This window comes from Bombyx mandarina, chromosome 05 (assembly GCF_030267445.1).
Source record: "Bombyx mandarina strain Sakado chromosome 05, ASM3026744v2".
NCBI lineage: Eukaryota > Metazoa > Arthropoda > Insecta > Lepidoptera > Bombycidae > Bombyx > Bombyx mandarina.
In genome coordinates, this window is record NC_143212.1 from 16,091,909 (window position 1) to 16,163,997 (window position 72,089).

Below are 72,089 nucleotides of genomic sequence, written 5' to 3' on the forward strand. Positions count from 1 at the left end.
TTTATTATGATATTTAAAATGATCGTCCACGTCATTCTTAAAACACTGAATTTTAAATTTATCGACCTCAATATTTTTAGGTAGAATCCTTTTGTTCATGGATCTGCAACAACTGAGCAAATTTGAAGTGGACTGTTATTAGGACTGTTATTAGGTACAAAGCTGTACAAACACGTAGGTATTATAATGCACTCAAAAAGTTTGTTTACAATATTAATGAAAATTCATACCCAATTATTAACAATTAGATCTGCCACGCGGTTTCATTCACGTCGAATTTGTAATTTAAAAGGAATTAAGCAGTATTTTTTCGGGCTTTTGTTTCTGTGATCCATAAACTACTGGTCGAATTGTAGATCCGCTGGTACATATCATAACGAACCTTTTTTTTTCCTTACCTAATCGCTGCTAGTCTCTAGGGCCTATTACAGTTTCTCCGGGCGGGTAGGCGAGCTCACGTGACTCATCCTGAGACAGTTAGCTAACATTTGCCATTAGCAAGAACAGTATTTCGCTGAATTTCTCACAAGATCGGAATCGCAATTGTCTGAGAAGATCCGGTGAGAAACTTAGTGGGATGTGCCTATGGGTTAGGTTGCGGGTTGAACTCGTCGTTGCATTCGACGATTCCCACGAGAACAGTGCCTGGTGCTTGAATTCTTAAAAGCACCGTGAGTGGGTCGGGAGAATCCGAAATGATATGCTTAGGGCGACGGCGGCTCTGCGTTGTCCGGTCATCTGGGTCGGGTATGTAATTTGAGGTGGCCACAATAAGAGGGTTATCGTGCCGCGCCACTTTCTCAAGGAAGCGTTCTGACGCCGTGTTCCGATACTTACTTATCGGTTCTAATGCTAAATCGTCGCGAAGTTCCACCACGAACCACAGAAAATGCGGTAATTCACCACCGCAGATAAGTATATCTAGTAAGATACATCAGATATAGTTGTCATGACCCGTTAGAAAGTATCCAGGTTATAAATTTTCTTTTTGGGTGTGTCTAGTTTTATACAAATTAGTTTAACCTTGTATTAGTGATTGAGTTACAAACAACCAAACTTATAGACTCTCACATTTAAGATATTAATATAGATTCTCAATGTATCAAAACGACGGTAAACTTAAAATTCAATTTCAAGAACTCTCTTAATTCGACTTTTTGAAAATCGGCTTAGAATGGACTTCTCAGTGATAAGCGCTTTACCTATATCGAACCTCCTTTTCAGGAAATGAACCTCATCCGGAGTGCAGGGTTACTATTTCTGAAGCTTATTATGGGCACTGGCTAGACGTAAGCGGATAACAAAATTATTTTGTAAAATATAATTGTCGTTTTGGGTCGTTCGTGTCAAATGTGACTTCGATGATTGATGGTTATCGGTATCCACATTTTGATGTGTACAGGCTTAGGAAATCGCTCAGAGCCATGGAAGGTTGCGAACTCGTCTGACCCTAAAAAACGGTAGGCAGCGGCTTGGCTCTGGCTCTGGCATTGCTGACGTCCACGGGCGACGGTGACCAATCACCATCAGATGAAGAGTATGCTCGTCTGCCTACAAGGGCAATAAAAAAGTTGCAGAAGACCCCGTACGTTTACCAAATTCATGAAGAAGAAAGAAGAAGTTTTTGCTGGTTTTTCTTCTATTGGGTACTTAGGTTACAGTGGGTATAATTAAAGGATTTTTACAATTTAAATTGACATCTTAATGTTACAATTAGGTATTTTAATGTTTTTATGGTGAATGAAACGTGAGGTTTATAAATGATAAGGCAGGAGCACTGTTGTTGCTCTACTGTGGTTGATATTGATATTTTGCAGACGAAGAACCCCCCTTTTCGGGTCTAATATTAATTTGGCAGATATCAAGATACAAATACCATCCACTGTATGTTATAAATTAATGATATTGAAGCACCTACACCCTTTGAGACTTGGCTGCTGGTTTTAAGGGACGTTTTGAGCGTTAACACATCATTTGGGCTCTTGTCGTTCCCCTAAGCCTTTATTGGAAGGGACTCGAAACTTTAGAACCAAAGAAAGAAAACGGATGAATAGAGGTTGATATAATGCTGACAATCGTTGATTCTTCACAACTGTATTTTTCTTCTTTTTTTAAGAATGGGTGGACGAGCTCACAGCCCACCTAGTGTTAAGTGGTTACTGGAGCCCATAGACATCTACGACGTAAATGCGCCACCCACCTTGAGATATAAGTTCTAAGGTCTCAAGTATAGTTACAACGGCTGCCTCACCCTTCAAACCGAAACGCATTACTGCTTCACGGCAGAAATAGAGGCAGGGTGGTGGTACCAACCCGCGCGGACTCACAAGAGGTCCTCCCACCAGTAATTACGCAAATTATAATTTTGCGGGTTTGATTTTTATTACACGATGCTATTCCTTCACCGTGGAAGTCAATCGTGAACATTTGTTGAGTACGTATTCCATTAGAAAAATTGGTACCCGCCTGTTATGTAACAGTTAGTAACTAACATTTTTTACTGGTGGTAGGACCTCTTGTGAGTCCGCACGGGTAGGTACCACCGCCCCGACTATTTCTGCCGTGAAGCAATAATGCGTTTCGGTTTGAAGGGTGGTGCAGCTGCTGTATCTTGAGACCTGAGAACTCATGTCTCAAGGTGGGTGGCGGCTTTTATGTTGTAGATGTCTATGGGCTCCAGTAACCACTTAACACCAGGTGGGCTGTGAGCTCGTCCACACATCTAAGCAATAAAAAATAAAAAATAAACATTTTTCGTTAGAGAACAATATTACAAACATGAATTGATAGGAGTAACTTTCTTAAGCTGCCCTAAAATATGAAAATAACCATGAAATGCGAAACGTAAAAATGTAATTACATCCAAGTTCCCCCGTAGTAGATAAAAATAATCTTGGCTTGATCTTTACAGCGCTACAAAATTACTTTGCGAAAGCTTTTATTGTTGCGAATTCAAAAGAACATTTTTCATAAGAAAGTCTCTTAGATTTATCTCATAAGTATAAGTAGGCACTTATCATTAGCCGTAGGTATCTAATGTTAATGTCTTACATGCATTAACGCAAAAATATACACTTTCAATGAAAAAAGAATAATTAAACCATCATTTATTACGTGTATGTAAGTATGTATATTGGTATATAAATCAGTTTATATCTGTTTGTAAATCTGTTTATTGTATGTGTATATTTTCCAGCCCATATTCCCATATTCATCTACAACGTAAATGCGCCACTTACCTTGAGATATAAGTTCTAAGGTCTCAGTATAGTTACAACGGCTGCCCCACCCTTCGAACCGAAACGCATTACTGCTTTACGACAGAAATAGGCGGGGCTGTGGTACCTACCCGTGCGGACTCACAAGAAGTCCTACCACCAGTAATTACGCAAATTATAATTATTTTGCGGGTTTGATTTTTATTACACGATGTTATTCCTTCACCGTGCGAGTCAATCGTGAACATTTGTTAAGTACGTATTTCATTAGAAAAATTGGTATCCGCCTGCCGGATTCGAACACGGTTGCATCGCTAGATACGAATGCACCTGACGTCTTATCCTTTAGTCCACGACTTTCTTGTATACTGTAAACATTAATCTACCACCCACAACAGTGGAAAAGTTTATCAGAGGTATTAACCGAAAGCTAACCCAATGATCTGACCGTAAAAGTGGAATAGATCCTAATGTGGTCATAACAACGATCTTAGCTGTTTACGGCGTCGTTGGAGCTCTGCATCTAACTCGTTAATGTCAGTTAAATGGACTGCACACTGTAAGGCGAGCTCGCCGCGATAGAAACGCAAATGTACTTCAAACTTCTATAATGGATGTGTACTTAGTGTGCATATCAACAGACCGTGTCCCATTTGGAGACGATAAATCTATTTATATAAAAGAAATTCGTGTTAGTTACACTATTTATAACTCAAGAACGGCTGAACTGATTTGGCTGAAAATTGCTGAAGAGGTAGCTTAGAACCAGGAGAAGGATATAGGATACTTTTTATCACATTCCCATGGGACGTGACATAAAACGTGGTATGACAAAACGCAACTGATATGGAATAGCAAAACGCAACTGACAGCTAAACGTTCTATGGTTAATTATAGTAGAATTTTGAAGTTAACCGGTTGATGTGTGTGAAACAAAACCGTGTGGCGGAACTAAGTTCGCCGGGTCCACTAGTAATATAATAAAGTAACAGTAATGTTTAATCCCCCGTATTTTCGTGTATCGTTATGTAGGTGTACAAAGCTGTTTGTTTTTGATAACGTGTTAAAACCGATTAACACCGGCTGCACGCACGAACATTTGTCACGTTCTTTCTGAACCTGAGCATGCCAGCGAGAGCGCGGTATAAGCGATAGAGAGGCACGCTCGGCCTAAGCTTTTTTATGATTGAAGGATTACTGGTGGCCCGGAGGCCTTTCCAGTTTCACCAGGATAGGTGGGCGAGCAAAGGCTCAGCCAGAAGGAGCGGGCTTTGTTAACAGGTGCCCGAGCGCCTCCAAAGGAGACCAACAACTCAAGAGCAACTGCTTCGCGAATGAATCTATTACCGGATTGAAATTGCGACCCGCTGAGAAGATCTGGCGAGAAACTCAGCGGGCTGATACATGGGTTAGGTTGCACGTCGACCTCATTTTCGAGTTCAACGAGTACGGTTACCGAGGTTCCTAAGCCTGCTCTTAGTGTTAGAGCTGAAGGCGTCTAGTGCTAAGGTTATTGGATCTGATGGATCTGTAAGGACGTGTCTAGGGCGTTGACGGTGACTGTCTCCTGCGTGATCAGAAACTGGAGAGTAGTCAGCGGCGGCAATGATAAGGCGATTATCATGACACATACCCTTATCGAAGGCCCAAGCGTTGGCTTGTGACACATTTATCTCCCTTCTCGCATGACGTCAGAGCTAGCAGTTTAAATAGCTCTGTTACAGACGTTATCACGTAAAACTAATCCGTAAGCCGACTTTACAGACAACCAAATTTTGTTTTTTAAATATTATAGCCACTGGTGGTAGGACCTCTTGGGAGTCCGCACGGGTAGGTACCACCACCCCGCCTATTTCCGCCGTGAAGCAGTAATGCGTTTCGGTTCGAAGGGTGGGGTAGCCGTTGTAACTATACTGAGACCTTGAAACTTATATCTCGAGGTGGGTGGCGCATTTACGTTGTAGATGTCTATGGGCTCCAGTAACCACTTAACACCAGGTGGGCTGTGAGCTCGTCCATCCATCTAAGCAATAAATAAAAAAAAAACATATGTCGCTACACTTTTTACAGCTTATAATCAACGACTTTTTTTCCTACCTAAGCAGATAGCCTTGAGAGGCCATTCCAGCGTAACCTTAACTAGTAGATGAGATCACGGGTTTTAAACCTGACAACGTTGCTAACACGAACCCTAGCAAGAGGAGTGCTTCGCAGAACCTACCACCGGATCGGAAACGCGACCTACTGAGAAGATCCGGCGAGAAACTCAGTGGGCTGTGTCTGTGGGTTCATTTACTCGTCGAGCCCTTCATCGCAAGCGACGGGTTCGACGAGAACGATGACCGATGCTTGAGGTACCTAAAAGCACCATCACGATGTTACCACTTTTTACACAAATGTTCACTCCTACAGCGGGCAATGCGCTTCCAAAATCGGACGTTTAAGCGTGTAGTGTGAAGGTTCCGTTACTCAAAACAGATGTAGTTACGACCACCGGCTGGTCGCGATAGAAAGTGCAATTTCGCATTATTGTCGTTGCACGTTAAAAATCCTTATAAAATAATTCTTACGAGCAATAGATTTTATATTAGCTAAGGTGGATCCTCGGTATGCGGAGGTGCACTAAAAGTGTGTCCGTAGCGTAATACTAATAAAAGGAGCTCAGAAATGAAAATACCGGAGGAAGTTACTTTCGAAGTCAAGTTAGCTTTCCGTCTTTTTGATGACAAGTGTTTCTGTTGCTCATTGACATCAGCTATGCTACAGTCAAGTTGCTGCCTACCGTTGGGAGTTCTTCGGTACATTACTATTTTATCACCCTTGTAAGTCTATTATTACCCTTTTACTGGTGGTAGGACCTCTTGTGAGTCCGCACGGGTAGGTACGAGCACCCTGCCTATTTCTGCCGTGAACAGTAATGCGTTTCAGTTTGAAGGGTGGGGCAGCCGTTGTAACCATACTGAGACTTTAGAACTTATATCTCAAGGTGGATGGCTCATTAACGTTCTAGATGTCTATAGGCTCCGGTAGCCACTTAACACCAGGTTTGTTGTGAGCACGTCCACCCATCTATGCAATAAACGCTCGTCTGCCTACAAAGGCAATAAAAAAAAAATTAAAAAAAAAGCAGTCGAGTATACGGCACACCTGATGATGCGCCAGGATGAAGGGCCAGGAGCACAGCGACTGCTTTCCATTAAAACATGTCTTAAGAAGGAAATGGAATGAATTTAAGATGTAGCTGGTATTTAGAAGACAAGGTCTAACTTTGTATAGAATCATTGATTGACGATTGCATCATCAAACTAAATTTTTAATTTAAGTTACGACCAGTGATTGATTTTAGAACACATTTCAAAATTGCAGCCAGACCGCGCCGTAAATCAATTTATTTGCAAATAAATCCTGACAAATTCAGCACACCAAAACAACATTAGCCCGGGTACGACCTTTCGACGTGACGTTTGCTTGTTTTAAAACGGTGATTACTGTTCCGTTAATTACATTCCGAATGATCAGGACTTCGATGGTAATTGGAACGTCGTAATTAAAATGTCAAACCCCTGTAATCTCGCTGCCAGAACTTTGACAGGCCGATTTTGTTGTTAGGAAATACAACAACAATTTATTCAAACTCGACCGGTAGCACTTTTTTTTGAAGTGAAACTTCTTTAGAACCGTTGGGTGTGATTTGAAACTCGATGAAACGAAAAAATGAAACGTGAAGTTAAAATATCAATTCACAGAGGGCGCTATCTCATACTATAAAATGTGATTTACAATTATTTTTATTTAGTTTGTTATCAACAGATGTCGCTGCACGTAAATTCAACAATTCCTGAATCGCGATGACAACATGTTACACAGTTGATAGACGTTCTCGTATTTCTCTTGCTAAATCCTACTTACCTGGCTTAAAAATACCGTGATCTTGCAGGGGGTTCCCCCAGGGTGAGGCTGCTCGCACTTTGGAGTGGTTGGTGGTTGACCCTTGCAATTAGTCTTATATTTTGTAAGTTTCACTTCTACCCCTTGCACACACACACATTTTTATTTTTGATAAGCTCGACCTCTGATTCAACGTGGTCTTTGACTTTGCCTAGTGTTATTCGCTAATGAACGAGTCGATAATATCAATAATAAAAATATAAACTGAATTTTTCATGAAATTTGCTGTGAAAGATATCGTAACTTTTGTTGCATGTTCCAATTAATAATTGTTGTTAAATAGAGCTTCAATAAAATGCATCGTTTCCTGAGACTCGGAACGAAATTTGAAAAGAATTTATTAATACTAATACATAATTATATAAGACTAGCGACCCGCCCTCGCTTCGCTTCGGAAACATTAAAACACACATGAAACAAAACAAAAAAAAAAAAAAGTAGCCTATGTTCATTAGAGACAATGTCGGCTTCTAATGGAAAAATAATTTTTCAAATCGGTCCAGTAGTTTCGGAACCTATTCGAAACAAACAAACAAACAAATCTTTCCTCTTTATAATATTAGTATAGATAAGATTTATTATCTTTATTATTAAATAAACGGGTTTTATTATTCGAACCTTTGTTCTAAGTTTAAACATTTACTTTCTATTAAGCGTATTAATTTTTTTTTAGTGATTCGGAGCTTTTGTTCTCGCCGAACTCAAAGCCCGCGAGATGCATATCCGAGCCGTTACCCAGGGTGGTCCTGTCTATTTCTGCCGTGAACCAGTAATACGTTTCGTGCTGGTGGTTGGGGAAGTCATTGTACTATAAAACTGAGACTTAGAACTCATCTCTGAAGGTGGGTGGCGGTATTGACATTGTAGGTTTTTAAGCTCCTTTGAAAGCTCCAGTATGCACTTAACACCAGGTGGGCTGTGACCTCGTCCACCCATCTAAGCAATAAAATATATATATATATATATAAAGTAGACTTCTAGTGTCGTGAATCAAGTGGAAATATCGCATGAAGCAAGTAATTTTTTTTCGTCTCACCAAATTTTATGTCCTGACCTATCCGTCCCTAGAAGCCTTCGCAGTTGTACTAAAAAGTGGTAAAACTTTCCCTGGGCACGCGTGCGATTCGTTCGGTTCAATTATTCATCGAATGATTGTAGCTACGCAGATCGTTTGCGTAGGAGGCTGCCGTGTTCCGGCCTGCGTGATACAGCAATTCCACTAGACGTATCAATAATTGGTTTGGTATAAAACACAAGAATCCGAGTTTTAATGTAAACTTTTTTTTTTTTATTGCTTAGCTGTGTGGACGATCTCACAGCCCACCTGATGTTAAGTGGTTACTGGAGCCCATAGACATCCACAACGTAAATGCGCCACACACCTTGAGATATAGTTCTAAGGTCTCAGTATAGTGACAACGGCTGCCCCACCCTTCAAACGAAACGCATTACTGCTTCACGGCAGAAATAGGCGGGGCGGTGGTACCTACCCGTGCGGACTCACAAGAGGTCCTACCACCAGTAATTACGCAAATTATAATTTTGCGGGTTTCATTTTTATTACACGATGTTATTCCTTCACCGTGGAAGTCAATCGTGAACATTTGTTGAGTACGTATTTTATTTCATTAGAAAAATTGGTACCCGCCTGCGGGATTCGAACACCGGTGCATCGCTTCAACACGAATGCACCGGACGTCTTATCCGTTAGGCCACGACGACCACGTGATGCCACGAACTAGATGATGAACTAGATGACGGTTTTTTTTTGATAACGCCATCTTGGTTAGTTGCCCTCAATTAAGAAAAAATAGTATGATTATTCGCCAATAGATGTCGGGAAGAGTTGATTATTGAAAACACGAATAAAACAACATTTTCTGAAAATAAATCGCAGCTAGATCGATTTATCGCCCCCGAAATCCCCTTGTATACTAAATTTTATGAAAATCGTTGGAGCCGTTTCCGAGATTCAGATTATATATATATATACAAGAATTGCTCGTTTAAAGGTATAATAAGATTCTAAAGTAAAATATTCGGTTTTTTTAATACGCTTTTATTAGCTTCAGACGTATACATGTTTGTAACGGAATCTTTGAACATGATTTTGACTCCCCTCAAAACGTCAGATTAACTCGAAATTTGGTATACTTTTTAAGGACCGATGGCAATTGAATATTAAAATAAAATAAAAAATTGAAATTCAACTAAAAAATGAATAATAAATAATAGTTTAAAAAAACTAACAAAATACGCTTTTATGGAAAATCCAACTAAAAAATAGAAAATAAATTTTAATAAATTTGAATTAAAAATAGTGTAAGAAAAAATGATTTTATTGTAAAAAAAATGCGTAGGGTGCATGGTATCAGTAGTTATAAATATTTTATAAACAGATATGAGTAGAAGGGTTATTTTGATAATATCCTGAAAAGCACCCCACGCTTTTTTACAATGAAATAAATTTTTCTTACACTATTTTTAATTCTAATTTATGAAATTTATTTTCAATTTTTTAGTTGCGTTTTCTATAAAAGCGTATTTTGTTAGTTTTTTTAACCTATTTTTTATTTTTATATGCGTGAGAAAGATATGGTTGTAAATATGACGTATGATAGGTCTGAATGCAAAAGAGGATGTACCGCGCTGACTTCACATAATGGGATAGGGACAGGAAGAAGAAGAAACATTTATATTTATTTTATCAGTAGTACACATATGTCAGTTAAATTTTGTTGATCTTAAATTTAACAGACGTAAAGGTGATTTTCCAACCACACAAGGGCTGTGGTATTATTTTGAACAGTTTGTTTCTAAATTTCTTTTCTGTTGAAGTTCTTAATCTACTTTGGTTAATTAATTTTGTATGAAAATAAGCATTAATAGTTCTTTACGAAAAGCTAACGTACCTACGCGCGTGAAGTATGCTTATAGAGGCTGTTAGTATTATTATTTTAGTAAAGAAATATCAGGTTCAAAATACACACAGCAGTTGCACAACAGCACACAAAATGTAAGAATAATAGCGGTGTGTTCCGAATATTTAGGCAGCAAATTGAGAATATTACTTAATAATTGAGGCCTATAAAATCAAAGGCAGCTAAACGCCATAATGTCGTAAAATGGATTAACAATGGCGCTATCTTGTTTAGTTAGTTGGACACGCTTTAGTGTTTTCATGTTATTTATAACAGTTAGTGCAACTAAATCTCTAACAAATTCAGTTCAAAAATTTTATTTTTACTCTGCACTAAGTACTAATAAACGAAGTTTTATCATTTGAAATTTAGATTATTAGTAATATTCTCATTCTTTATAAATCTGCTTTAAAATAAAGAATATCGTAGCTATCCGAACAAAGTTATTTCAGATTCTCAAGCCGGGAGTGTTGCTACACTGGCCCTAGCAAGAGCAGTACTTCGATGGATCGGTAGGATCCGTAATGACGTGTTTAGGGCCAATTTTTGTAGTTTACCTGAATATTTGACAAACTTGGATTTAGCTGCCTTTGATTTTATAGGCCTCAATTACTGAAAGTGTTTTCTGTGTAATTTTCTTGACAGTTCGATACTTAAATTTTTAATTTTACTTTATTTTATGTTGTGTATAAAGAGCTTTATATAAACACACGCTTGTCCCTATGAATATGTCAGAAGTACACTGATTAAACCGGAGCGTAATGTACAAAAAAATCAAATCCGCTATTAACTTATAACACGGAGCAAACACTAATACATCAAGTTCCCAAGTCAAACCGTGCACCGCAGCCGTGACCGCTCATATTTTACTCTCCAACTGATTTTCGACTTTAATGACAATCAAACAAAAGCTATTATTGCGTGTGATTGTGCATCCCAATATTATTGTCGACACTGTCAAATTTTGGATATGCTTGAACAGGCATTACCGAGCTTGGTATTGTACGAGGATGTGTGATTTAAGGATGTACATATGTGGAATTAATATAAGGATGCGATATAACTTTTCAGTTAAAGTGATTTTGCTTAAATATTCCGCTTTGAAATTATTAATTTATGTAGAGAATTAGTACCGTCACTATGCATTTGGATAGCATACATTGCGGTTTCAAGCGATCACTGCTATGTTTATGACGAAAAAATCGGTAGTCTTCTAACGTGTCTATCTTGTCTTATACGGGTGAAGAGCATGAAAGTTTCGTGCCAGGAATAGGTAGGATGCTGATGCTACTTATGATACCAGTACAACCGTGGACTTCTGTAGCCTGCAATTAACTGCTTATAATTTGGTAGAGCACCCGTAGATTGGTCAGGGTTGATAGAAGTGAATCTGTCAATGAATGTTCTAGAATAAGTGAGACTAGTCTGGATTTTTTTGAATATATTCATAATACGCAGTAAGCAGTTGCTATGTTCTTTTTGGTATTTTGACGACTCCATGAGCGACTCTGACCATAAGCCAGGTGAACCTTAAGTTCGTATGCTTACGCTGCCAATAAAATTACTATATACTACGATTGAAAATAAACTGTAAAAACAATGCTCACATTTACTAAAAATAAATCGAGCAGTGTGCATCCGTGAACTAATTGCCAAAACTAAAACGCCTGTAAAATAATTAATACTATTTTTCTCTTAGACATTTGCTTTACGATTCTGAAAGACGCGATGTTGCGTTTGAATGATGTAGATGATCTCTGGTGGTAGGACCCCTTGTGAGTCCGCACAGGTAGATACAACCACCCTGCCTATTTCTGGCGTAAATCAGTAATGCGTTTCGGTTTGACGGGTGGGATAGCCGTTGCAACTATACTTGAGAGCTTAGAAGTTATATCTCAAGGTGGGTTGCGCATTTATGTTGTAAATGTCAATGGGCTCCAGTAACCATTTAACACCAGGTGGACTGTGAGCTCGTCCACCCATCTAAGCTATAAAAAAAAGATACAATATCGTAAAAAACACTTAGAAAATGTTAGAACATCGCGTGAAATTTGTAACAGTAATACTAATCCAATTGAAACTTGAGGTTTTTTGTTCTGTGATTATTATATGCCTGTATTTTCCATTTACACAAAATGGCCCCGTAACCCAGTTGATTCAGCATGAATTGAAGTCGCTCCGGTCTAAAAGCTATGACACCAAGTAGCGTACCAATTGACGCGACCACGCCGATGGTCAAATCCCACAGACGGATACTAATTTTTGTCATTAATAACACATCTACTTACACGGACGCCTTCTATGTAATAATGGGATGGCTGGACGTGCTCAGAGCCCAACTGGTCTTGACTGGTTATTGGAGCCCATAGATATCTATAAAGAAATTGCATCGTAAATGCCGCCACCCACCTTGATATATGAGTTTTAAGGTCTCAGTATAGTTACAACGGCTGCTCTACCCTTCAAAGCGAAGCGCATTACTGCTTTAAGGCTGAAATGGACAGGGTGGTGGTATCTACTCATGCGGACTCACAAGAAGTCCTACCACCAGTAATTACGCAATTAATAATTTCTTGGCGTAAACGTTTGCCTACGTTTGCCGCTAGGGGCGCTGTTCCAACTGCATACAAATTTGAGTTAGCTTTTACGCTATCGAGAACGTTACAACTCGCGTTAAGCACACAGAACTCGCTAACGACTACTAGTAGGAGAGCTGGCACCAATTTTTGGGTATGTATTTGAGGCCTCATGGGTTATTGTAAGTCACGTGGCCTCGCTAGAGCCAATAGTAACGCGGCAAGCAAGAACGAAGACAGCTGTCGATATGCGCTCTCTCTCACACTACAGCTTAATAGCAGTACAGGCCCGTACCCATCCATTATTTGTTTGATCACCTGGCAGGTAGAAAGCCCTACCGAAATGATCTGTCTTTTTGGGAATCTTATTTTTTAGCTATAAATAACACTCCATTAAAATTTCAAGCTGCCTCAAAATATTTTTTTATAATTTTTTGCACGCATCTGGTAATGTTACAACCCCGATTAAATTGTCTGGCTTATTTTTTTTCGTGTTTATTAAGTATTACACTGCAACATATATAAATTGCGTATTGCCTCAAATATATTTTTGGGGAAAAAAAAAAAATTTAAAAAAATGTAGGGGTTGATTTAGCCCCGCTACTCACCAGCCAGGTCTGCAATTCCGTGTTGGAATATAATAGGAGAGGTATGTGACAAGTTTTCAGCTTGCCTCAAATACCTACCCAAAAATTGGTACCAGCTCTCGGACTATACTAAAAGAATACCACTTGCCTATTTGAGGCAATATCTTAAATGCACTGACGCAACTTCGACAATTCGTATGAGACAACGAAATATTGAAATAAAAAGAAAAACAATTCAATACGCGCAATTTATGCAAACCAATATTTACATTTCTGTTCTGTATCTCGCGAAAGGTCGGGATGTCGATATTGGGGACAAATTGGACGAAAAGCTCCCGAAACTAGTCTAGTTTGAACTCTTGAAAATAGAAAAACATTTTATTTTCATTTTTTTTAACTCTGGCAATCAACGAACCTGCTGCTAAGTCGTGTGGTTGACAATTTCGACAAATTGCGTGGCTGTCAACTGTCACCGTATGTTCTCTCTGCATCTATGCAAATCGCTCTTTTGTGATTGTCCATAAAAAACGCCATAAACCTAAGAGATAGATAGATAGATTTTCCATAAAATATTTGTCGGGTCTGTGGTTTTTAATTACAAAATATTATTTACGGAACTCACAGTGGAATTATTTGCTAAACGCAGGTGGGCAAGTCCACGCTCGGGACAAATAATAATGTCAGTTTTGTATAAGTGATGTTATTTAATTTTAGTCCGACAATAATAATTAGATTAAAATGTTTGAAATTTTATAAAAAATGCCCCAAATTCGTGATTAAGTGAAAGATGCACAGATAATATAAAAAAAAATATGTTTCGTTTGTCGCTTCCTGAACACTTACGAATATTTTACATTGGCGATCTTTAGTTTTATTACATTTATTTATTTAAATTGCTTAGTATAACCATGAATATATAGAGGTTGAATATCGACAGTTCATGACAATTTATATGGTATCTTTATAGATACTATTTACACTTTATAGAGGCAAGTTAATTCATGCACGAGCTCATTCCATCAATCAAGTGAAATACAGAACGTGAGAAATATACGTGAAACCGAGGAAATATAGAGTATAAAAATGTAAAAATTTTTTTTTTTGCCCGGGTTTGGATTTTTGCCAGAGATTTGATGGACAGCGTAGTTTATAATAAACGTGAGGGCTTATACCATGCTCTATCATTAGATAGAAGATAAGCTATAGTATTGTTAGCACGTGCTCACGGTCCACCTTTAAGTGTTTACACATGTATAAATACATCACAACGTACCCAAATGTCGCCACCCTACACATGGCGTTTAAGTTTTAATTGTATTAAGCTATGTACAATTGTTCAAACTCCTTGAAGTCGCGTGATTAATTGGTATCGAAAAATAACTGTGGTGGCAACACCTATCCGTGTTGATTCACAATTCGCCATACGATCAATCGAGACAGCATAAACTCAATTATGTGTGCTCATAAAAATATTTATTTTATACTTATACTTAAGTAAAAAAGTCTCGAAACTTCGCCTTTGTGACTAATAAACTTGCTTAGTACCGTTAGACGATTCATTACAGCATTCGAAAAAGTAATAATAATTTAAATACATATTATTATTATATTTAATAATTTAACGCTTCGTTTAGATTCGTGCGATTTGTAGTTCTATTTAACTTCAATATCTTTATTTACCCGAGACTAGAATATGATTCATATTACAGAATGAAATATGTTCGTAATAACGAGTGTATGATAAGAAAATCTGTAAAAAACAATGCTGGTACCAATCGAATGTGCTCGAACAACAGTATATGAGTGGAAGGTGATGGAAAAGATTTATAGTTGTTTTTTTAATGATGCTTAAGAGCTATTGAATATTTTGTATATCTTGTATTGAGTTTTTTTTTCCTACCTAAGTTGATAGCCTTAAGAGGCTATTTCAGCCTAACCCTAACTAGTAGGTGAGCTCACGGGGCTCAAACCGGAGTGTTGCCAACACTGACCCTAGCAAGAGCAGTGCTTCGCAGAACCGGATCGGAAACGCGACCCACTGAGAAGATCCGGCGAGAAACTCAGTGGGCTGTGTCTATGGGTTAATTCGCTCGTCGAGCCCTTCGTCGCAAGCGACGGGTTCGACGAGGACGGTGACCGGTGCTTGTGGTGCCTAAAAGCACCGTTAATGGATCGGGAGGATCCGTAATGACGTGCTTTGGGCGACGTCGACTGTTTACCATTCGATCTACAGGATCAGGTATGTAGTTTCCAGCGGCCACGACAAGAGGGTTCTTATGTCGTGCCGCCTTTTTAAAATGGCGCAATGATACCACATTGTAGATACTTACTGACCGTTGTATTGAGTGATTATTGTAAGTCATACTATAAATGAGCTACCTATCTTAAGTTCGAAGTCACCCTTATATTTGACAAAAACTGTCGCACTTTTCAATCTAATGGCTGCGTTGATGATTACGTCATCATAGATCGTTGCTGAGGGTCGCTGGTTCGATTCTCACATCGGGCAAACGTTCGTGTGACGAACAGGTTTGTTTGCTCTTTGCCTGGGTGTGAAATATCTATATATGTATAATAATTTATTTCAACGTATATTATAAGTACGTATGTATGTCAGTCTCTGGTACCCAATCCACAGGGGATCCTAATACGGGGCCGGATGACCGTGCATGATTTGTTCCCAGTTAGTTATTTATTTATCATCAATACGACATGACAATAAAAGTAATCATTACTATCATAATAATAAGAGTGATATTATGAACCAACCCTAATATTAAAAGGCCAAGGTCGTCGACCTTTTGAAGGTTAACGGCCCTTGAGGGCCTTGCGAAGGCTTATATGGTGAAAAGCAACACCGCAAGGCTGCTTTGTATGGTTTTTGTTTAAATAAACAGTTTACGGCAGGCAGCGGCTTGGCTTTACCCCTGGAATTGCTAACGGTAACCATTTACCATCAGGTGGGCCGTATGCTCGTCTGCCTACAAGGGCATTAAAAAAACCACCCGGTTTTTTTTTTTTGCTTGTATGGGCGGACGAGCTCACAGCCCACCTGATGTTAAATGGTTACTGGAGCCCATAGACATCTACAACGTAAATGCGCCAACCACCTTGAGATATAAGCTGTAAGATCTCAGAGGCTGCCCCACCCTTTAAACCGAAACAAATTACTGTTTTAAGGCCGAAGTAGGCAGGTTGGTGATACCTACCCGTGCGGACTGACGAGGTCCTACCACCAGTAATTACACAAATTATAATTTTGCGAGTTTGATTTTTATTACACGATCTTATTCCTTCACTGTGGAAGTCAATCGCGAACATTTGTTAAGTACGTATTTCATTAGAAAAATTGGTACCCGCCTGCGGGATTCGAACACGGGTGCATCGCTAGATACGAATGAACCGGACGTCTTATCTTTTAGGCCACGACGACTTCACAGTACCCAAGTGTATAGTAGTCTAACGAGTATTCACCGAGATCTGTTAATCCATTGACAGTCTTTATTGGTGACATCGTATATGTTGAGTCCTGAATGGGAAGGTACGACGATTTTTCTAACGGGATGGGCGGTGAATTCGTCCTCGCAAATGAAAAAAAAAATCGAGCTCACGGCCCAATTGGTGTTGAGTGACTACCGGAGCCTATAGACATCAAGTAAACCACTACCTATCTACAGTTTTCGGCTGGACATACCCTTTCTTGGACACCATATATAATTATGTTTATAGAGAGGACCAGAAAATAAACATAAGGACTTTTAAAAAGGGCCCGCTGAGTTTTTTTTGTCGGTTCCTCTTAGGACTGGTCGTTTAGGAATCCGTGCTATAATTAATGCATTTGGTATAATCATATATATGTACGTTTATACAAGTAGTTAAGATGGTATTTAAGTTGAATTAAATTGGATTTTAATTGCGTTTACATCTTCGGGGATATTTCCTTTACTAATTACTAATTACTTACCTTCTGCACGTAACATAGTTTTCCTTTGTCTTATTTAACTTAAATATCTGGTTTTAAGTGGCAGATCCCATAGACATCTTAACGTGATTATTGCCACCTCTTTAAGATTGCAATTGCAGTAGTAAATAGGTGTTCCATCTTTAAATCGGAGTCCACGATTGCTTCGTTACAGACATAAGCGGGATAGTGGTACAGACCCATGCGGGCTCACAAAACGTCCTATCATCACTGACTTGCCGTATTTATCAATATAATAATAAAAAGTTTCTTACAAAAAAAAAACTCAAAACAGTAATGTTATGTCTTTCGTAAACCGTATCATTGTTTAGAAGCGTCTAGATGAATTTAAATTGCATTTAATAAAGTGCATTACGAATCGCTATGAAGGTCGTGATATCATAGACATTAATTAGTTTGAATGCGTTTTTTTGTTTGATTTGTTTTATTAGTTATTAGTTCGGAGACCTGTGAAATCGTAGCTTATATTCTTTTTTTTAACTAATTCCATACCGGATTCGAAAAAAAGCCCACTGAGTTTCTCGCCGGATTTTATCAGTGGGTCGCGATTCCGATTCGGTGGTAGATTCTGCGAAGCGCTGCTCTAGCTAGGGCTAGTGTTAGCAAATTCCCTCAGGTTGAGCCCGTGAGCTCACCTACCCATCCGGGTACCCAACTAGGTAGGGATTTTTTTAATGGAAAATCGGTTCAGTGCCTAAGACTTGAAAATGTAATAGATATTTTTACTTTCGAATTTATAATTTTAGTATAGATCATAAGTAGACAATAGATTCGTGATGTCAAGTGGTAGCCGAAGCCAAGATATTACAACGGGAATTAGGTGGAAGTCTCATTTGTATTATAAAGTTGCTGTCCTTTCCTTAAATTCGGATGGTAGTACCTACCCGTGGGGACTCACGTAACGACTAACGAATTTGCTCAAAGCACACCTTTTCAACACCTTCACAACATCACCAACTCGTACCCCTGAGATACCCCACTGGGCAACAATCAGGGTGCATGCAGACACTTAGGGCCAAGTATTTGGGCGAGATCGAGGGGTCTATTCCGGCCCCTATCGCGAAAAAACTTTCTCTCACACCCTGCCACCTACTTGATGGTGTACTTAAAATAGTCGAGCATGACCCATCACGACTCGTCGCACGCGATTTTTGCGAGAAAGACGCGGTGCCACGCCTCCCAAGCGTGTAGACCACATCCGTGTGTTTCCTGGCCCTCTATGTCCAAGTCGCATACACGACTACGTCTTGTGTAACATTTGTTAGAAACATATCCATACTTCCATACTAATCCATATCCATACTCCATACTAATTTATAAAAAGGTAAGATTTGTTTGTTTGTTTGTATTGAATAGGCTCCAAAATTACTGAACCGATTTGAAAAAATTTTTCACTGTTTGAAAGCTACACTATTCCCGCGTGACATAGACTATAATCTTTTTGAAAAAAATTAGGGATCCTTACTAAAACTCCAACAATGTAACCCAAGGTGTGAAAAAATTACCTAAAATGTTCTTTACATCGCGTGCCCTGTGAAAACTATTGATGGTAGAATAAAATAATGTGCTACGACTTTGAGGAACACATTATTATTTATAAAAAGTGTCGCGACAGCATATTTCTAACTATTATAGTTATGCCGCAATAAGTGTTCTTTTATTTTAAAAAATAAACTACGTCAAATAGCGTTGAAACTTTTGTTAAGGACCTGAGCGGAGCCGGAGAGGGCTGCTAGTTATGATTAAACATACAAGACATGAGCACTAAAACTCCAAAGCCTCAAAATACGAAATCTTTTTAAGCAAGCAACGCTAGGTAGCTTGACGAATGAGGCGAAAAGACATTACATTATCGAAGATATTTAAAGTTACAATTGGTTGCCTTTGTCTTGATAATATAGTTTATGTTTCATACTAAGTCACGTAAAATGTGATACATTGTTGTCTATATGAACGTTCGTAATCAGAATACGTGACGCTGGAGTATATTAATTCATAATTAAGACAGAAGGTCTATGGATATTATTTTTAATATACAAAGAAAAGCCTTGAAATTTAAGCCTTTGTTTATCCATGTTCTAAGGTTCGCTCATTTATCTGATTCTTCTCGTTTCTGGCATGGCACCATTAATGTAGAATAGTTGGTACATGCAACAAATGTATTTATGGAGAAGAAAAGTTTTGCTAGTAAAACGTAATTATAGAAATAAAATGTAATAAAGCCCTACTTCAAGCGTTCGTGAGGCGTTTGGTTTTCTTACACACGCTTTTAAAAGAATAATATAGAAATTTCTAGAAAGGCTGCGACATGTCATCATTTATTGTTTTTTTTTACTCACTTAAGACAATAACTAGGGCCAGTTTTAAATTTCTTTTTCTCATTTTTTCCTAATGATCCAGTTAAGCTTCATTAATAGGCCACATAAGCGTAAAGTAAAACGGCTAAGTCAACAATGTTTTGTAAGGCTGGCTCTCTTACATTAGTGTTATCTTAGTCTTTAACATCTTATGGACAAGATGCATGATTTCAGTTTTGTATAAAAGCATTAAGCACAATAAGACATGCTTATGTATATAACCACGACCACGCTGCCAGGAGTGTACGACTGAGAAGAAGAAAAATAAAAGCACCAAGCCTAGAACTTTTTTTTTTTGATGGATGGAGTGTGTGTATGACGATATGAGAGAGAGAAGAGTGAGTGTTGAGGTTACGGCTGATAGAAGATAATGGAAGAGAAAAATTAAGTGGAGAAACAATAAATAAATACAGTAACATAAATCTCGGATGCTGGCTATTGAGTACTACCATGTAATGTAATGAGCAATTTAATGATCCGTTTTCGTATCGAGGACCCGATACATTCACATTACGAATTCGATTGATTTTCGTGTTTGACGTACAGCACTAACAATCAATACCTACACCTTCTACATTTCAATTTTTTTGTGACTACTTACTCATATTATTATCGATTCGGAAAATCCAGTTTTACGTCTTCAAGTATCCATATCGTCTTCTATCATAATTGATACTTTAAACAAAGCAATAGCTTCGTATTATACGAATTTTTTGCTCAAACTTACTTAAATATCTTTAAATAGACGGTGTCAATTATTTTGTCTATTTATATTTGGTATCGAAATTTTCCGTAACATAATATATTATTGCTCCTCGATTCTGACGATCGATTTAAGTCCAAGTGCACGTTTTAAGGTGTATCTTTTTTAATGTCATTATCGATAGAGGAACATATGGTCCATTTGATCGAGACTTGCTTTGGGACGTCAGTAATGCAAACGGCATAATAAATATATTATCTAGTGCTGAGGACTCTCCTCAAACCTCGTTTGATGGAGGACATGGAATAGCACTCGAAAAATAACATGCAGGTTTCTCTTTCAAATCTGGTTGATACGGTCCAAGAAATACTGGTACAGAATTTTGTTTGAAACATCGAATCCCTATACTCGCCGAGATACTTACTATACCCCAATACTTTTTACTTTTTACTGGTGGTAGGACTTCTTGTGAGTCCGCACGGGTAGGTACCACCACCCCGCCTATTTCTACCGTGAAGCAGTAATGTGTTTCGGTTTGAAGGGTGGGGTAGTCGTTGTAACTATACTAAGACCTTAGAACTAATATCTCAAGGTGGGTGGCGCATTTACGTTGTAGATGTCTACGGGTTCCAGTAACCACTTAACACCAGGTGGGCTGTGAGATCATCCACTAATCTAAGCAATAAAAAAAAAAAAAACTTGTTGGGATACATTTTGATAATTACAGGCCCAAGGCAAATACCTCTTTGTCTTGGCGAAGAGTGACCTACCTCTTCGCAGTTTGTTCTACCCGGATGTTATAGTCCTTGACGTCCCTATCTCGATGGTGGTGCCGACAATAGTTGACAGGTAGAAATTAATACTAATAAATTATATTAAAATTTTGAGAGCTAATTAAAATTAAATAACTCACAGCGTTAATACATTTAGATTCAAAGGCATAACAATAAAACCTTCTATCAAACTTCAGCTCAAACGATGACAAGCTCTTAATTAATTCTCATATTACAATACAAAGTTACATACCTAAAGTACAAACAAGACGTGCTGATACAAATTAACACGGGAGTAACTTGGTAAATAGTTCTGTTTGTTAGGAGCAAACGGCAAACATTATATTAATACGGACATGTTAGGAAACGGAAATGAACGTTGATACAACAGAGTGATCGTTGTATTGACGATCGCTGTGTTTATCAATCGAAAAGATGTTTTGTATATTTCGCTTGTTTTGGAAGCTCTAATATGACTATAGAATGAAGAAAAAAAACAAAGTAAGTAGATGCTCTCAGGTACGCTATAACACAAAAGTGGCTTTGGGCAGGACATCTTGCGAGATATACGGACAAAAGATGGACATTAGAAACCACAACATGGGAAGGACCAATTGGTAAAAGAAGAAGAAGCCGACCGAGAAGCAGATGGGTCGATGAAATAATAGCAACAACAGGAAAAGAATGGAGAAACAAAGCCAAGAATAGGGAAGAGTGGAGTAAGCTGGAGGAGCATTATGCCCGAAATGGGGCTCCATTATCATAACCTTTATATCTGTATTTTTTATTTTACAAGCTGTTTTTTTTTGGAAATAGCATGGGCTTATTATTATTATTATTAATATGACTATAATTCGGCCGCTATCAGAGCTCCTCAAATAAAAATCCAATAAATGTAAATACGAATTTTCAACAGGAGCAGTTCATCGAACAAACTTGAACAACACGTGCTGACTTTCATGAGATAGTTTTTATCCCAACTAAACGGTAGGCACATGTCCGCTCACTCGATATATTTGCAGAGATATTCACGTTATACTCGTATGAACATACCTCTATTGTTTAGGGCCAAGTAAGTTGAAACAAATTCGTAATTTTATTTTGTGAACAAAGTGCCATAGCTAAAAGGATTCCTTTAAGGACTTGTTTGACACCGGTCTTCTCAGTTAAGTGCAGCTAAGTGCACACGTACCCAAAATCACTGTGCATATTCACAGTATAGTCACATACCAACGATATCCTTGATGATATCCTATTGTTTTTTGTTTTTGGTGAAAACTAAAACTTTAATAATAATACATTGAAAAACATGAATTACTCCAAAAATATATTATATCGTAAAAAGATATTAAGGTAACTTTATGTCAGTTAGGAATCTCATGTTGAACCTTTTCTGAAATTATTGTCATTCAGATTGACTTTTGACCTCAGCGCACAAAATGCCCGAATGAGTTAAGGTAAGTGGAAAAAATGAGTCAAACGTTCTTCGTCATCGAATCATTGTTCCATTCGGAGAATTTACAATACTTATTGCTCGCAAATGCTTGTACGTAAAACATACTGGTTATTTGAGAATACAAATGAAAATTAATCCAACGTCAAAAGTCTGGTAGGTGAGACGCCTATACCTAGACTTTAATACTTTGGATTTCTGGTAGGTAAGACGCCTATGCCTAAACTGTAATACTTTGGACTTCTGGTAGGAAAGACGCCTATGCCTAAACTCTAATACTTTGGACTTCTGGTAGGAAAGACGCCTATGCCTAAACTCTAATACTTTGGACTTCTGGTAGGAAAGACGCTTACGCCTAAACTCTAATACTTTGGACTTCTGGTAGGAAAGACGCCTATGCCTAAACTCTAATACTTTGGACTTCTGGTAGGAAAGACGCTTACGCCTAAACTCTAATACTTTGGACTTCTGGTAGGTAAGACGCCTATGCCTAAACTCTAATACTTTGGACTTCTGGTAGGAAAGACGCTTACGCCTAAACTCTAATACTTTGGACTTCTGGTAGGTAAGACGCCTATGCCTAAACTGTAATACTTTGGACTTCTGGTAGGTAAGACGCCTATGCCTAAACTCTAATACTTTGGACTTCTGGTAGGAAAGACGCCTATGCTTAAACTCTAATACTTTGGACTTCTGGTAGGAAAGACGCTTACGCCTAAACTCTAATACTTTGGACTGCAACTTTTCCATTGAGAGCAGCGCGTGACGTTAGCTCGGATGGGTAGTGGTACCACCAATCTGCCGGTTTCTGTCGAGAAGTAACCGGTTAGAAAGCCAATGCAATTGGTACTTCGATCTCTTGTTTTAGGGTGAGTGGTGGCATAGACTGCAAATTACCTATTGGATTAACAGATAGGTCGTAAACTCGTTTATCTAGTGTATAAAAATAGTTCAAGGTGGCGTTTAAGATTATTATATGAACCAAAAGTGACCTGAATTGGCAGGGACCTGCACAGCTTAGCCTGAGGTCACCCGAGCACTCTAATATGTATCTAAGTATTGTCAATTATCAAAATTTGTCTCGCAAAGAAAAACTCGTTTAGAACTGTTACAAAACAGGCTTAGTGGCACAAATTAGATGTGGCTTGTGTCTAGAAAGACTGCATGTAGAATTTTTAAATCTATCGACGTAAGAGCTGTCTTTTCTACCTCTCCTGTTGGTCCCGGATCATATAATATCGATCTCAAGCAGGGATAACACTTTTTGCAGGGGACTGCGGAACTCATCTAAAGTCATTAAAGGCGCGGGGATCTAGAGGGAGGTTTGGCTCCCGGTAAAAAAAGACAATTCTATGTGCAATCTTGACACATTATTGTATTTGTTGATTGAAGTGCTGTATTTCCTTTAAAATTCGGTCCATAACTGATCTGTCGAACAAATAAAATTAAATATATAAATGCAACTTTACAATCCCGCTAAATATGCATTCCTTTTCGATCCAACGCACGCAGATTTCTCGAGATATCCGGTATCGATGCATCGAATAAACTTTACGATCGAACCGAATAAGTTCATTAAAGGTCAAATACCTAATTTTGAGTAAGCCCCGCTAACAGGAGGCCTCCAGAACACTCAGCAGCCCACGTGATGTCCAATTTTATCAACGCTTTAATACGAAATCGTATTTCACAAAGTGCTGTTAGGTCGTAATAAGCTATTCGATTTGTTTTGATTGTTTCTAATAAAATTTAAAAGTTTAATGAACGCTTTTATTTAAAACCAATTTTCGCTGATTGAAAGTTTGGTGATTAGTTTTTTTCTTTGTTTTAAGCCCATGAAGTTCTGCTGATTTTGTGATATAATTATAATAATGGAGATGCGTATTGCACTTTTCAATATGTGGTCCAAACTTCCTAAATGTAACAGCTGGTATTACGAGAGAAACAACACAGAAAAGTGGAATCAAAGATTAGAGATTAATACGCTCGTGATACTGGTAGTGGTATTTAAACTATCGCATATTTGGATCGTGGCTGAGTTTACGACACACTTAATAATTATTGGGACACGTCTATTGGGTACTTCGAGACCTGTAAGTCGAAGTTTCGAAGTCGAAGAAATAAGTGCCTCTTCGCGACGAGAAGTAGGCAGGTTGGTTGTACATATCTGTGCAAGATTACAGTACTCTTTACTCTTTATATATGAAATATAATAGCACGTAAAATTCTAATTTCAGTATTTAACTTTCATAATCAAAAAAGTCGTAAAAATTTCAGTAATGTGAAAAAGTTTTTTTTTCTACCTATGCTGATAACCTTGATGTGCTATTTCAGCTTCACCCTAACATGTAGGTGAGCTCACGGGGCTCAAACCGGAAGTGTTGCTAGCACTGGGCCTAGCAAGAGCAGTGCTTTGCAGAATTTACCACCGGATAGGAAATGCGACCCACTGAGAAGATCCAGCGAGAAACTCAGTGGGCTGTGTCTATGGGCTAATTCACTCGTCTTCGTCACAAGCGACGGGTTCAACGAGGACGGTGACCAGAAAAAGTATTAGATGGCTCAAATCTCATAGGTTAATTATACAGTAGTGGTAGATAGCATCTAGGGGATTCCCGGGATTATCAATGGGTCGTCGGTGCACCTAGTGGGAGTCCTACCCATGACTTCCGGTACGTGGTCGCCTCTCGAAAAGTTTTTGGGAATCTGGATGCAGGCAACGCAGGATCGATCGTTGTGACGAGGTTTGGGGGAGGCCTATATACAGCAGTGGACATCTGTGGGCTTAAGGATAGGTTGGGTTAGATAGGATAACGTCTTTGGAGACGCCTTGGGAGGGGCTTAAATCCAGCAGTGGCTTTCCTTAGTTTGTCAATGGTTCTATATATAACAGACGTCTAAAATGGACTCCAACAATTTATAAAAACAAAAAAACACCGGTTCTTCATCTTTAATAAACAAAGTTTCCTTATTATAAATAAGTTTTATCAAATACAAAATAAAATATATTCAAGCATCACGACAACTGCAGATACGTGACAAAACGTTACAGTCTCAAAGCATACGAGTTTTAGTCATTCAGCGGAAAATGTCAATATGAAACAACTTTCAAAAACTAACTCTATTCCAACTTGCTTGAGTACGATATCGAATGTTTAAGAAGCGGAACATTTATTAAACCGATGAAGTGTACAATAGAAATTCGTTCTTATGCCTTTGTCATAAGGTTATTCGCTTGGAAATCGATAAGGGGGCCCTTGAACTGACCCTTTGCGATATGAAACACTGTAGTGTGCAGATTTATTTGTATTTTCCAAGTGTATAGTTACTTTTTTAATGTTCAGTGCTGGCGATAAATATTTCGCTTGTAAAATCAATTCTTTATATGAGTTACCTAAAATATTGCAGTATTGTTTTAACATAAAAATTGAGTTCTTTAGTAAAATTCAGATTTTTTAAAACTTGAAACATAATGCTTTCTATATGAAATATGCCCACCACCATCTTACCTATTATTGCTGCAAAGCATTTGTAGATTCCTGAGAATTAGTCTGAAGTATTGCTGTTCGTGAGGCGTCTTGTGAGCCCACACGGGTAGGTACCATTACTCCGCCTGCTCCTGCCGGGCAGCACTAATGGCTTGAAGGGTATGGCAGCCGCTGTAGTATATAACTGAGTTTTAGATCTCGCGACTTAAGGTGAGTACGGCTTTTGCGTTGTTAACGTCAATGAACTCTGGTAAACACTTAACGTAAAATTATAGTTTGGGTTAGAATTCGATACCATATCTCAAGACTGACAAACACAAAGTGGAGTGTGAGCACTAGCTTGACCATCTAAATCAGGGGTTCCCAAAGTTATTTTGCCTACTGTCCACTTTGAGAATAAATTATTTTTAACATCCCCATTTTCTTATCTACTCAAAAATAACTATAGCGAGAGCTCAGTTGGTGTTTAAGTGGCCTGCAGCGCCTTTAGGCCCCCTTTGGGCCTACAGCGCCAACAAGGGGGGCGTTATCGCCAATTTGGGAAAGGCTGATCTAGATCAATGTAACAGGCTGAGTAAAAGCAAAGAGCTAGGCAGAATGGACCAACAACATGACAGCTCCTTGCATGAAGTTCCTGCCAATTGTTATTATGATAGAAGTACGGGTGTCGTAGAAGAAGTTTGGTACGATTATTAAATGAGAATACCAATACTCAGTTTAGAACTTAGATAATTCGTAAATTAATAAAACAATAAAATTAATGAATCCATAAAACGAAACAATAAGTAGGTAGTAAATACGTGTAAAATTTCAATTAAAACCGGAACAAAAGTGATGAGTCGCCGCAAATTTTCAGTCCAGTAAAGCACTACGTGTGACTCAAGCTCTGTTTTCATTTTATCAAACAATACATTCAAAACATTAAACGTCACGTTAATTGCGGGAAGCGATAATAATCGGTCGATTCGGCATTACGTGATCGTTGAAATAAGTTAATATCGCTACTTGAACGAGAACTCTAGAAGCTGGCCTTCCAAGGTCGGTCGGCATAGAATATTTCGTTTAGAAGGAATGAACTTAAGTTCTTAATGCGGCTAACAGTAATATATATCTATTTAAACAAAAATGAATTGCTGTTCGTTAGTCTCGCTAAAACTCGAGAACGGCTGGATCGATTTGGCTCTTGAATTATTTGTGGAAGTCTAAAGAAAGTTTTAAGGTAAGATAGCTATGAAAATGCTCGAAATTAAATAAAAATAACAATTTTGTTTTCCCTTTGATGTGTCCCCCGTTAGACAGATTCCTTTTGTTTGTTTTAAGTTTATTTTATACAAAAGTTTCGGTCTTTTATTTATCGATTGAGGCACTACAAAGTCTGCCGGTTCAGCTTGTATCTAATAAGAATAGCCTTTGCATCGATCTTCAAAGATTTTCAGTAAGTTTTCGCAACGTATGCTTAAAACGCCTTTCCGTGATGCTGTCTTGCTGTTGACAGATATATTTTCCTATATCTTCTACAGCGGTGGGCTATATCCGTTCGACAGTATATTTTATAGATTTGTTCCAGATATTGAAGACAATAATGCAAAAAATAATCTTAAAGAATTTAAGGATCATTCGAGTTATGAGGTTGTCTTCCAAGAGACAGTCAGTTGACTTTAACTCATCTATATCAACTAGTCTATAACCGTAAAGGCAGCGATGCGCTTACGCACCCCCCAGCCCCTCACCTCTTGTATAAAACCTTCCACACCTGCGCTGGCCTCAGTTCTAATTGCATACTCGAGTTTGAAACACGTATATCCAAGAAAATGTTCTCACCGCGTCTCTTTGCGGTTTTCATCGCTTTCGCCGGTTTCACAACGGTAACGGCTTTGCCTGCCCGGGACAAAGAAGTTATCGCGCAGCCCGTTACCATTACAGATGACCAGTTCACGTTCCCATGGCTGAACCTTTCGCCATTCAGTCTGTTTGCTCCTCTGTGGAAACTGATCCCCACTTTTGTGGACATCGGGCCAAGAATCTACGCTGACGATGACAAGTTCAAGGTCGTTGTCAACGTTAAGGACTACAAGAAAGACAACCTTAAAGTTAAAGTAAAGGGAGACTTTATCTTCGTCCAAGGATCGCAAGAAGCTAAAGAAGACGACCATGACGTGTTCGCCAGCCAGTTCTTCCACACCTACAGCCTACCTGTGAACTCGAGTGCTGCTGATGTTACGGCTGAGCTGACTTCTGATGGATACCTTGTCGTCACGGCGCCGATCAGCGAAAATGTTGATAAAACAAAAAATACAGAGCGCGTTGTACCTATTGTCGAGACTGGCGCTCCGTACAAGAAGGACGAGCCTGTAGAAAAGACGACAGTAGAGACCTTGGACGTTTCTACGACTCAGGAGCCGAAGACATCAGCTCCAGCGGTAGTGACTGCAGCACCGGAACCCGAGGAGAAGAAAGAACCGACCACGCCCTCCGAACTCGATGAAGCGACAGAAAAAGACAACGTGATCCCACACGGAAACGAAGTTTCTGCTTAAGTGATAATTTAGTATACGCATTTAATTATATCAGTATTTAATAAAATATTTTTTTGTATGTAAATTCAGTGTTTTGTTTTAGCTTACCGGTATGCGTTTAGTATTATTTTTTTCTTAATGGAGAGCGCGTGGCTTGAATACAAATGCAGGGACGTTGCGACTCTGTAAACAATGGAGTTATTCCCTGCCCCGTTTTGGTTGTAATATAAAGACAATGCTTTCTGCTTTATAACGACCATTGTCATTAGTTTTATGCTACATTGTTACGAAATTAAATTAATTTAGCAAAATACTGCTACTTGTTAGATTTAATATAAGAACAGAACATTCTAGCGCGCTGTGAAGTCTGTTTGACTTCCGAATGTTCAAGATCCACTATATTATTTCTCTAGTCTGATGATTCATATATGATTCACATTTTGTTAGCATAGCTGATTGGGCGTTTTGTTTGAATTTACAAACACAACAATGAGCTACAGTTCACTGCGCATTCGTGCAGTTTCTAGAAACTTTTTAACTGTCTAATTATTTTCCATTATTCCAATTGTTGGGTGACATTAATCGTGTGCCTTATTGGCAATTTACATTTGCGCTGAATTGAAAAACACTCTGTTGGTAGAAATGATTAAGCAAACAAATGATATTCTTAAAATTAATTTTAGTCGAGGATTTTATAAAGTGAGCGGGTACAATTTTTTTAAATTTCTCCTATAGTTTTTTGATAAGTTTGTGTTCCAACAACTTCGCACTCATTCTAGAAGTGTATTCTAGAATCCTCCATTTTAGAATAAACGAACTTAATATTAAATGTTTTCTGAAACCACATTTTGTTTGGAACCAATTTTATTATGGCTAAGACTAAGTTATGAGAGTGTCATGAAGCTAGAAGTAACTAGGAGTCATTCTTAGGTACATAGTAGATGAATTGTTCTTTGTATGCATAATGTGCGGGGCAAGAGAATAATCAAAATTATATACTTAAGCTGTGGCCTGCCCACTGACAATTCAGCTTTGGAATTTGTTGAGGTCCATTGACCAATTAATTAATGTACCTCCTTATGTGGTCCCGCAGGAGTACTCCAAGCACAGCAAGGATATTCCAAGCTTGTCCGTTGAGCGAATTAGAACGCTTCAATACTATTCAATCATAGAGCGGATAACTAAGTTATAAAATTTAAATTTTTAAGAGATGTATCATAAGTTTGAAGACAACTTGATCTAATTTTTATTATCCTAAGAATCCAGTTAGCTTACATCATTGACATTTACGTGTTAAGTTATCACTTAATTATGATAATTAGATTTGCACAGAATCGGCTTTTTTTTTTGTCGTGTCAAACTTGTTACGTAATACAAAACATTGGAATTACGCTTGAGTTTGAGTAGCTTGGCGCTTGGTTCTTGAAACTATGACTCGGGTAGATTTTTTGGGATGCACGGATTACTGATGAACCACGGGCGTTTGCATTGTAACCAGGACTGGTGGGCAAGCTCGAGGGCTCGGCTGGGAGGTATCTGTACTTTAAGTTGATAATGAAGTTGGATAAACGATGGAATTTTTAGTGATAGAACGTATTCTGACTGGCAGTTGGGAGTTACTGGGAGAAACTGATTGGGAGCTACTGCCATCTAGCCTTTGCAGTCTCTAGAGCGCTCGGTTCAATGAAAAAGGCTCGTAGATCTTAGCAACTTCTTCCATTCGGTGAAGCTAGAATAGCCCCTTAAGGCTACCGGTGATTAGGTAGGAAAGGCCTTTAAACAATGCAATCGAAAAGTGACTAGAAAAACGATATAGAAGTCGCAATCATGTTGGATTAACTTCTTACCCTAATACGTCTTTCTAAAGGAGTAGTCTCCTAGGATCAATTGGAAGAGGCCTCTTGTTCTTTGGAGGCGCCGGAGTCCGACATAACCCGGTCTCGACCCCCGTTGGCCGGGTATCCATAAAGTGTGATTCCCCATCGATACCAAAAAATTGGTTCCCACTCTTAAACTGGCATGTACAACCAGCTCTTGTAGTATATTTTTTTTATTGCCCTTGTAGGCAGACGAGCACACGGCCCACCTGATGTTGAGTGGTTACCGTCGCCCATGGATTTTAGCAATGCCAGGGGCAGAGCCAAGCCGCTGCCTACCGCTTAATCCTCTCCACAGGCTTCGTTTGTCGAAGGACATGTCATAGCGCTCGGGAAACACCGTGGAAGGGAGCTCATTCCATAGCCGGATGGTACGTGGCAAAAAAGACCTCTGGAAACGCACTGTGGAGTAGTAGTACTAGTAGTGTCAGTAAGAATATCCCTTTTCGAATAACAAAAAGGTACTTAATCAAAATTTTCCTTTAATTCAAATCTTAATGATTAATTAATGTAACCAGTCATCTGGTAAACGACGTTTTATTTATTTAATCATCTTCAAGGTCGTAAATACAAAAAATAAAAAAAACTTGTCTTCCTCGACGTGATTAGATTACGGAGCACAAGGAATTGGAATTCTATGACTATATCAGGTTTTTTTAAAGTTTGAACCGAGTGTGATTGATTTGACATTATTTTTGTTAGGAAGCTTATTAAAATTCACAGTGCGCAGGGGAATATGGTAAAATTATCCTTATAAGTCGGCGATGAATGTCAAGGTCGCGTAGGGCATGTGATGTATGCTTCTGATATTTACAAGTTTCCTGTTGAGAAAAGCGCGCCTTGTAAAATTTAAAAAGTAAGTAAGAAATTTATTTCGCGCTTATAAAAATGACCTAGAGTCTTTATATACTCGATCCTGAGGACCGAATGGTAAACAGTCGACGTTGCCGAAGCACGTCATTACAGATCCTACCTATCCATTAACGGTGCTTTTAAGTACATGTCACCGGTCACCGTCCTCGCCGAACCCGAAGGGCTCGACGAGTGAATTAACCCATGGACACAGCCCACTGAGTTATTTGCTGGATCTTCTCTGTGGGTTATGTTTCCGATCCGGTGGTAGGTTCTGCGAAAAACTGCTCTTGCTAGGGCGAGTGTTAGCAACACTCCCGGTTTGAGCCCCGTGAGCTCACCTACACGTCAAGGAGAAGCTGAAAAGGCCTCACAAGGCTATCGGGATAGGTAGGGGAAGATAATCGCAGACATTTATAACGATTAGTTAAAATACAAAACAGTAGAGTTACAATAAGTCAAACTCGAACAAAACAAAAAAAAAAACAAACAAATGAAAAACAACAGTAACATGTAATGGTTGCTCTCACAGCTGTGAAGAAAATGGTGTCCGCTCTGTAATACCTATTGGTTTCCAATGAGATGAACGAGTTTACGGTAACGGTATCGTTTCCAGACATAAAAGATAAGTTTTCAGAGTAACAAAACAGCAACTTAAGACCTTTTTATAGTGTTGATTTGTATTACTCCTAGACATAAACAATATACACCTTTTTTTTTTTAAAATACAACAATGAGAACAAAGATAGGTTGAGAGGAAATTTATTTAAAAGGTAGAGTAGGGTACCAACTTTTGAGTAGCGTATCATTACTAAGCGAATGAAGAAGCATACTGCATTCGCTTGTTTTCTGCCTAAGCTGATAGCCTTGAGATGCTATGTCAGCGTAACCGGGCGAGTAGGTGAGCTCACGGGGCTCGAACCGGAGTGATGCTAACACTGGCCCTAGCAAGAGCAGTGCTTCGTAGAATCTACCACCGGATCGGAAACACGACCCACTGAGAAGATCCGGCGAGAAACTCAGTGGGCTGTGTCTGTGGGTTAATTCACTCGACGAGCCCTTCGTCGCAAGTCACAGTTTCGACGAGGACGGTGACCGGTGCTTGTGGTACTTATGTTATGTTATTTGGCAAACTTATGTAATGCCTAATTATGATAATCACAGTACATTGAGAGCACAGAAAGCCATCACTTACCATCAAGTGGCCTTGCGGTCTCGACTGGCATGAATGATAGTAAAAAGTTATATTTTTCTATCGTGAATTTTATCATAGATATTTTATACATGTCTCTCTTATAAATGTTTGCAATATATGTATGAAAGCAGAAAGTACTAGTAGACCGCGTGGATAGTTGCCCTTGCGATGGACTGATCAGATCAAGTCGGCAGTTGGCGGCTGTTTGCGAAAGTGTACTAGACTCCCCACAAACCGGGAGGAGTGGCGATTGCTTGTGAGGCGCATAACATCTGCCCACAGCAATGATGCTCAATGACGACCACGACCGCTCTGACAAGAGTGTTGCGACAAAAGGACACATGTAACTTTTATATTCTCCGGTAGTATGGTGTATGGGATCCCTTAGAAGTAAATGTCATCGGTCTAAATCTGTTGCGAACTAATCGGAAAGATGTTATAGATTACAGCTAAGACCTCGACCACATGTCAAGATGGCGGCGGCATTCTCATCGTGATTTCCACAGGCTCGAGTAGCCACTCATTACCAAACGGATCGTGAGCTAGTCCAATTAACAAAGCAAAATATTGCTTAATATTACAATTCCGTCCGTGAGTAGTTGGAATGGGCCCTTAGATTTTTATATTTTATTGCCTTTTTAGGCAGACCAGCATACGGCCCACCTGATGGTAAGTGGTCACCGTCGCTCATGGACGTCAGCAATGCCAGGGGCAGAGCCAAGCCGCTGCCTACCAGAGATAAGGTAAAAAAAAAAAATTGTGAATAACTAATGTGAACATTAAGATTACTCATACAAAACCTTGGAATCTAACCTAATACAAGTGTTTGTTTCTTAGCCGCGGATATATCTATTATATCCGCGCGGAAGTCATAAAGTTTCAAGTTAAAAAAAAAAATCAATTAATAGGCCTGGTGATTTTATATTTGTTTGTTTGTGTTTTATACCTTTCTGCGCACGTCACTTGATTACAAGCGGCTATTATCCAAAAGAAAGAAGCAATGTCGAACGCAATTTGCTAAGTATCTATATATTAATACGTGAAGCAAAAACTTTGTATCCCTTTTTACGAAAATTGCGCGGACGGAGGAGTATGAAATTTTCCACACGTATAGAGAATATAGAGAAGAAGTGCACAATGCTAATATATTTTTAAAATAATGCATAAAAGATACATTAAATCAATAAAGAAAACATTACACACACTACATACCATGTATTTGACGCACACACGCATGCATACTATTTATTGTCAAATTTTTGTTCTTGACGTCTGTTGTCAAATTGAGAATAGATTAAATATTGTTCGTCTTTATTAATACTTTTTAGTAGTGTAGTCTTGGCGAAATTTGTGATTATAGAAGTATAAAATACAATCATAATAGTGTACAAATTTACAATTTCAATTAATTATAGTCGAATTTCGACTACTACGGGACCTCTAGTTATTACTTATTATATAGTGTGTTATAGTATTATTACGTACCAGCCGTACTCGACTGGTTCGCTGGGCATTTAAAATTAACATAATTATTTATTGTCATTATTATTAGGGAGTCCAATACTCATATAAATATTAGCCTATCCATTAAATACATGTAGTTTCTACATGGATACCAAGTTTCAAGTCAATCGGATGCATGGTTCAGTAGTAATAACGGAACATCCGTAAAAACCACTGTAGATTTATATATTAGTATGGATTACGTATATTTTATTTTTTACTTTATTATATCTACATTAACTAGTATATCGATAACTCGTAGGGCGAGTTATGAGGGAACACCAGTTGGTCCCATAGACACAGCCCTCTGTGTTTCTCACCGGATCTTCTCAGTGGGTCGCGATTCCGATCAGGTGGTAGATTCTGCGAAGAACTGCTCTTGCTAAGGCCAGTTTTAGCGAATTCTCTCAGGTTGAGTCTATGAGCTCAGCTACCCACCCGTCCGTGCGTAGCTAGAATAGCTTCCTAAAAGCTAAGAGGTGGGAGGGGGAGAAGAGTTTATGCGACCGTTCTGGCTACTTCCGCTTACGTGCTTTGGATACTCAACTTTATGTCCCAAGTTGAGAAGTTGAGCGACAACATACGCTGTACGTACGCATCACGTCGGGGTCACCACTGTACCGTTACTGATGCAATGTAAAGGGTGTTAACTGCCCTTTATTAATAAAACAAGTTAGTTCCAATTTACTCCGTATATTGTCACAATTGTCTGATGTGTGGGGGGGGGGGGCTATGTACGACTGCCTAATGCAAGCGATGTACAAAACCGCATACGCTACTGAACTGTGTCCCTACATACGCGTTCTTATCTCTGTGTTTAGTGCGAGCTTTTTAACGTTCTCGATAGCGTAAAAGTTAACTCAATTTTGTATGTGGAACAGCGCCCCTAGCGGCAAACGTAGGCAAACGTTCCAGCTCCATACAAAATTGAGTTAACTTTTACGTTATCGAGAACGTTAAAAAAACTCTCACTAAGCACACTGAACTTATTTGGACTCTGGTTACACTTAAGCGCTGGTAGGTTTTAGCAGTAGCCCTAAAAAAAATTATGATCGAGAAAGAAAGAATTCTTGTATTTCGCGCCGATTTATTTTTGCTTTTTAATGCAGATTTTGGCAAACGTATCAAATTATTGTTAAAACTACAATTATTTATGTCTAGTTCAGTAACTAAATAGGCTCTTTGATTCGCTTTCATTTACATGTAAATCTATAATTTACTAGCTGACCCGGCAGACTTTGTAGTGCCTCAATCTATAAATAAAAGACCTAAGCTTTCGTATAAAATAAACTTAAAACAAACAAAAGGAATCCGTCCGACGGGGGACACATCAAAGGAAAAACAAAATTGTTATTTTTATTTAATTCCGAGCATTTTCATATTTATCTACCTTTTAAACCTTTTCTGGACTTCCACAAATAATTCAAGACCAAAATTAGGCAAATCGGTCCAACCGTTCTCGAGTTTTAGTGAGACTAACGAACAGCAATTAATTTTTATATAGGTATATAGATTATAATGAGTTTATTTACTAGAAATAGATTTTACTGTAACCTTGATACAATCTTAAACTAAAATAATATTTGACCTAACACTGCGTAAGTCATATACTTGTTTGACCAAACAAAGTGAAATACACAATAATGGCTGATGACTTCAAAGCGTTGCGTATTTACACAAATATGTACTCACCTAGCAATCTATGCGAGCAGTGTGTGTGCCAATGAGTCGGACAAACATTTTGAGAGGCGACGGGTCATTGCACTTTTATCTATAAGTATTTGTAAGACTTCGCTTAATGTCGTGACTGGAGAGCTCTGTGAATTACTCTTTACACAGATCTCAACTCTCCTTTGTTAACGTAAAGTATCCGAAAAGCACTCGAAAGATACTGAGTAAAAGCTGTTCTGTTGTCAAAGTTTTAAAGTTTTGTGGCACATTTAATGTATTTTTGAAACTAAAGTTGTGTGGTATTCTATTTTGAGTAGAAAGAGAGATAATATAAATACATTTGAAATTTTATCGTTTCTCAAAAAAATATTTATTCATTGCGTACACGGGTGAATTTCGGTGTTCATTACCAAGTGAATACCGCTACCCATCTCGACACATGAGTTCTAAGTTGCATAGATTCGGGTAAATTAACCTATAGACTCAGCCTACTGAGTTTCTCGCCGGATCTTCTCAATGGGTCGCGTTTCCGGTCCGGTGAAAGATTCTGCGAAGCACTGCTCTGGCTAGGACTAGTTTTTTTATTTTATTGCCCTTGTAGGCAGACGAGCATACGGCCCACCTGATGGTGAGTGGTTACCGTCGCCCATGGACTTCAGCAATTGCTGCAACAACGTGCTAGCAACGTCCTCTACTCGCTCGGTGGATCTAATATGGCCCCTCGAGGTCATTAGAGTGGGTAGGAAAAAAAATACCATAGAAATAGGCAGGGGCTTGGAAGACATAGGTCGGTAGGTCAAAGACTTATTTATTATATTTCTATAAGCACAGATTTTGCCAAGACTATAGTATAGATAAATATTAATAAAGACAAACAATATTAACCTATTCTCAATTTAACCACAGACTTTGAGCAATAACAAAAGTTTGACAATAAACATAGAGTATAATGTATTGTATGTGTGTGTGTGTGTGTGTGTGTGTCAAATACATGGTAGTGTGTATAATGTTTTTTTTTATTGATTGAATGTATTATTAATGCGTAATTTAAAAAAAATATTAGCATTTTAAACTCCTTCTCTATTTTCTTTATAAGTATGGGAAATTTCATACTCCTCCGTCCGGGCAATTTTCGTAAAAAGGGGTACAAAGTTTTGCTTCACGTATTAGTATATAGATATTTCATGTGGAAACTTATTTTTAAAGCAACATTAACGTAGTATTCCGACTGATCTAGAACTATCTCCACGTTTCCTTGAAATTTGTACATAAATGGATGAATAATTTCCTCAACTTGCATGTTTTTTGTGATCACTTCCTAGTTAGTTGTTAACTTAGAAAAACTGCTCGCTGGATTAGAACGCCATTTAAGATGCATCAGTCAAAAAAATATCAAGAGGCTTATGAACTAAGCCACGGATACTTCTTTTAGTCAAGATTTCCTATGAATTCAAGTAGCCACTATGATCTTTTTCGATTCAGGCCGTTATCTTAATGCAGCAGATTCTTCGAAGGAAAATCTCAGGGTTCATCAATAATACGACATAAATTATGGTAATAATAAGGTAATATGGTAATAATTTGAAGTCGTCGTAGCCTAACGGATAAGACGTCCAGTGCATTCGTGTTGAGCGATGCGCCGGTGTTCGAATCTCAGGCGGTTACCAATTTTTCTAATGAAATACGTACTCACCAAATGTTGACGATTGACTTCCGCGGTGAAGGAATAACATCGTGTGATAAAAATAAAAACCCGTAAAATTATAATTTGCGTAATTACTGGTGGTAGGGCCTCTTGTGAGTCCGCACGAGTAGGTACCACCGCCCCGCCTATTTCTGCCGCGTTGCAGTAATGCGTTTCGGTTTCAAGGGTGGGGCAGCCGTTGTAACTATACTTGAGACCTTAGAACTTATATCTCAAGGTGGGTGGTGCATTTACAGTGTAGATGTCTATGGGCTCAGTAACCACTTAACACCAGATGGGCTGTGAGCTCGTCCACCCATCTAAGCAATAAATAAAAAAATATAATAAATAAACTAAAATAATAACTCAAGTCCGCGGTGTGTGTGGTGTAAATGCTCGCTGAAGCATTGTGTTGTTTCACCGCATGTTGCATTACCGGGTCGCACTATTGTAAGCGCAATTGTCTGAGTACATGTGTAACAACTCTCTGTATGTAATTGCAGCATTATACATTGAATACGTAAGAAGTCATGTTCATCGAAATTCGGAATAATCTTTAGGAAAAATGTTCCGTAGTTTTTGTAGATTACTTTGATTGATTTGAGTACCACATACCTTCGTATGGTACTGGAGCTCTTTAGATATATTGCTCATAAAGAGGGTCACAATCTCGAATAGCTGATGGTGACAGGTAAGTAAGGCAACATCATTTTCCACGATGCCCTTCACGGAGTCAAGAATCGCAGCAGATGCAGGGAAATCGTAGGATCATTATTATTATTATTATTATTTATATTGCTTAAATGCGCTCACAGCCCACCTGGTGTGAAGTGGTTACTGGAGCCCATAGACATCTACGAAGTAAATGCGCCATCCATCTTGAGATACTGCTTCACGGCAGATATACGCAAGGTGGTAGGACCTACCCGTGGGGACTCACAAGAGGTCTTACCACCAGTAGGTACCCGCGGAATTTAAACAGAGGCATAGTTCCATCGCTTGACACGAGTATACCGGTTAATTTATCCTTTACAAAAAACTTTGTAAGTTGTGTAACAAATAGTTTACGTAATATTGTCCTGATGTTTGCATTATCAATACAACACAGTCAAGTGAATTACAATTAAAAAAGCATCATTTTAAGAGCATTTTCTTACATTACATTACAATATTACATTACATTTTATTTGTTTCTTCAATTTCATTGTCATTTTACAAACTTATAGAAAAAAAAAACACGTGTGGCACTCGGGGACTACCGCGATAAAGCTATTGCATAGTTTTTTTATTAATTTATACAATTATAATTAGACAGTAATAATTTAATATTAAAACAATAATGACATAAGACCACACTATATTTATAAACATCAACATTACATTAACTGTCCCCTTCACACTCATAAGCTAGACCGCGCGAGGGAGAGACAGACTTTCCATGATGCGAATGCAGTGTGACGTCACGCCGCGCGCTTATTCACAAACACTACACAAGCGCAACGTGTGAATGTGTTGAACGCAAGCTACATGGTAGGCGAAGTGGAGGTGTTAGGTTTTATTTTCATTACGGAATTTCTTGATTCGGTCGCCGTGCTCAAAGCCCGCGATAAAAGCTATGCAATAGCTTAAAAAAATAGCAGTCCTCAGAGGATCCGGCAAAATGAAATCAGAAAGCTTATCTTGAACGTGTAGATTGCCGTTCTAGATTTAATGGAAAAATACTAAGTCAGTTAACAGTGGTATGTGAAAGTGTTGGAATGTATTCTACAAACACAAGATAGCAGTGCGACTTTGTAGCAAAACTATAGGAATCCCAAAATAGTAGAACAGATCCGTGTTGCTACATGTTAAATTGTGAGTTGATCCTCAGTTAATTTGGATGATTCTATTTGGTTGGCTACTCCTCCCTCTTCTTCTTCCGAGCCATATCCTGTTCTTATTCCTTTTGTTTTTACCATCGCACCGCCCACCGCCGCAGTAGAGTTCATCCATACTACCTGGAGCCACTGCGTTCATCCACAGTGCGTTTCCAGAGATCCTTTTTGCTACGTACCGTCCGGCTTTGGAATGAACTCCTCTCCACGATGTTTCCCGAGCGCTATGAGTTGTGATTCTTCAAACGGGGCTTGTGTAGAGTACTTAGTACACAGTAGGCAGCGGCTTGGCTCTGTCTCTGGCATTGCTGAAGTCAATGGGTGACGGTAACCACTCACCATCAGGTGGGCCGTATGGTTGTCTGTCTACAAGGGCAATGAAAAAAAAGCGCTTTCTCAATCTCGTGCCAGGGTCCGCTTCCCTAATTAAACTCCTCCACTTTACCCTGTTTTCGGCATCTTTTTTGGTTGTTCACTTCACGATTAAAATATCGCAAGATTTTACCCTCGCAGTACTCACTAACAGTTATAGTTGGCAGTGTATTAATATTAACATTACTATTATACATAATATTAATATTAACAACCCACAGAATAAGAACTTCTTATATTTTGACGGTACTTTACGCCTTTGCCAGCGTAAACAAATAAAATTCTCGCGCCCAATTACGTGCTATGTCTAATAAGTTATATCATTAATCTACTAACTAATGTGCTTTGCGTCTATATCAGTAGTTTATCTATTTTCTAATATTGATGTTCGGCGTTAACGACTAAATCAAGTTACGTCGAAATTGGTGCAAAGCATCCACCGGTAGACACACAAGCCACTAATACAGCCGGCAGTGACTAAAGATTACTCTATTATCGAAAAATTTCTATTCCAATGCTTAATACTGATTTTAGCTCTGAAATGTCAGCTTAAAATCAGACTACCATATATCTTCCGGTGGGTATCCTAAAAGGTTTAGCGGATATTGACACAATATCTCTGACCATAAACAAAAAGTATTTAAATGATGTACACATATGTACACAAAAACATAATTAATCACGATATTTAAGTTATGACTAGGTGTACCAAAGTTCAACGCATCTAGTTCTAAGGACCTTCAAACTTAAGTGATACAAAATATAACAGGTAAATAATAAAATCGATAAGCAAATGGGAATCAATATTGATACAATTTTGAGTTGATATTAAGTAAATAATAAATACGTTCAGAAAACGTGACTTATTATTTGTTGTTGCGATACTTTTCGCTTCTTGAATGTTTTCTGAACAGAAGTACCTAAAGATATGTAGCTATGTGTAGCCTTTCTAATACACTATCGCGACAAATAGCAACATTATTATGAAACGCCTAAACAACAAAGAATATGTGGACACCTGGGACACCAGGAAAAACCTGGTAACGAAATCCTCGAGTTGAGAGGTCACTCAGTAAATAGGTATTGTGGGAATGGATAATGGCTAAATACCTCTTGGCACATACCAACTTGCTGGAAAGAAGCTGCGGACACCGTCGGTATTTGCTAAATCAACCAAACGGAGCTTTGTAGCTTACTTGGGAATCTCCTGATTTGTTTTTCTGTGACATTAAAAAGTCGTATGAATCTTCTGTAAGAATGTTTATGAATTAGGATATCATCGGCGTAAGTAACCATCAGATGTGATGTTTTTAAACAATTACACATCTATTTCTTACCCAGATCTATTTGGTTCGGTTACAACAATGAGATGAGGTTGGAGTCTCGATTGTAATGAATAATGTATTAACGGCTGTTTCGCCCATCAAACTGGGACGAATAAGTGGTTCGCGACTAAATTGGGCATACTCTGGGTGGATTCATCATGGATACCAGATTAAAGATCTATATAATCCAAAAACAGATTCAGCATATTATCGATTTGGGACAAATAGGAAAGTTATCTTAAAAGCTACCGTCGAGAACATGGAAATATTTGGTTAGACATATGGCATTATCGAAAACCCCTCAAAGCAATATACACGAGAATATTTTATTAGCAGCGAAAGAAAAAAAAACACATTGTCTCCGCAAAGGTCTTGATTCCTGAATATTGCAAACGCTTTACATTGAATTCGAACTGTATCGAATGTTCAACTTTCCCTACAAACGAAAATGAACTTTACCGTTACGGGTTCTAAGACTAGAATTCCTACAGCATCTTCAGTCTTATTGGGTGTCCCGACATGTATTTTTTATGCTGAAATTCGACCAAACTACCGCGCTACCCGTAAGTTTAGTCCAAAAGGAATACTGTTTAGTGTAAATAGAAAAGTAGGATGTGAAGATTGTTTTTGTCCAACATAGAAATAGTTCCTTTCGTCTTATTTTATTGGTATGAAAAAGGAGTTACATTAGCCTGCGTGGTTAGGTAACGCCCTCCTGCCGATTTTTGTTGCTAAGCTGTCTGTTATTCCGCTTTGATAGGTGTAAAAGTCGTCATTTTAATTTAAGCATGGATATTAAGCGCGAGGAGGAGTAATCACGTAATATCCCAAAAGGACAGTGGGCTTGCTACTGCTAGATAATTTTGCACATATAGGAAATGCCGATAAGCGTAGTTGGGAAATATTGCCACTAAAACTACAATTGAATGTTAGTGTAAGCAAGTCTCAGCTCACGAGCTAGATGCAGCAGAGTCAGAGTTTAGTTTGGACTTTGAAACATGAGCTAAACTTCAGTTCAAGCTACGACTATCCCTAGCAGTTCGCCCTGCTCCACGGAACAAAGTGCTTAGTGGTGTACTGATGCCGATAAAGGTCAGTATTAATTGAAAAATTAAATCCAGAGATGTAACGATACGGAGCGTTCGAAAAGGACCCGATTTTTTAACACATTACGAATCTACTAAGTAGTAGTATCATATAATAGTACCACCCATTTTCCGTTAGTGTCGTAAAGGCAACTAAAGTTTCACAGAATCTACAGAAAGAGGAGAATGGGCAGTAACAGCCCCAGAGTATTATACCCGTCTACTTGATTACTAATTATTAACCGAAAATTACAGTTAGCAGTGCGTATTGTGAGCTCACACGTCTGGATAATAAATATCCATCCCATTATTAGTATGAAGTGTGGGAGAAACCAGGATATAATACGATTGAAATTTGATCCTTTGTCAAGATATATTAGTTGTTTACTGCATAGGCGAGTGAATGGGCCCGCACCTCTTCGGTGTTCATTACAACGTGAATGGAACAACCCGTTTTGAGGCATGAGGCCTAAGTCTCAAGTGTAAAAGTATAACGGCTATCACGTTGCTGCTTTACTGTAAAAATAGGCAGGGTCTTAGTACCGACTCATGCCGACTCATGCACTTACCCTACTACCAAAAAATGGATGACAACATTCCGGTTGTGATGCCATTGGATCTGATAGCTGTTTACCAAAACAAAGAAATCAACGTACAGACTTGGCTGTTTAAAATTTTATCGTGTTTATTTTGAAATTTATCGATACCGTTTCCCCTCACCAACGTGAGTTCCACGAAAACCTCAGTCAGACCGTTAAGCTAACCGTGTGTCTACAACTAGGTCGGAATGTGTACCGTTTCCACGGAACTAATTGATTTTTCTACACTGATTGACACGATCTAGAGTATTATGTTTATTGATAACTCATAGAAGTAGCTCAGGGTATTTGGTTTCGTCAGGAATCATTAAGGTGCTGCACCATTTAACACCATAAGTGACGGTTGTATTCTGATCGACATTTATTAGCTGCGATTGACAGCAGCTAAGTGAAAAGACAGTGAATTACATAAGAAACTACAATTTTCTTGTTTTTTATGTAACTTGGAAAGATAGTAGTTAATCGACGCCAGCAATTTATACTACGATAACTCATAAAAGTGTACTTTACAGAAGAGGCTTATAAAGGGAAAAATGTGATAACTTTTATATTAATTAAGATACTTATTTGATACTTATTTAATAGTAGATTTTGAAATCGTCGTGACCTAAAGGATAAGACGTCCGGTTCATTAATATCTAACGGTGTTCGACGGCTTAAAACTGTTTTTTTTTTTCTTAACATATGTTCACAAGATCACGATTGACTTTCACGGTGAAGGAATAACGTCGTGTAATAAAAATCAAACCCGCAAAATTATTATGTACGTAATTACTGGTGGTAGAATGTCTTCTAAGTTCGCACAGTTAAGTACCGCCATCCTGCCTATTGCTGTCGTGAAGCAGTAATGCGTTTCGGTTTGAAGGGTGGGGCAGCCGTTGGAATTATACTTGAGACCTTAGAACTTCTATTTCAAGGTAGGTGGCGGCATTTACGTTGTAGATGTCTATGGGCTCCGGTAATTACTTAACACTACGTCCTAAGCCATAAAAAAACCCTTGCCCTTGCTCATGCTTAGCAGCTTTCTTAAAAACTATTTCAATTGTTGCTCGTAGATTGTGCATAAACGGTTTCATCATCTCCCATCACCAATTTATTAATAAAACACGTCATTTGTAAATTTTCGTCTCAAATACCAGAGTTCAAGTATTTTGTTCCTGATTGAATCATTACGACGTCCTTGTTGAGAATTAGCATGAAAATTGGATCATTGATGAATGGAAACCGGTTTTATGGTGCCAATTTGTTGATGAGCGTTAGCGGGTAGCGGTACGCTTTATTATGGACGGAGACACGCTATCAAAGATACCTAGAGTATATCTGCCCAAAACTACTGTCCAACTTAATAGATGATGTTAAAATTTCCAATTCGCTAATATGATAGCTTTATAGCCTAAAAGGGTTTTGAGGTCGCGTAAAAACATCGCCTATGCCACTATTAAATAGAAAATGAATATGAGACTTCAGCTCCTATTTCACGGGAAAGCTATTTTAAATCTAGGCTCCAACAATTATAATCAGCGTACCTATACGTGTAAGTCAAAACGGTGTGGATGGGAAATTACGGTCTATAGAGCAATAGCACTGAACCGATTTTAATTCAGTGTCCAGAAACTTAACCTGCTTTTGAAATTTGTAGTTATATTTATTACTAGCAGCCCGCTCTGGCTCCGCTCGGGTCTTTAACAAAAATTTCAACGATATTCGACGTTGTTTTATTTTTTTAAATAAAAGTTAGACATATACTGTCGCGACACTCTTTGTAAATAATAAAGTGTTCTACAAAGTCGTAGTACATTATTTTATTCTATCATCAATAGTTTTTGCAGGGCACACGATGTAAAGAATATTTTAGGTAATTTTTTTACACCTTAGGTTACATTACTGAAATTTTAGTAAGGATCCCAATTTTTTTTCAAAAAAGATTATAACCTATGTCACTCGGGTATAGTGTAGCTTCCAAACAGTGACAGATTTTTTAAAATCCGTTTAGTAGTTTCGGAGCCTATTCAATATAAATAAACAAACAAATCTTTCCTCTTTGTAATATTAGCATAGATGTGTACTTATTTACAATTCCGTGATTTTACTTCGTAAAGTACATAATTTTTTGGAGATCAGCCCCGAGTTTCACTCTGATTCTCTTCGGTGGTAAAAGTAAGCTCCGTAAGATCTGCTTGATTAAAAAACTTGTCGACTTTGATCAATTATTTCGGATTCTATTTTTCTCTAATCTTAACCTTATATTTCCATTAGGTAATAAATAATTAATTCAAGTTTAAGTGTATTTTAGTTTTGATTCTCCTAAAAATGTCAACAGTCTTCGTTTTGTGTGCGGTCATGTATACGACGACATTCTGAGAATTTATTAATAACAATGCTGTCTGTGATGAAATGATATTTTAAAATCTCTCGACCGTGACAGAGTGACCGACTCAGGTCACAGAGCCCGTCACTATTGAACGTCAATACAGCTGCCCCAGTTAATTGAAGTCTTGGTCGATTTGCTGCGATAGTTGTTCCACTCATTCAGTGGAATTCATTCGTTCATTCATTCCACTTAATTCGGTCATGTGCTCCATAGCCGGAACACATGACCGAATGAAATAATACGCTTGGTAGTGCCTATATGTGCGTGATTGAAATGCTCCTATTGTTACTCGTTTTCTTAATTCGAATATCGGTATAATCGCATAGCTTGATACAAGTACAACTGACAACACGTTCTTTAGGCCACGATGATTTCTATCAATTCCATGATGATTCATGATTCTTTGTAATGAAGTATACAACTAAAGTATCATAGATCAACGGTTATACGATGCAATTTTTAAAAGTCATCGTGGCCTAAAGTATAAGACGTCTAAGTACAGTCATATTTAGCGATGTAACGGTGTTCGAATCCCGCAGGCGGGTACCAATTTTTCTAATGAAATATGTACTTAACAAATGTTCACGATTGACTTCCACGGTGAAGGAATAACATCGTGTAATAAAAATCAAACCCGCAAAATTATAATTTACGTAATTAATAGTGGTAAGTCCTCTTGCGAGTCCGCACGGGTAGTTACCACCGCCCTACCTATTTATGCCATGTGTCCGCCCATCTAAGCAATAATAAAAAATAAAAAAAGATTTTGATTTCATCTCCGAAGGTGGCGGCGTTGATGTTACGAAATCTTTGAGTCCTTGTATCCGCTTATCAGTTAGTCCGTGAACTTGTTCGCTAATGTAGCGCAAATATACTTAAGATCCCCTTGCACTTTCCCGACGTCCGATCTCGACCCGAGATCAGGACCCGGACAGAGTAGGTGGGCTCCCGCGGTCAACGTTACAACCAGACTCGCGGTGTCACCCCCAGAACGCCCTACTGACGGATCGTTGAGGCGAATACTTTACCCCTACTCAACCTTATTTGTATCGATCAGTCGCGCCAGATTACGAATGTCCTAAAAACCCTTAGGGTATTTCTATGTTATCGACAAAACGAATTAACCAGAAACGTTCAAGTAAAAACATCAGTGTCTCACGAATATTGTATTAAATTGTCCGTAAGCAACACGGATGGTTGGTCTTCAAATAAATTGTTTCTACAGACTAATTTTTTTTATTTTTTTTATTGCCCTTGTAGGCAGACGAGCATACGGCCCACCTGATGGTGAGTGGTTACCGTCGCTCATGGACTTCAGCAATGCCAGGGGCAGAGCCAAGCCGCTGCCTACCGCTTAATACTCTCCACAAGCCTCGTTTGAAGAAAGAGATGTCATAGCGCTCGGGAAACACCGTGGAGGGGAGCTCATTCCATAGCCGGATGGTACGTGGCAAAAAAGATCTCTGGAAACGCACTGTGGATGACCGCAGTGGCTCCAGGTCTCTGGAAACGCACTGTGGATGACCGCAGTGGCTCCAGGTAATTGATTTTACTATCCGACTCACAGGTTTGTTCCAAGTCGCAGTCGCATATCTATTTGCTCTAGATGAGAAGGCGAACTCACTACCCATCCGATACTAACAAACGCCTTCCGTAGACATTGTAATTTAATTGCCTTTTTCTAATTCAAATTTGTAGAATGTGATATGAAATATGTTGTTAAGCAATCTATCCTAGTCTATCTATCTAAGTCGTCGTGGTCTAAAGGATTAGACGTCCGGTGCATTCGTATCTGGCGATGCACCGGTGTTCGAATCCCGCAGGCGGGTACCATTTTTTCTAATGAAATACGTACTAAACAAATGTTCACGATTGACTTCCACGGTGAAGGAATAACATCGTGTAATAAAAATCAAACCCGCAAAATTATAATTTGTGTAATTACTGGTGGTAGGACCTCTTATGAGTTCGTATGGGTAGGCATCACCACCCCGCCTATTTCTACCGTGAAGCAGTAATGCGTTTCGGTTTGAAGGGTGGAATAGCCGTTGTAACTATACTGATACCTTAGAACTATATCTCAAGGTGGGTGGCGCATTTAAGTTGTCTATTGGCTCCAGTGACCACTTAACACCGGTGGGCTGCGAGCTCGTCCACCCATCTAAGCAGTAAAAACAACGAAATAATTCACGTCAATATCCCATTATACATTTTACGTGTTTCACTTGAAAAGTTGAAATGAACAGTTTACATCTATCTGCCTTTATGTGCATTCTCCAGATTTATAATAAGACTAGAAAGTGCTAGAAGAATGTATTAATTTATTTTAATTCGATTCTTGGAGCAGTTGGCGTGCTTATAAATCCTGAAACCAAACAGTACTATTGAGAATACTCAAACAATAGTTTAAGCTTTCATCGCACGGTACAAAGGATGTTATGACTTGAATTACAAAACTATTAAACAAGGAAGATGTTAGAATCAACATGCAAGTCAAACAAAAGTACGCTCCGGATATGCCAGCTGCGTTCTCTGACTTTTATACCCGAATAATAACCATCTAACAAATAGATTCTATCCTATTGCTAACCATTATTTGCTATAGCGGTGGAGTAGCCATATATTTCTGCTGCTAGCCAACCATGCGTTCCTTTGAAGTGTTTTTTTTTTGGATAGAGGGGTGGACGAGCTCACAGCGCACCTGGTGTTAAGTGGTAACTGGAGCCTATAGACATCTACAACGTAATTGCGCCACCCACCTTGAGATATAAGTTCTAAGGTCTCAGTATAGTTACAACGGCTGCCCCACCCTTCAAACTGAAACGCATTACTGCTTCACGGCATAAATAGGCAGGGTGGTGGTACCTACCCGTGCGAACTCACAAGAGGTCCTACCACTAATAATTACGCAAATTATAATTTTGCGGGTTTGATTTTTATTACACGATGTTATTCTTTCGCCGTGGAAGTCAATCGTGAACATTCGTTGAGAACGTATTTCATTAGAAAAATTGGTACCCGCCTGAGATTCCAACACCGGTGCATCGCTCAACACGTATGCACCGGACGTCTTATCCCTTAGGCCACGACGACTTCAAACAACTTGTTGGATAATATTATTGAGATTTTAACCTCATGTCTAAAGAGGGGCAGTATTCACGTCATGATATCGATAGCCGTGGCGACTTCACATGACCACTGGTAACCTTGTCTCCATTCTACCTCGGTTGAGATCTGTCCATTCCGGGGCCTGGGAACGGATTTTTGTACAACAGAGACTTGCAGTGGATCCGATATGACCCACCTACTGCCTCCAATGCGTTAGAATAAAACAGTGTGATACTTGTGAAGATGTCAAGTTAGGATAGGCATAAGATAGATTACAATAATACCGAGTTGTATTTAGCTTGTTCCCGTAACTAACTGTAACAATGCTGTAACAAGACCAGCTATTACCCGAAGGTCGAGGAGACCGTAATACCGGCTCATTACGTAATTAGCGACCGCAGAGCCGCAACGCGTGACTGGGTCTATAGTATTCAGAGTTCCAGCGCGAGTTTGTTTTGTTGTGGTGGGTGTATTTTTGAAGTTCATTCTAATCAAATATGTAAATATGAGATAATCTGATCCTCAGTAGTACATGGAGGTACATTACCAGTCCATTATAAAATCACCAGGTAAATTGGGCTGCTTGCGTATTTCTTATTATCGAAGCAGTAGTGGGTTTCGATTTAAAGGGTGGGGTAGCCCTAGTTAGATAATGCAATTAAGTATTAGACCTCATGTATCAAGGTGGGTTGTGGGATTGATGTCTATGGACTCCAGTAATCAATTAGCACTAGACGGGCCATGAGATTGTTGAAATTTCAAAGCAATCAAAGGGTCTTCGATGGTTTCTGTCTCTTATCTGTCTTTATCAATTTATCCTCCAAAATAAATCAGCTGTTATCTTTAATTCTTTTTTCCGTCGTTTGTTCTTTGCCACGGCTTCGTCTCGCCATATGGCCAATTATGCGTATCATAAAATCAGAGGCTCCTAAAAGTTTTTCTTTCCGAAATTCAAACGGCTTCAATTATGATAATGTTCTACTTCACCAGTGCATCTGTTGAATTTGCATTAACATTTTCAATGTGTTTTTTTCATATTTCAGCTTTCAGTTTACCCCCGACAAAACTAGGAATGGAGGAATAAATATGTGATCATATTACATTATTACTCTTTAGATTTACTGTACGATGAAAAGAACTAACTCGGAAACTGTGACGTCATCGAACTAATCCTTGAACACGCTGCCTACCCGTGACGGAGCGCTAATCTATTCCTTAATTACGTTCTAACTAGTTTTTGACAAGTTCAAATTATGTAGTAAACATGACTGATAACGGGATGCCCGTGCGTGTGGAAGCCCCCGTAATTTGTTCAAGGAATAGTGGCCTTTATATGTCAGAGGATTAAGACCTAACATTCCGTGATGTGGTGGAAATCAGTTACGATGTTTTCGGCTCAGTAGTTTGTTATTCTGTGGTGTATGGGAAAGTTTATTTGGGAACATTTGATTCCAGTGAAACTTTTGAAAAATGTTGCCTGAACCTTTAATGTTATTTTTAATTAGGATTTAGGTGCAAACTAGTCGACCGAAGAATAAAGAAACAATCTAACTACGATCGTTCATTAGTTGTTACTAATATAAGCAATGATCCTCTGAGCGTTTCGGTTTGAAGGGCGGGGCAGCCGTTGTAACTATACTTGAGACCTTAGAACTTATATCTCAAGGTGGGTGGTGCATTTACGTTCTGGATGTCTATAGACTCCAGTAACCACTTAACAACAGGTGGGCTGTGAGTTCGTCCACCCATCTAAGCAATAAAAAAAAAAAAATCGACTTAAACTGAGATTTCAACCTTGTGCTTCCATTTTGTATTAAAGTGTGTACTAATATTTTATGGTAATTTAACCTTTACACGACTAAGTTTCAAATAAACAAACAAAAGCAAGACATTTTCTAATAAAATAGCTACAAGTTAAAGATGTATTTGACAAAAAAAATATAGGTGTTAATTTATTTGTTTAATTATATCTAGAAATTTGTTAAAGACTGAATCCAGGTGAAGATTCTAATAAAATAACACTTCAATTATTTCGTCCAATAATTTTGTTGTTAGGTTTTATATATTACATTACCGTAATGGTAGATTTTTATAAAGCTAGTGCTGACATCCATTAGCGCTCATTATTATAGCCTGCATACTCTATAGCTAAAAAAGATTACGTGATTTGCGTTTTTTTAAAAGAGCGTTCACAAAAATCTATGGACGACGCTTCGATTGACTCAAAAATCGTAATGAAATATGAGCTAGTTGATTTTGAAGTACATAGATCATAGCGATGATATATTATGTCGATGTTTATTAGATTAAGTTGAGGCCCTACTGGAATTTCCTACAAAGCTGTTAGTTCATATATTTGGTTTAAATAATAATAATAATAAAGCCTTTATTCAGACAAATCCTTTTTTTTACTTATTACAATTATTATTTCAGTTATATTAGTTATTTTTTTTTTTTTTTTTTTTTTCAAAATGTTTTAAGTAAGTAGTGATATTAATATTATTTAATTTTTATGGAAGTTTTTTTTTTTACCTTAATAGCTTTTTACCTAAAGATGCCTATTTGGCTTAAAGATATGCACTAAATTAATCTGCTGATTGCGGGCTGTGCAGGATTATGGCGGACCTTGGAGGAAGCCCATATCTAGCAGTAGACGTCCGTGGACTGATGATGATGATAGGGGTGTGAATAGATATTTTCGTTATCTGAAATCCTACTGCATACCAAAGCATACAGTACTTATGACCAGGTCTGTCTTTGTCACTACCCCCAAGTATAACTATTTCTTTTTTATTGCCTTTGTAGGCAGACGAGCATACCGTCTACCTGGTTGTAAGTGGTTACCGTCGCTCATGGACATCAGTAGCGCCAAAGGCACAATACAAGTAGCTGCCTACAAAATACTTGACAATTCCGCCTCCTCTTTAGCGTCCTGTATACTCTTCTGGGAGGCTATCAGGCTTTTAGAGATAAATTTGATTTTTGATTAATCGTTCCCCTCAAAGTGCCATCCTTGCGTAGTGCGGTAATGCATGACATGATGTCGAATTCATGTTGAATTAAAAAAAAGGTAATTAAATATGAATTCGACAAAGAGACAGACAATTCGAGAAAGAAACAAAAAGACATAATACATTTTTATAGTAACGCTTCGCTTCGCAAATACTAGAACACACATGAAACCAAAAAAAAAAAATTAAAAAAAAATTAAAAAAAGTAGCCTATGTTCATCAGGGACAATGTCGGCTTCTAATGGAAAAAGAATTTTTCAAATCGGTCCAGTAGTTTCAGAGCCTATTCGAAACAAACAAACAAACAAATCTTTCCTCTTTATAATATTAGTATAGATTTAATGGTATTTTCTACATACATAGATGCTCAGAATTTCCAATATTTTTTTCAAGCAATATTTTATGCGAATTTACTAGAACACTTACTTGATTTATCGTTGGAAAAGCATTTCAATAATTCCACTGATAATAAACATGTGCTTCATTACAGTACCATAATCTACAGTTACTTCTAGAAACTATCCACTTTTGATAACAAGTCCTTGAAGTGAATATGTGTGTGTATTAAAAGAACAAACGTCATTGGCATGTTATCACGATTGCAATGCAAATATAAATATTAGCAATTATTGCGACAAGTTACCATTTGGCGTTGACTGCTCTTGACTAATCAGAGCTCAATAAACATAAAGTTAATAAATTTTAACTATCTCGAACGTTAGAACGATCTGGAAAAGTTATGAATTCATAATGACATTACTACACAAAACAAGATTAATAATAGAGATTAGGCAACCAGCTTGGAATTGTTTTTAGAAATATTGTTGTGTTAAATCGAAGAAATAGGTACCTTTCAAGATGCGGTCTCGTATTTCGATTTTTCGAATGCCTTCTGGTTTTCGTGGTAATTGACAATTCGGTATTAATTCTCACAATTTAAAATCGTCCATGCGGGCTGACAATACTATACTAGTGCATTACTAGTAATTACGCAAATTCGTATGCGGGTTTTGATTACATTGCTATTTGATTTGCCTGCATTGCGGGACGAGAATGCGTTAAAAATTTTATAAAAAAATACTAGAGGATTACTACAACCCCCAGGGAATACAACGATCCCCATGTTTGTCCTTTCTTGGGAAATGCTTTCTGGTATTCATGATTATGGATAGCAGTATACAGCAGAGACGAGATATTTGGTAACTTCATAAAATAAAATATTTTTCATCTGCCTTCTTACAAACAAGAATCAAGCTCACGATTCCAAGTTCGAGAGCGCTCATACACCTGGCATTGCACATTCATAAGCAACGTCTCTGATATTTTAGATAGTAGAATCGAGTTGTGCCTGTTTAAGCTGGCTTCCGTAATGGATGTCAATCCAACTGGTTTGGCGAGGAAGACGGAAACGATTGTGGCGTTAAACAAGATGGTGACAGCGGAAATAAAACTTCAAGTCCCAGTCTTAATCCTCATCGAACTCCACATCAGCTTAATTTTTTTGTTTTTTTTTTATTGCTTATATGGGTGGATGAGCTAACAGCTCACCTAATCCCATAGACATCTACAACGTAAATACGCCACCCACCTTGAGATATAGTTCTAAGGTCTCAGTATAGTTGCAACGGCTGCCCCGCACTTCAAACCGAAACGCATTACTGCTTCATGACAGACATAGGCAGGGTGGTGGTACCTACCCGTGCGGACTCACGAGAGGTCCTACTATCAGTAATTATGTAAATTATAATTTTGCGGGTTTGATTTTTATTACACGATGTTATTCCTTCACCGTGGAAGTTTTTTTTTTGCTTATATGGGTGGAGGAGCTCACAACCAACCCGGTGTTAAGTGGTTACTGGAGCCCATAGACATCTACAACGTAAATTCGCCACCCACCTTGAGATATAAGTTCCAAGGTCTCAGTATCGTTACAACGGCTGCCTCACCCTTCAAACCGAAACGTATTGCTGTATCACGGCAGAAATAGGCAGGGTGGTGGTACCTACCCGTGCGGACTCACAAGAGGTCCTACCGCCAGTAAAAGTCAATCGTGAACATTTGTTGAGTACGTATTTCATTGGAAAAAATTGGTACCCGCCTGCGGGATTCGAACACCGGTGCATCGCTCAACACGAATGCACGTGTACACGAATACACGAATGCGAGTGTTTAAAACATTGGTATTAAGTATTAAGAAATATTTATTAAAATACATTATAAATTAATAAAACAATTATGTAAATATTTATACACAAAATACACATACCAAATTTATGATATTAGCAAACAAAGGTAATAAATATTTTATTAATAAAAAACAAACTATTATTATTATTATCATAAATAACATGATGTTTACTTGTTTACAATAAGTACGAATGTAAACATGTTGTAGTCACTACAAACAAATAATAATACAAAATTGAACTAATATTGAAGTCAATTTTCTTCTTGAAGTCAGACATAAGTCTTTGAACTTTCAAGTGCAATAATAATTATGACGATATAAGTGTACAGAGTGGTCTAAGCAATGTGCTTATGAAATAGCACTGTATTACATACATTGTACACTAGCGTCCCGCCCTCGTTTCGCTTCGGAAACATTACATTTTATTATTGATAGCTGAGTCCTGCGATGTTACGTGCGGTTATTGTCGGACCGTGGGTGACGGCGTGGGGCTAATATAGTTAAAAAAAATTGCCTAAGTTACTCCTTATATCATCAGCTACCTATCAGTGAAAGTCTCGTCAAAATCGGTCCAGCCGTTTCGGACATTAGCCGGAACAAACAGACAGACAGACAAAAATTGTAAAAAATGTTATTTTGGTGTATGTATGTAGGTATATTCATATGCATGTAGTAAAAAGCGGTTATTTCAATATTACAAACAGACACTCCAATTTTATTTATATGTATAGATAAAACAATCGTGACACAGTTGGTTGAAGTAACCGTAATAAAGACATGTTTAAATAGTTGGTTATTCTTTCAATATAATTGGGTTCAATTTTAATTTGACAACGCGATGTATTTAGTTTATATCTATATAATTAATACGTGAGGCAAACACTTTGTACCCCTTTTTACGAGAATCGCGAGGACGGAGGAGTATGAAATTTCCCACACTTATAGAGAATATAAAGAAGGAGTGCAGAATAGTAATATCTTTTTTAAATTGTGCATAAAAATACATTAAATCAATAAAAATAAAAATTGCACACACTACCACCTATTTGACACGCACACGCATACCTATACATATTCTTTTGTTTATTGTTATATTCTGTGGTCTAATTGAGAATATATTAGAATTGTTTGTCTATAATGTAGCCTTGGCGAAATCTGTGATTGCAGAAGAATGATTATAAAAGAAATGATGATTATAGAAATGTGATCATAAAACCATAATAATGTTCAATTTTATAATTTAAATTAATTATAGTCGAATTGCGACTACCGGGCGACCTATTAGTATCTAATATTATCCAAAAACGTGGCCAGTCTATACAGATTTAAAGCAACCTATAACTTAAGAATGAAATTGTGTTATTATAAAGATATTGATAGACGAACGATGGTTTCTGAAATAGGATTTTTGTATTAAAAAGTAAACCTTTGTAAGTTTATCTAAACTATGTCTTCACGCCACTCGATCTATTACGAAACATAATTACTAAGCATTATGTACATAGGTCAATACTGTGTTGTTTGGTTTTACTAATCTTAACATGTTATAGAATACGCAAGTATATAAAATTATAAAATGCGTAATTATTGGTGGTAAGACCTCTTAGGAGTCCGCGCGGGTAGATACCACCATCCTGCCTATTTCTGCCGTGAAGCAGTAATGCGCTTCGGTTTCAAGGGTGGGACAGCCGTTGTAACTATACTAATACTTTAGAACTTATATCTCAAGCTGAGTGGCGCATTTCAGTTGTACATGTTTATGAACTCCAGTAACCACTTAACATCAGGTGGGCTGTGGTGAGCTCGTCCACCCATCTAAGCAATAAAAAAAAGAAGTATCTAAGATAAAGATATTAACGGTGAATACTCTTTACAACCACGATCTCTATGGGTTTCGGTTTGAACAATTGCAGTAGTAGATTTGGAAGATACTGTCTCTATTTATAGCTTATTTTATTAGATATGCTTATACTCGTAGTAAAGATCAGTCAAAATCAATTTTACGTTTTAATTTAAAAGGCCAATTTTTTTTATTATTATTTTTATAAAGAAATTTTGCTCCAACGTCTTTGGCATTGATTTTGAAAATGTCACAGTATGCACCAAAATGATAGGGGCTTAGAGAGAAAACCAAAAATAAGTGCAAATAAATCTGGTCACTTTTTCCATACGCGAATCTGTGATTTTAAGAACAGCACAAACAAATTATATGTTAGACTAACTACTTTAAAGATAAATATTATTAGCAGATAAAAACGTACATAGAATATTTACATGTTTAGAATATACTAGAGTTAATAGAGAATTCATATTAATTAAAAGGCCAAGCTATGACTGCATCGTGGTTCAAAATTAGTTAGTTCACAAGTGAGTTTAACGTTAAAATAATTGTATAGTTAAATGGAAAACGAAAGTTTATTCGTATAATTATTTATATAATTATTAGCAGAGTATTTCAAACCTATAATGTTAGATATAGCACTATCCTAGCTATTTCCGGTAGGTAGCAATCACGTGTATTGACTCAAGGGATGGAATGGCCGTAAAGTAGCTTCATGTTTCAAGTGTGGCTCTATATTGCGGCGTAAGTGGGCTTCCAAAACCACTTAACACCAGCTGAGTCTGATGCTCTTCTGCCCATCTCTAAATACAAGACGCTGTACAAGGTAATAAGATCACTTCGCTTATAATATGTACATAATTTTTGTTTTTCGAAGCAGTATTGGCTCTACACTATCTATATATATAAAAATGAATTGCTGTTCGTTAGTCTCGCTAAAACTCGAGAACGGCTGGACCGATTTGGCTAATTTTGGTCTTGAATTATTTGTGGAAGTCCAGGGAAGGCTTAAAAGGTAGATAAATAAGAAAATGCTCGGAATGAAATAAAAATGACAATTTTGGTTTTTCCTTTGATGTGCCCCCCGTCGGACGGATTCCTTTTGTTTGTTTTAAGTTTATTTTATACAATAGTTTAGGTCTTTTATTTATCGATTCAGGCACTACGAAGTCTGCCGGGTTAGTTAGTCTCTTATAAATAATATACTTTGTGGTGAACAAATAGGTTTTACGTACATATTTGCATGTTAAAGTACTTAACCTTATATTATTAACCATTATTAATTTTGTAAAAGTAATTTGGTTTTAAGATTAGTATTAGAAGTAAATTAAGATCTTATGTTTCACTATCATATCTATTTCTTTCTAAATACTTAACGTGGCTAAGGTATGTGGGTGGGGAATAATCTGAACTCTGGTAAAAAATTTAAAAAAATGTAAATATCCACATTCAATATCGGAAAAACGAAGGTAGTATTCTTTCTGTAATCAAACCGGCGAATCAATTTTGGCGAAATCGGGTATGGAAATACTGTTACGTCGTAACAAAGTTCTAAAAATATAAAATTAATACAAAAAATCATTACACACCAACAAAATAAACAACAAAAATAACTAGTGGTTACAATGAATGGAAACCGCGCGCTTTGACTAGTGATAGTTTCGTAATGAGCATATAAGGTATTCCGGAAATCAAATGATTTCTAGAACATCCGTATTGTTACATTGTAACAGTACATAGTTTGATACTATGTTTTTTTTTTATTGCCCTTGTAGGCAGAAGAGCTCACGGCCCACCTGATGGTGAGTGGTTACCGTCGCCCATGGACTTCAGCAATGCCAGAGGCAGGGCCAAGCCGCTGCCTACCGCTTAATACTCTCCACAAGCCTCTTTTAAAGAAGGACATGTCATAGCGCTCAGGAAACACCGTGGAGGGGAGCTCATTCCATATGACATGTATTTACTGTCTATTCTCTCATTTCTGAGGAGATATTAAGTTCAGGATACACGCGCACGACTACGTTAGTCGAAGTCGTTGTGGTCGTTAACGCGGTCAAATTGATATTTAATTTAGTCCTTTAACTTTCCACGTAGTAGTCATAGTAATTAATTAACAAGTATTTTGTACCAGTTTAACAATTTTAATGATTTCCTACAACTTCCTCTGTGCGAAAGTCTGTTTCAAGGTAACGTTTGTTCGGGGCTTAGGATTTTAATCGTGTATTCTGAAAGATAATGTTTGGTATTAAAATCAAAGGAATATAGTAGCTAAATGACTTGTGTTGTGTTTTTTAAGACCGATACAAGTTTAATGAAGAATCTCTTAGTAAAATAGAAAGTAATGTAAATCGTATTTTATATAAGGTTCCTCTTTTTTCTGCCATAGCCGTTTGAACTATACTTGAGACCTTATATCTCAAGGTGGATGGCGCATTTACGTTGTAGATGTCTATGGGCTCCATTAACCACTAAATACCAGGTGGACTATGAGCTCGTCCACCCATCGAAGCAATAAATTAGGGTTATTGTTACAGGATATTGAGAAGGGAAACGAAAAATTATTTCAAGCATATCGGGCTTATATTCCTTACGTCATAGCTTTAGTGCCATTTCCGGTTTGAGCCCCGTGAGCTTCCCCGCACGTCAAGGCGAAGCTGAAATAGCCTCTCAAGGCTATCAGCATAGGTAGGAAAAAAAATTGGTGGCAAAAAAATATCAACATGCTGAGCTAATTTGATTCGCAGGGTCTTGTCAGGATTATGGCTGATTGGTTCTCCTGATTATTCAAATAATGATCAAGGTGTCAGAAATGATATGAATTTTAAAAATAGATTTTGTTTTATATGGAATAGGGGGAGTACTTAATAGTGGGTAGGGGTTGGGGCTTGCTTCTGACATCGCTGATGTCGGTGAGCGACGATAATTATATGTAAGTTCAGATGTTTTCATTAACGCTCAGAAATTATTCCAATCTATTTTATTATATTTTCACTCAAGCTTGGCTGAAACTATTCTTAAAACATAGCTTACAACTAATTATAATTATACAAAAACTTCGTAATATTTATAATATATTAATAAATAGAACGGTATGCAAAGAACGAATTTATATTGTCGTCTGATTATTCCTATCATGGAACGGTGAACTTCCTTATTTCATATTTCAAGAGAAGGTTAGTTATTCTTGTTCTATTAAAATGGTGGCTTGACCGCATGTTGTATGGGCTGTACCATTCATTCGTGGTTCCTACGGACTCAGATCGACATCAACCCCACGAAAAGCACAGCGGTGCTCTTCAAAAGGGGTCGCCCTCCGAACACCACGCTGAGCATCCCCCTCCCGACTAGGCGCGTCAACACCTCCGCCCCCGCCATTCGCCCAATCACGATGTTCGACCAGCCCATACCGTGGGCCCCGAAGGTCAAATATTTAGGCGTCACCCTCGACAGTAGGATGACATTCCGCCCTCACATCAAGACGGTACGCGACCGTGCCGCCTTCCTTCTAGGATGTCTCTACCCGATGATATGTAGGCGAAGTAAAATGTCCCTTAGAAATAAGGTGACACTCTACAAAACTTGCATACGCCCCGTCATGACCTATGCAAGTGTAGTGTTCGCTCACGCGGCCCGCACTCACTTAAAGTCATTCCAAATTATTCAATCCCGTTTTTGCAGGATAGCCGTCGGAGCCCCGTGGTTCGTCAGGAACGTCGACCTCCATGACGACCTGGACTTAGAGTCCATCAGTAAGTATCTACAGTCGGCGTCGATGCGTCACTTCGATAAAGCGGCACGACACGAGAACCCTCTCATCGTGGCCGCCGGTAACTACATTCCCGATCCTGCGGACAGAATGGAAAGCAGTCGACGTCGCCCAAAACACGTCATCTCGGATCCTCCCGGTCCACTAACGGTGCTTTTAGGTACTTCAAGCACCGGTCACCGTTCTCGTCGAACCCGTCGCTTGCGACGAAGGGCTCGACGAGTAAATTAACTCTCAGACACAGCCCACTGAGTTTCTCGCCGGATCTTCTCAGTGGGTCGCGTTTCCGATCCGGTGGTAGATTCTGCGAAGCACGGCTCTTGCTAGGGTTCGTGTTAGCAACGTCATCAGGTTTGAGTCCCGTGAGCTCACCTACTAAAGTTAAGGTTACGCTGAAATAGCCACTAGGGCTATCAGCTTAGGTAGGAAAAAAAAAAAAAAACGGACTCAGATGACCGCTGCAGACTAAATAAACCTTCTACGCATCTACCCGTAAAACCTACGCTAAGCAAATATATATCCCAGTGCAATGTATTTTATTTAATTATTGCTTAGATGGGTGAACGAGCTCACAGCCCACCTGGTGTTAAGTGGTTACTGGAGCCCATGGACATCTACAACGTAAATGCGCCACCCACCTTGAGATATAGCTTCTACGGTCTCAGTATAGTTACAACGGCTGCCCCACCCTTCAAACCGAAACGCATTACTGCTTCACAGCAGAAACAGGCAGGGTGGTGATACCTACCCGTGCGGACTCACAAAAGGTCCTACCACCAGTATTTGTTTATATACGTTATTGGTTAAAGTAAATAACGTATGAATAAAATGGAAAACTTTGATCTCTTAAGTCAAGTTGGGTGACGGAATTTACGTTGACATTTGACACGAAAACCGTGACACTTGACAGACAGACCGTGTTGACAGTTGACAGGTAGACCGTGTTGATACTTAACAGGGAAACCGTGATCTCGCTCATCCATTAAAGGAATAGAAAAATCCAAACACAATAACACAATAGTAATATGATTTAATCGTCTATTACATCAGGTCATTAAGGTTTTTCATTTACACAGCCCTAGAGGCGTAAATAAACATTCATCATAAATAATTGTGGTTATACAATAAATGAATACATAAAATTGTGCAGTAAATCGTCGCAAAATACATATCATTCATACGTTTGTATCGTTTATAGGCAGTAAAGTAAAGGTTTTACATTCACTGAAGAAATTGAGAGGATGTGGTATTGGTTTGATGCCATACGACGTCTTGCTTCGAAGGAAGTTATCCGATATCTTGGTGGAACTGCCCAATTTACTGACAGCCGATATAATCTTGTTTTTTTAATAAGTTAAGATGGGTAGGTGGGCTCACGGTCATTATCATTCATGATACTGTATGATCTTAAACCTACTTAACTCACTTAACCTAATCGACAAAGGTTGTTTGGAGAACACTTTAAGGGATAAGTCTACACCAACAAATTACATAAAGCTATTGACTTATTTTCAATGTTAATTGTGTTTTGGTGTGCAATAATGTCTACTTTATCTTGAAGTCTGGATTGTATTGTTAAGCGGTTTACTTGATAAGTGCCGGTTGTATTGCTGTATACCGGTATATTGATCAAAAAGCGCTACCGCCTATTCTCCTGACAATACCTTAATCGCCTTTTTCTACGTCATCAATAACAAATGGGGTAGCGATGTTCTAGATCGACATCTCACAGCCGACTACTAAGGATAAAATTTTAATATTTTCTAAGCGGATATGATATCCTGTTGCAAATTACCACATCTATTTTAAATTTACAATTAATGATATTTGTGTAGCAATAGTAAGTTATTGTTTTGTTTACGTTTCGTGGAAAATTTCCTTAGTGACGTAAAGTTGTTGGGTTAATATTTCGATGAGAGACTTTAATATGGAGTTCTACAAGAAATACGCGTTTACTGAACGGAAATAGCGACGAAACACATTAGAGAACATACTAACTTGTAAGTCTTGAATCATTTCTGGAAGTCCAGAGAAGGTATAAAAGGTAGATAAATATGAAAATGCTCGGAATTAAATAAAAATAACAATTTTGTTTTCCCTTTGATGTGTCCCCCGTCGGACCGATTCCTTTTGTTTCTTTTATGTTTATTTTATACAAAAGTTTAGGTCTTTTATTTATCGATTGAGGCACTACGAAGTCTGCCGGGTCAGCTAGTCGTGTAATAAAAATCAAACCCGCAAAATTATTATTTGCGTAATTAGTGGTGGTAGGACCTCTTGTGAGTCAGCACGGGTAGGTCCCACCGCTCTGCCTATTTCTGTTGTGAAGCAGTAATGCGTTTCGGTGGGGCGGGGGAGCCGTTGTAAGCATACTGAGACCTTAGAACTCATATCTCTAGTGGGGGGCGGCATTTACGTTGTGGATATCTATAGGCTCCGGTAACCACTTAACATCAGGTGGGCCGTGAGCTTGTCCACCCATACAATAAAAAAAATATCCGATTAGAATCTTTAACTCATAAAGATTATCGGGGGATAAATTATAGAGACCTAACCAATATTGATTTTTATTTATTTAGATTTCAGTAGCCAGAGATAAATGTTTATCGTGAATCGGTTCAATCGTCGTCCAATCTGCGACGTGTATAGTAAATCTCTGAAACGGTTTTCAGCTTTCGCCGCCACGCCCGAGTCAATGTTCCGTGAAATGGGTTCACAAATGTTTACTGTTTCGAAACCTGTTAGTCTTGCAAGCGTTGTCAGTGGCATCTTGTGGTAACATAATAAATGAAAGATTCAGTGTCAAATCAAATAAAAATAATAATATTTAACATAAATGAAAGTACATACTCGTACTTGTTGAACGTCAAAAGAACTACCGCCAATTCACAAAAACTAGCCTCCGTCCTGAGAAGAACTGGCAAGAAACTCAGCGGGCATGTCTTTTTTTTTAATATTAGATATATTCTTTTTAACATTAATTTTTTTTTTAAATATTCATTTTTACAATGAGTATTATAACGTAACAATTATTACAATATTGAAATGCCCGGAGCGAGCAACTCATTCCCACTTTGTGCATTATTCTAGATTTGTCTAGATTGTCCACGCTCCTATCATTGTCCACGAGTTTAGATATATTATTACTGATTGTCTACCGCCAAAGTCGATGCTGAGCAATGATGAGTTAGTCGGTATCATAATTGAGTATTGTGATTTCATTTGGTAATGTTTTTTAATGGTTAACAGTGTTCTCGTTGCTAGTATTATGTCCGTGGTTCGATCGGTAAGATCCCCGGTGTAATCTTGTGTGTGAATCATTAACGACTTCGACAATGAACCGATAATAAAAAAAAAAGATGTGTGGTGTCGTGGGACGCCGGATAGGAACGAAGTTCCTTATTATAAAAATATTAATTTTAAGTTCTATTCGAGGTATAAAGAAAATAAAACTAGAGGTTTCGCAAAAACCCACGGTCACTCGGTAACGTGCGAACTTATTGTGGTACACTTCATTCACAGTTGTTTGCATAAGAGTTAGTGTATTGCGCAAACGATCTAAAATCGTGGTCAATGAATAATAAAAAAATTGTTATTTTTTGTACGTTATTACAAAGTTAAGTCGTACACAGTGTGCATTACTAATTTGTGCGTTATTACAAAGTTAAGTCGTACACTGTGTGCATTACTAATAAAAATCTTACGTTACGGACGTTTTTCCCGGCTAGGGTACCCCTCCGCATCGTCCCTTATAGAACTTCGTTCCCAAAATTTTGTTTACTTAAAATTGTGGTAGACGTTTGTAGACTTGTTCGAGTAAATATTCACTGGCCTGTCTATATCTGTCGCGAAGCAAACAGCCTCACGGCGAAGCGGATGGTTGTATTACCTTTTGTTGTAATAACTTTTCACTATCCACTCTCGGCTATAACAGCAGAAGAAATAAATATTAGCTTACATAACATATTACATGAGAACTGAATATAGGGTTCTCCAAATATCCCGTCAGTACTTTTATAATCGATTATATTTAAATAACAACAGGATAAAGGTTTGTTCCTCTAGCCATATTAGCCTCATCAATTCCGCCTGAGCTTATTAATACCTAAACAGTGTTTAGTAAGGTACATATATTTATTACAATAACAATTTTTGTATTTTTTATAATTACAGTTATTCTAAAATACATTACATTCAGGAATAATAAACTAAACGAAGTCAGCTATACGAGTAATCTATCAGTCAGTTAGGTAACACGAAAACATATGTAAATCGAACAGAACTTACCTCAAAATTCCTTCCGAAAAAGAAATCCTTATTTCCACTGCGTCAAAGACGGTATACAATAATAGGCCAACGATCTATTCAATGTTATTGCAGTGACAGCCGCCCGAAAGATACGGGGGTTAGAACAAACATGAATTTAAATGACGACTGAAACTAAAGCTTATGTCGATGTGGTTAGGATCTAAAAATTTATCTATCAGCTTAGACTTATAACATCTTCGACTGGATCTATGATATCATCAACTCTGTAATGTTTATAGTCTCCCAATGCATTACGTTGGTCGACTCCCTTTGAGAAAATTATCCCATTCCGTCACATATCTAATATCAAATAGGGTAAATTGATAACGTTTATTGCGTTAATAATACCGTGGTGGTGAACTGGTTTGTCTAGTACTAAGGGTACTCCGAGCCCGGTAAAGTAGGGTATATTTTTTCTCTTTTAATCGCATGCGTTGGTTGGGAAGCTAAGAGTAAAGTAAAGAGAACATCGGCTTTTCTAACGACCAGACTTTTTTCTTGATGTTCTTTCTTCTTCTGCTTACCCTCATCTCTCTTTGTGGGATTGGCGCGGTACGTCCTCTTTTCCTCCATTTAGGCGTATCGTGTGTCATCTCTGCACTCACACTGTTATCTAACATACACTCTTTCACCCCGACCATCCAAGTTTTTTATTTGAAACAGCGATGGCATATTTTAAGGCTGACGACATTTACCTTAAGCCATACGCTCACAGGTAATTTAAGGTTAATTTCGGTACTGCGCTAAAAGAGACAGATTTTCACGGCAAATTCAACGTCCACAGAAATCGTCCAATAAAATCGTATCGTAGGTACTAAAACTTATTAATGCTAGCTCCGGTTAAAGTCTGCGACAAATACGACCCAGTTAGCTACGTTCAATGATTCTTCAATACGAGCTCGGAATATAAATAGGCTTTCCTGTTGACGGTTCAATGCTTAGAGGCGAGGAGCACGCTTACATGCGTACAACAGAAAAGGTGCATGGTTTCACTGAAGGGATATTACTGGACTTTTGAACTAAAAATAATGCTTTCACTTTTTTGAAAATTTCAGAATTTGCATGTTATATTAATAAATATTTGGCATAGCTTCATAGAGTCTAATCGATGATTTTTAACAACTGTTATAATGGTAAATAAAGAATACACGGTCTTTCCGGGTCAAGACAAACCATTTGTTAACTACAGACTCTGAAACGATTACATCAGGTACTTTTTGGCATTGAGATCGTCTTAATTAAGTTCACTTTTTACTGGTGGCGGGACCTCTTGTGAGTCTGCACGGGTCTGAGTCTGCACCACCACTTCGCCTATTTCTGCCGTGAAGTACCAATACTATTCGGTTTGAAGGGTGGGGCATCCGTTGTTACTATACTGGGATCTTAGAATTCATATCTCAAGGTGGCATTTACGTTGTAGATTTCTATGGGCTCTGGTAAACACTTAACACCAGGTGGGCTGTTCGTCCACCCATCTATGCAATAAAAATAAAATAAAATAAAACATGAAGAAAATATCGCTACCTATCTGCAGACGTGTGGTGGAATCGTCAATGTTTGTAAATAAATTGGAAAAGACAAAGCAATAAGTAACGCTGCCTCATCTGTTTGTAAAGATATTTTTTTGTATTGCTTAGTAGGTACTAAGGAACGTTAGTGTTAACAAATGGAAATAGTTAAACAAACAAACAATAGTTAAGTACCGTTGTCTCAATTTTGTCCCCGATTTCTTTTTTCTGAAAAGTTTTTGTAAATAGTTTATTGTCTCGTCGAAAAAGAAAACAATTCAGTACCTACCATTTTGTTTTCTGTATGTCTACTGATTTTTAAAATAGTATAAATATTAATTAATCATTTAATGTTTTAAATCAATAGGAAACTTTGGATATTTTTTTTTTCTTTTTTTCAATGTGTTATTATATAAACTAGAGGTCCCGCAGTAGTCGAAATTCGACTATAATTAATTGGAATTGTAAGTTTGTACACTATTATGATTGTATTTTATACTTATATAATCACAAATTTCGCCAAGACTACACTACAAAAAAATATTAATAAAGACAAACAATATTTAATCTATTCTCAATTTGACAACAGACGTCAAGAACAAAAGTTTGACAATAAATAGTACGCATGCGTGTGTGCGTCAAATACATGGTATGTAGTGTGTGTAATGTTTTCTTTATTGATTTAATGTATCTTTTATGCATTATTTAAAAAAAATATTAGTATTGTGCACTTCCTCTCTATATTCTCTATAAGTGTGGAAAATTTCATACTCCTCCGCCCGCGCAATTTTCGTAAAAAGGGATACAAAGTTTTTGCTTCACGTATTAATATATAGATATTCAGTTATTAAATAAATATTAAATAATAGCTCTCTCACACATCAGACTAAAAGTTCAATTCGTCACATGGAAATAAAGAAGATTATGAAACTATCACGACCTTTTAATTTAAGTATTACGTTTAGTATGTTTTAAAATCGATCGGTCATTTCAAGCCAATTCAGTGCATTAAATTTGTTGTCTTAACACGCATACGATACGGTCCATTATTCATAATAACATTGACTATCACTGTTCAATGATAGTTTTTCATATACGTAATATTAATAGCATTCGTATAAATGTGCATTAATTAAATTTTCCATCACTATTGTGGAAACGAAGCGGCGGCCTCAACCAAATTAATGGGTTAAATAAATCAATGTCGCATACAACGTTTACCCATAAAAAGGATATTAATTGTTGTTTTCAATTAATAGTAAAGGCTTGGTGTGAGTTGGGGCGGGAAAGTCAAAAAGCAATACGAGTATTAAAAGTTTTGAGGTGATTTAATCATTTTTCACGGATTTTTTCTGATCATAACAGCTACGCAATTCACATTTAAGATAATCTGTTTCGATTATAATTTATTAAAAAATAGCTGACCCGACAGACTTTGTAGTGCCTCAATCGATAAATAAAAGACCTAAACTTTTGTATAAAATAAACTTGAAACGAACAAAAAGAATCCGTCCAACGAGGGACACATCAAAGGAAAACCAACATTGTTATTTGATTCCGAGCATTTTCATATTTATCTACCTTTTAAACCTTCTCTGGACTTCCACAAAAAATTCAGGACTAAAATTAGCCAAATCGGTCCAGCCGCTCTCGAGTTTTAGCGAGACTAACGAACAGCAATTCATTTATATATAGATAGATAGATTACCTGCCTACGTAGGATTTTAGAGTTTTTCGGTCACGTTGCGAGGAAAAAGGGTGACAATCTCGAAAGACGACTTCTTACCACCGGCAAAGTGGAAGGAAAGAGGCCTAGGGGGCGTAGTCCCATGCGCTGGTCCGATTAGATTAAGACGACTTTGGAATCCAGAATCAATGTCGCTATCCACTGCGCGGAGGACAGAAGTGAATGGAGAAACATAGTCCTAACAAAAGTGCTCAGTAAAGGTCACGACCCTCAGAACTGAGGAATACGACGCACGGAAGAGGAGATAGATAGATTTCAATTTGTTTGTAGTCGAAGTAAACAAATCGAAACAAATTAACAATTTTGCGATGAATTAACATGTTGACAGCGTTACGCGATTTAAAAGCCCCAAACGTGACTATTTCCTGATACCGCAGTTAAAACTTTTCGCTTGGCGCGTAAGGCGACAAGTCCACATTTCTATAAGTATGGGTATATTCGAAAACATTTTGGAGGCCTATAAATATCTCATAGCGTAAACGAGTTCAATCTTGCCTTGGAAATACCTTATACGCACTGACTAAAAATCCCTCAAGTCAAGTTATTGCCCGTGTAAGCAGACGAGCATACGGCGCACCTGATGGTAAGTGGTTACCGTCGCCCAAGGACGTCAGCAATGCCAGGGGCAGATCCAAGCCGCTACCTACCGTAAAACAAGAGTCAACAGTTCGCAGTCAACGTGTTAAATATAAAATTAACATGTGATTAAATGTTAAAATATTTTTGTAACAAAGATAATTAAAAAGTAAAGAAAAAAATACTGTAACACTCTAATTAATTCTTAGAATTAGATACTGCGAGGCTTCAGGAAGCATATGGCGATAAAGCTTAAAGCAATTACCTAATTGAATGCTGTACCTAATTCAATAAAGCATTGTTTTTATTAGATAATATGTATATTACTGAAATATTTAGCTTAGATACGAGGAGAAACAGCAGAAGTCAATCGAAATAGATTAATAAAATAAAATAAAAATACATAAATGTATTCGACTGATAATTGTTTTTTATATGTATTGTAGTCGTCGTGGCCTAAAGGATAAGACGTCCGGTGCATTCGTGTTGAAGCGATGCACCAGTGTTCGAATCCCGCGGGCGGGTACCAATTTTTCTAATGAAATACGTACTCAACAAATGTTCACGATTGACTTCCACGGTGAAGGAACAACATCGTGTAATAAAAGTGAAACCCGCAAAATTATAATTTGCGTAATTATTGGTGGTAGGACCTCTTGTGAGTCCGCGTGGGTAGGTACCACCGCCCTGCCTATTTCTGCCGTGAAGCAGTAATGCGTTTCGGTTTAAAGGGTGGGGCAGCCGTTGTAACTATACTGAGACCATAGAACTTATATCTCAAGGTGGGTGGCGCATTTACTTTGTAGATGTCTATGGGCTCCAGTAACCACTTAACACCAGGTGGGCTGTGAGCTCGTCCATCCAACTAAGCAATAAAAAAAATAAAAAAATATGTAATGTATTTTTTATTTTATTTGCTTTGATAATTTTAAGTATGTTTCAATGAGACTTTGTGCACATATGGACTTGTTGCTGATGTCTGAAATAAATAAATATTTAATTCATTCATGCATTTATTCAAATTGTATGCCAAAAATTAATATTAATTAGAGAATAGTCAGAACTTGCAGAGCGTGCTGTAAATGAATGAACCGCGCCATGTAAATGAAGCCTGTGGCTCCAGTGGGTCTGTAAATATATTTTGTAGATGGAAGTTTCAAATTCGCATTCATTCATGGTCGATGATTAAAAAAGCATAGGGATCTTTTATATTATTTTATGCGTATTAATATTCGCCACCATAGCTTCATCGAGTCAAAATACAACCCGGCCATAAAATCTATATATTAAATACGTGAAGCAAAAATTTGATACCCCTTTTTACGAAAATTTCGCAGACGGATGACTATGAAAGTTTTTACACTTATAGAGAATATAGAGAAAGAGTGCAGCATGCTAATATATTTTTTTAAATATTGCTTTACTATTATATTATTAAATCAACTAGCGACCCGCCCTCGCTTCGCTTCGGAAACATTAAAACACACATGAAACAAAAAAAAAAAAAAAGTAGCCTATGTTCATCAGGGACAATGTCGGCTTCTAATGGAAAAAGAATTTTTCAAATCGGTCCAGTAGTTTCGGAGCCTATTCGAAACAAACAAACAAACAAATCTTTCCTCTTTATAATATTAGTTATATTAAATCAATAAAAAAAAACATTACACACACTACCGTGTATTTGGCACACACACATCTGTGTTTGTTGTCAAACTTTTGTTATTGCTTAGCTTTAAAGTCAGTGATCAAATTGAAAATAGGATAATATTGTTGATCTTTAATATTATTTGCGCGTACGCAGCACACCGCTAGAGTTAGCCGGAGAGTTCCGACACATCGTGCTGTCTCGCTACTCAATGGCTTGCTAGCCTATGCTTCGGATAACGGATATATTCCATGATGGTTTGCAGTTTTTTTTTTTTTTTCCTACCTAAGCTGATAGCCTTTAGAGGCTATTTCAGCGTAACCGTGGCTAGTAGGTGAGCTCACGGGGCTCAAACCTGATGACGATGCTAACACGAACCCTAGCAAGAGCCGTGCTTCGCAGAATCTACCACCGGATCGGAAACGCGACCCACTGAGAAGATCGGCGAGAAACTCAGTTGGCTGTGTCTGAGAGTTAATTTACTCGTCGAACCCTTCGTCGCAAGCGACGGGTTCGACGAGAACGGTGACCGGTGCTTGAAGTATCTAAAAGCACCGTTAGTGGATCGGGAGGATCCGAGATGACGTGTTTTGGGCGACGTCGACTGCTTTCCATTCTGTCCGCAGGATCGGGAATGTAGTTACCGGCGGCCACGATGAGAGGGTTCTCGTGTCGTGCCGCTTTATCGAAGTGGGGTTTGCAGCGATTTATTGCTAGAAATTACTTATATGACCTGTAAACGGGCTATAAAAATTGCATCTTCTTGGCTATTTTTCTTGACCAATATAGCTCAGTCAGTATATTTGCAACGGTCGGCATTGTTCTTGTTAGCCCACTGAGTTTCTCGCCGGATTTTCTCGCGTCCGCGGTCGCGTTTCCGATCCGGTGGTAGATTTTGCGAAGCACTGCTCTTGCCAGGGCCAGTGTTAGCAACACTCCGGTTTGAGCCCCTTGAGCTCACCTACATGTTTAGGCGAAGCTGAAATAGCCTCTCAAGGCTATCAGCATAGGTAGGGAAAAAAAAATTACAACTTCACCCTTGTCGCAATTTTATTTTGCAATACATTGTTGAGTGTAGCCCTTCAAGATTCGGCAACTGGATTGCTGAGGAGTTTTGCTTGTACACGCGGGACATCTTGCGACTAGATAGATTAGGTGTGTGCGTGCTAGAGCGACGAGACAGCAGCGGCAACTACAGGACGAGGCGGGGGGAGGCGATCGGCGGAAAAGAGATGGACCTATACATCAGAGCAAAGACGATATATATTTTATTCCTACCTATGCTGATGATAGCCTTGAGAGGCTACTTCAGCTTCCCCCTAACATTTAGGTTAGCTCACAGGACTCAAAACTGGAGTGTTGCTAACATTGGCCCTAGCAAGAGCAGTGCTTCGTAGAATCTACCACCGGATCGGAAACGTGACCCACTGAGAAGATCCGGCGAGAAACTCAGTGGACAAGACGAGATAAGCAGTCGGCATTATTGCAGTGAAGTCAAAGCGGGATAAACCATTTGCAATGGAGCCGGCTAGACATTAAATACTTGAAACTATAATGAAATATTTTGACAATATCTCCGGGTTATACAGCAATATTGCCGTAATTCTTGCACTGTGTTGAGATATATTAATCAGCAACTTGGCGATTATAATATTGCAGCAAGAAATTGTCAAAAAACTAGCCCGTTTACGAGCACTTTTAAGCTAATATTATTTAATAGGTACCTTACAAATTTTTTGGTTATACTGTTACTTTGTAAGAAGACTAAAATAAATAAATAAATGAGGACAGTTCAGTAGGCGACATTAAATAAACAGGAGTGATTTTGTTTGAATCGTATCTAACGTGTAAACAGCACACGTTATTTTACCGAAATTTTATGTTATTTTCGCTATTATTGGGAGCACACCGTAGTTATTGAGTCAATTGCCGAAAATCATGTTGCCGGGTTGGGCTGTATTGACGTCGGTGTTTCCTTTGCTCTGTCAATGACAGATAACTCTCATTTATCCCTTAGAATTGATGCGATACTGGAATATAAATTGCAAATATGCTCGCTAGTTTACGAAACATACAAGGGACGAGCCAATTAGGTATTTCTGTAGTTGTAGGAGTCAATGAGTTATCTGAGGTGGCATTGGTCCGGTAGTTGTTGAATTTTTTTGGCGTAATAATTGATTTCAATTGAATCTGCGACACATGTGATCGTATTTTCCGGAAAAAAAAAGGGAAAGGTACGCTGCAATTTACTAAAATACCTTCCTAGTAAGAAACGAATGTAAATCTCGCCTCATAATCAAAACAGACTGAAATGTATTTCGGATCAGTCCTAGTACTGTTACACCGGTAAGAGTAACGTCTGTGGTCGAATAGCAGAAACGAAGAACTAGTAAAATCGAGAACGTTCGAGAAGTGCAACGCCATCTATTATCAAATTGTGGAAACACATATCGAAGCGACTTGCCTTCCCGAGAATGTTCTCGATAATTCTAGGGATGTCGTATTGACTATAAAAGCGTTGCAGAACTGACACGGAGGCAGCTACGGACCACCTGAAGCGAAGCGAAAGAAGCGAATTACGAATTATAAAGAGTTCTAAGTGTTAATACAGATTTAATTTGTACTTCGATAGAGTTTTTATTTATCCCGAACCTCAGCGCGTAACAGTATTTCAACGTATAAATGAAAAAAAGTTCAGTGTTTTAAGTATGAATTCTGTCTATTTCTGTTATGAAGTGATATGAATGGTAGGATAGCGATTACGCCACGTAATTGACTTCTAGTTTATACTTAAGACGGGAAAGTGGATGCACATTACATCCTTATTGATCTGTGTTAGGTAGACATTTATGACTAGACACACTGTGAGAACGTCTGAAAATCTACCTAAAAAAACACCCCTCCTGCCTGGAAGCTTTGTTGGGTAATTTTAATAGTTCCATCAAACTTGCAAAGAATATTTCTCATACGTAGCCCTGTTCCGAAATATATCTTTCGCTGCCGGCAGCAGATTTGCTATTGGATGGATTCTCAATTTCGATGATAGATGATGGTTGATTTTTTTTGCTCTTGAATTGCCAATAGATCCAGGTCTTTTGAACGCAAACTAGCGACCTTACTGGAAATAATATTAATGTATTGCTGACCAAACGTGTGAGGTCTTGAATACTTTTGACATGAATACAACAAAATCACCGTGAATCTAAGTCTTGACCTTGTCACAACATGACTGGATCTGTATAATATGAATATGTCTTTGTTGTCAATAATGGATTTCGTTTGGTCATGACACAGGAAACGAGACGCGAATTTGAATTACGTTGAACCCTGCTATAGATTAATGCCAGTACTAAATAATGATTAATAGATGAACAATGTTCCATAGAGTACTTTCTAGTACTTGGAAGTTGTTTTCTAAAAGCAAACGGGCCCAGCCTCAGAAGATCTGCTAACTTCTGCCCT

General features: G+C 38.1%; 1 protein-coding gene across 1 annotated transcript; it reads left to right on the forward strand.

Moving 5' to 3' along the window:
* The first annotated feature begins 27,758 nt into the window (after positions 1-27,758).
* LOC114247472 (alpha-crystallin A chain) lies at positions 27,759-28,607 on the forward strand. Its single transcript, XM_028180455.2, has one exon. It carries the CDS (start codon positions 27,818-27,820, stop codon positions 28,541-28,543), a length of 726 nt encoding a protein of 241 aa, XP_028036256.2. The 5' UTR covers positions 27,759-27,817; the 3' UTR covers positions 28,544-28,607.
* The last annotated feature ends 43,482 nt before the right edge of the window (positions 28,608-72,089 follow it).

Coding starts and splice junctions, on each gene's coding strand:
- LOC114247472 (XM_028180455.2), top strand. CDS start 27,818: ATGTTCTCACCGCGTCTCTTTGCGGTTTTCATCGCTTTCGCCGGTTTC.